This window comes from Polyodon spathula, chromosome 30 (genome assembly GCF_017654505.1).
Source record: "Polyodon spathula isolate WHYD16114869_AA chromosome 30, ASM1765450v1, whole genome shotgun sequence".
Classification (NCBI taxonomy): domain Eukaryota; kingdom Metazoa; phylum Chordata; class Actinopteri; order Acipenseriformes; family Polyodontidae; genus Polyodon; species Polyodon spathula.
The window spans coordinates 7334254-7403406 of record NC_054563.1 but is presented as its reverse complement, the minus strand read 5'-3'; the positions used below and the strand labels follow the sequence as shown (position 1 = coordinate 7403406).

Below are 69153 nucleotides of genomic sequence, written 5' to 3'. Positions count from 1 at the left end.
TTAAAGAAATGTAACAACCATTCAGCTTTTCTGACATTATAGGAATAGTGAGAAGAAGGTTGGGCCAGCAGAGTTCAAAGGTCACCGCATTGTGTAAATCAGGAAGTACTTAAAGGAGCTGGCAATATTCCTTAAGCACAGATGATGCCAGGTGGAAGTGAATGATGAAAAAATAAATTAACTTGAAAGCTTTACCTTGGGAAAGAGTTAATAGCGCAAAAGGAGCTTGAGGTTATATTGTATGACAGAATGTATTACTGGTCTGAATTCTCAAAATAAAAATAATCTTTTATTTGTATTTTTATAGTGCATAACAAATTCATCCCAGAGTGGAATTAAATCTGTGGCAGGAGCAGACTACAGAGGCTTGCTTGTTATCATGACAAATTAATCTAATAAACTGTATCAACTCTTTAAATCTATTATCGCAGATACATTCAAAGCTTATACATATCACATTTATTTTCTATAAAGTGCCATTACATTGAGGAGGCTGAAGGTTATGTAATGACATTATTTAAGGATTAGGTCATCAGATTTGACCTAATTTGACCCTCTGTAATGACTGTCGTGGCCTATTGGAATGATATGCCCTCTGGGGCAATAACTACTGGATAGATCATTCTGATATAGCATTTCATGCACTGTGACAGAACAGCTTGGTGGTGATGTTCCCAGACAAGGAAGCTGACTGACACACACACACAGGTACTACTGGTAGAAAGCACTGGTGCATGTATTTATTCAAAAATTAACAAAAAGTTTATACAAAAACATTGTTCACAGGGCAAAAATAAAAGGATGAACAAAACAAGTCTCGAACACAAAATTCCTCCACCCAAACAAGCCTCGTGCTGGTGCTTCCAGCACACGTAGCAATTCGATTTTTCCTTTTATTTTAGTTTTCTCTTTCTTTTCCTTTTCCTTACTTCAGTCTTTCTCCTTCACTCTCGTTCTGAACACCTACTCTGTTCACCCAAAGCTGCTGGGTTTTACACTTGTGACCGTCTCCAGATTAGCAGTAAATGAGTCAATCTGGACATGGTCACATTCTACATGAGTTCAATGGGATAGGGCATTAACCCCATCCACACTGCCTAACAACAACAAACAAAATCACTCATTTCAAATAATAACACAAACCAATACATTTAAATCATATCCTTTAAAATCATAATACAACAAATTATGGCAATACATTCACCAGCAACCTATTCTTTAAATAACCCACAATAACACATTTATTTTCAAAACCATACATTTACCACAGAGAATCCAGAATGGATGAGATTTATTGTTTGCAATTGTAGATGGTTTAATGAAATGTGATGGGCGCTCAGGGAGGCGGTCTCGTCCTTGGGTGTGAAAAGGCTGCCTGCATATGGCGGGCTGGAAAAACATGAGCGATTACATGCATCCCAGTCCGTCCCCCCCCCCCCCCCCCCCAGAAAAGACTTGGCCACCAAACCTAACCCCCAAATATTAAAAAATTAATGCAAATGAAAGCTGACACATGGCCCATCCCCCAGAGCATGACTGCACCTTGGGCAAGAGCCCAACCTCTCCAGCCCGACCACGCACCCCGCAGAACTAAATACGAACCGCTCAGCACTCAGGTAAGGAAAACCCCCCTACTCACATATTTTTTTTTTATTTTTGTGGCTGAGGGTAGCCCTTCCTCCAGGCTCAGTGGTCAACTCCCGTTTCGGCCGCCCAGTGCTTGACTGAGGGTCCAAAACAAAAGAAGAGACATGAGAGAATAACACACAGAGCCTTTATGTGCTTGCTGATGACGTGTTGGTTAGAGACGGATTCTCCTGCCAAAAAGCAACCAAGTTTACAGTTTTTAAACAACCAAAACAATACTTTTTTTTTTTTTTTTTTTTACAGAGCTTTGCCCTGCCCCATATTTATACGCAGGGCTCTTCTGCCTTGCTACAGGCACCCAGCCAGCTTCTATCAGATAAATTGTTTCCATATACACTTCTTAAGGAACATAGTCAAACAGTTGATAAAGTGATTTGGTAAGTCGACACTGCAACCAGTAGAAACCACATTGTTAATTCTATTGACTTGCTTGTTATTCCACAAAATAAGTTAATGCACCTAGAGTAATACAAGTCCACTAGTATTCATTGAAAGTCATTGTTCTCTATTATAGCAGAGACCATGCTTAAAGAGGAAATGTTTAAAAACTGCTGCATGTGCTCAATGTTTTCTATTTTTGTTGAAAGGGTGTTAACAGTGGAAAGCAGTGCTTGAAGAATTAATGGAACACTGTTGCTGTCAATCATTAAACAACAACCAGACAACTTGCCCATTTTATCCCCCATAGCTTTCTATGGATGTCAACCGTTCTGTAATTAAGCAGCTGAGAAGACGACTAATTAAATACACCTGTTCTACAACTACCGCTTCACTAGGATGCTCAAGCCCTGCTCTCATGGATTATTCCAGACAAACAATGGTAAATAAATAAATAACTTTTTTTAAAAAAAATGTAGAATAATCGTCGTAATGACATTGGTGTAACACCTGCGCGCCGAGACAGAGCAGGGCAAGCGCCACAGAATGGACAAAACAGTATGGCTTGACTACGCTGCCGAGGGAATTTCGCCGTCAGAATTAAAGCAAACGGTAGTTTAAAACACGTCTCTTAAATAGGTTATTTTATAGGGCCTGGAACTGGAATACAAATCAGAAGGAGCACACAAACTACAACAATTAAAAATAATTCCAGGTTTTATTTGAAGAGGACACGGACTGATCATAAATGTGCACAATAACAAACAATTACAACTATCAGACAGCATATAACCGTGCAGGCATGATGGAAGAGTTAAAAACACTTAGCAACAAATCAACTGTGCAAAAACGCTAATAAATACTAATCATAATAGTAAAATAAATACACCAAACACATCTTTGAAGCATGCATATACAAACCAATAGAAACAAACGTGCAAAGTGCAACACATTACTGTTATAATTAACTGTTCCATTTATACACACAAAGCAAGTGGGTTATCACTGACAGTGCAAATCATTTATCAAGTAATGATATTGCGAGCTGGAGTCTAGTCCTATTACAGGAATTTAACAAGCAGTCATAACAATGATTTACCTTACATGAGAGTAGAGTACAACAATACAGTACATAAAAACAGAATCAAACAGCCAGAGGGTTATTTAAAAGAACGGAAGCTTAAAACACAAACTAAATCGGGGGAACGGCAGGTGGTCAAGGCATTATCAAGCGTGTGGCAGTGCAAGAGTAGCCGGCCACGAAATGTAAACAGACTTGCTGTTTTGAAACAGTAAGTTCTAAACTAGTCAGTCCATTGAAGGATTTCACGGCAACCAACGGAATAGAAAGCAGAACGTAACGGAACGGGAGACTGTCGTAACGGCGGCGGTATGGCTGGCCGGCAGTCTGTGCAATGGCGGTGTTTTTAAAAGGACTTTGTTAGTGGTCTAAAAGTGGCGGCATTAACATTGAAGTATGACTAAGCCAGTTTGATTAGGATCTTCTAGTCAACTACAGCCTTTGTTGGTTGCTGTGAAATCCTTGAGTAATTGAACTTCCTCATTCAAATAATGTCCTTGACCTCTGAGGATGGATTGACTCCTGAGCTCCATTATTACCTTGTATCATGCTACAGCAATGCCATTAGCCCTAAAGCATAAAATGTTGTGTATGCATGTAGTACTGAAGTTAAAAAAAAGCACCCATTCATCTTTTTTTTTTAATTTGAATAAGCAAAATAGAAAAATTCCCCTTGGAGAAAACAGGTTTCAGGTTTTTGAGTAAGTATTGCCAACAGACCTGTGAAATGTATCAGTTGGGCCATTTGATTTTGGTGTGTTGTAGACTTTGTTCAAACAAAAAGAGTTTGCATTAAAAAACACTTTATTTAGTAAATGCCCTCTGGATAAGCCTCATTAAAATGTGTAAGATCTGGTTGCTTAGTCACTGAGAAAAAAAGGTTTAATGTTTCTTAAGGAAAGAAAAAAAAAACGCTAACGACAAGCTTTTTTTTTTTTTTTGCTTGAGCCAAGGCCATTTTCTTTGCAATTCCCTGTTAATTGAAGCTGCCAATGGTCTATTTAAATATTTTCCTGCACTCTACCCTAGCAGCAAAGAGTGATTCTAACCCTGGAGGTTTACAATTCCTCAGCTGGGTATTCATTAATAGTTTGTCGCAAGACATTCATGGAAGTTTAAGGAAAGAAACAGTGTGAAAAGAAAGACCCACCAAAACGCCTTCGAATAACAGGTTTGTAAAGAGGGCATTGATACACTCAATGGCACAACACACTGGTTTGCAGTTGTATTGATTCACAGCACATTTAGAGATGTGGAGAACCATTGGTATGACATTGCTATTGGTCTCTGTCACCAGTGGCAAAGAACTGTCATTAAAAAACGATTTGAATAAAATTGTCAACAATGAATACATAAAATTAGAACAAGCTGTTCCTATCCTTGACAACGCTGAACAGAATCAAAAGCAGTGGTATTGCCCAAAGGAAAAGTGTTATTGTTTTTTAACTTTGCCATGAATAACCTACATTTAAATTTATTTGCAGATTTCTTTCTGGGGAAAAAATAAATCAAAACAAAAAAGCAAAATCATTATTATTTTGTTTTAAAAAATGGTTCTGAAAGACACAGACCTTCGTGCAAAAATATTCACATTTCAAATTTGTTATAGTCATTTAAAAAAACAAAACCTAATGTTACCTGAGGTAAAGTATTCCCTAATTAGTGCTAACTGTGAAACCAGCAGTATTCAGAGTAAGGCTGAGTGAAGTAACTATTATCATTTTCTGAAATATATTCAGTGTTGAAGGGGTTAATGTGCTGTTTTCATAGATGGGCAAAGAATCCCAGGTGAGATACACTGCTAGACATCCGAAACATTTCTGTTGAAGGACTTCTTGAAGAAGCCACCTATACATATGATACATTGGATCAAAACACGGTCCGATTCCAGCTGGGACAGTTTGGACTGTAATGCTTCACCTCTGACTCAGAAATCCCTGCTGAAAAAGAACCCGCACAGGCCTTGCTTTGCGCCCAGCTTCCTGCTGAAGAGCACTTCCTTCATTTCATAGGGAGAGCTGAGCATTCCTGCTCTGTTGCTAAGAGGCAGCTGGGGCTCAATGCACAAAGAAATATAAAGAGGTTATTTAAAACTGCGCTGAAAGAAGGAATATTCTCCCCAGGCTTCAGCGCCCCTTCTTTAGTAAGGTTAACAGAGAAATAAATTGAAAGTACTTTTGTGGTACTTTTCAGGAAAACTGTGAAGATTATAAAGATTAAACATTTTGTATAAAACAAAAGAAATGCTAATCGAGGACAGCAATAGGCCACCAAGTCTGGGGACCACTCTGAAACATACTTGCGTTCTTCACAAACCAGGTTTGGGCCTATTAAATGTCTTAGATAAAAAATATCTATATACATTACAATAGGGCTCTGTCTGGAGCCTGACACAGCAGAACGCTATAGTATAAATAAAATGGTGTAGAGACAACTGCATTAGTAGTGAATGTATTACTTGTTAGTAAAACAGTGTCTCTTATAATAGATTGTTATGGCCTTTTTTCAAGACAAATGATCTTAATTGTTGAACGTATATATACTGTATGAATTCTTATGATGATACCTGTATTAAGGCTTTAAAATCTATTTTATTATCACCGGTCTTCCTTTTCTTCTGTTGAAGACCTTTTGATTATTTGTTTGTATTTTAAACTTTATTTATATGCAGTGATCTCAAAGAGCTATGGATGAGAATGTCTTCTTGTAACCTGGTACCTACATTACTTTTGCATTGTACTTAAAACTCACTCCAATAGCTGAACAAAACCACGTGAATAAAGCTTTAAGAAATTGTAATTAAAACATGTTTTATTTAAAGGATGCTTTAAGTCTGTTTTGATGGAATAAATATCATAAACCCACATAAATTCCATAAATCAACAACACTAGAAATGTTTTAGAATCGTCAAAACTTTATTTCATTGATCAAAACAAAAATGGAAAACATTGTTTAAATAACTCATGAGTTAAGGCTTTGTGAGTTATATTATGTACAGTGACACGTTAATGTTGAAATGAGTTGAAGAGGTTACTGAAAAGGTGAAAAAAGACTTCAAGAATTGAGATACTGCAACTGATCTGTTCATAAAAGTGGAAAAAGATGTCCCCATACAAGTTGTTGCGAATCTGTAAAAACAACACTTTAATAAAGATACACAGAAAGGGTGTCAGTACATATCATACATTACTGAATTGTTTATTTGTATTTTGGCATAATGGTAATAGAAATGTATTGCCATTGAAAGTTATATCATTAGAAGTTTTAGGACAGTAATGTTGTTTAAATTGCACTGGAAGTAGAATCATTAAGATTAATATAAGAGTAAATCTACCTTTTAAACAGGCTGATTCACACATAAGTTTCCAGTATTGTTTGCATTTTGGGTGGAATTTGGGCCAGACCGCCAGACATTTTAATCAGGCGCGTCTGTTATAGGCTGCCATTCATTTTAGCTTTGTTTGCAGACATCTCAGCAGCTATTGGCAGCACTTTCAAGGACAACCACATCTGTTACAAACAGTCTGTGCAAGAGAAAGAGTCTTCTCAAAGTAAAAAGGGTTGCTATTGACATGAGCAATTAATATAGATGCATGAGGTACAAGTAAAGACAAGCAAGGCTCTTTCAAGAGACTGGAACTTGAAGGTGTAATACAAAGACTTAAAGATTATTACCCCACTAGCATAACCACATTCTCATGAGTTTCTGATCGTTTTAGTGATTTATCCTGGGTTCACTTCATGTGTTACAGATAATAGGATCCCACTTGTTCTTTTTGTGCTGCATAGAATGTGAGTGTAAGGTTCCAGAGGGGTCCTATTACTTGTAACACAGGAAGTGAAGGTATTATATGGTTACAAAAAACAAAAAGTCAGACAAAATAAGGTCTAGAAAAAAGAATAGATCAACAACAACACAAAAAGTGATGGAGTATAATGTCATGATGTGGGAGGTTGTTTTTTTTTTTTTTTTTTTTTAAACTGTGTTTATTAAACTTAAATAACAATATTAAATATTTCTAACTGTGTGGGGCTACAAAAAGTTTATGCATTGTCTCAACAACTTTTTATTGATCTTTGGTTAATAATCTATGTATTCACATTCTAGAAAAAAAAGTGAAATATATTGTTTCATTGATGGTATTTACTTGTTAGAAATGGCTGCTTCAGTAGCACAGTGCTATTGGCTTTGCTTTAAGTTATTCTTGGGTTGCTATGGTTTCTGATTAATTATATCCAATTTGTATGCAGTGTTTCTTCTGGCCCTCACTGTGCTGGTGCACACCCTGGTCTTATTAAAAAGCTCTCTCAGAATCAACCTGTTCCATTACAATAGAAGTGAAATGGCTTCATCTGTTACAAGAACTCAGCGCCAGAATGTTGCTATACACATTCCAATGTGAGACCACCCTAAAGACAAGTGTTGCTGATAGAATATACTTTAGCTATCATAGAAACATGGAGATGTTTCACTAGATGCTTCCCATTGTGAAGACAATATTTGCTATGCACTTCATTATGTTCCCTTATAGAAGTTTATCATGAAGAATTGGTATAGTATTGTTGTTTGTTTTGTGTTTCCCACAGATATACTGTACCTTTCCCAAGCACTTTTTTAGTTAATAGAATATTTCTGCATTGTGCAGTCTGAAAAGTGAAATAAGTCAGTCCTATGTCCTTGTCCTTTGTATGTGAAACAAGAGAAGGCCCACTAATGCACCCCGCCCGTGGACAGGTTATAAAATTGTATATTGGAAATAAAAACGAAGGCTATCTAAACCGTATTTTGCTCAGTAAAAACATGTCATGCTAACCATATCCTTTATTTGTACTAGTGTTGTATTTTAACTAGCTAAAACCTCTCTCTGACTGGTTTTACTCAAATGGCCTAATTTCAAAGTGATTATAAATTAGTCTGCCTTATAAATTTCCCACAGGAAAGGCAGCTCTTTGAGATCAATACGTAAAGCCTAGACGATTTTGAATGCAATTTTGTTTGTTAGACCTCATTAAAAGCTGCTCAGACTAGAAACAGCCACTTACTGCTCTTTACTGATACATAAATAACAGCTTCCGTCCACAGCAGCTCCCTCCTTCAGAGCTATTCCCAAAGTAAGATAACGTCAGCTTGAACAGCTTACTCATATGAATGTAGTTTTCATACCAGCACTCTGTTTAGTCTTTTCTATCCCCAACATGTCTTATCTTCAAAGCCTCTTGTTGTCTAACGAAACTGTAGAAATTATAGCATCCTGTTTATTTATTTTTTTAATAAAAGCTAAGAACACCCATGGTTTTGATATGACATGAGATTAACATCAAGATAATTGTCTCTGTCTGTTCAAAGATATGTATGACATGTTTGTTTAGTGATGGTAACAAACAAAATGATTCCATAAATCCTACATGTTTGCACCACCATGAGCTACTTAGGTCTCAAATGTCGTGAAAGAAACATGTTATAGTAGCACACATGCATTTTCATTTAAAAACATACATTAGGTACTACAGATAGACTATAGAAAGCTCTTTCTTGAACTGCATTACATTACTGTTACTGCTTTACTCCCCAGCTCTGTTCAGTACATGGAGTCAAAGTATCTTATGGCATGTCAGTAAATGCACGACTCAGGAAGGGCAAGACAATGGATGTGCATTGTGGGAAATATTTTGTTAGCTACAATCACTTTAAGTAAACAGTCAAAGTTTTTACTAAATATTAAATATATTTATAGGCACAACAAAAAGCTTAAGAACATTCACTTCATCAGATATTCAGCTGTTACTCGAAAGACATTCAGACTAGTAAGCATAAGCATTTCCAAAGTCTTCAGAGCTTCTGATATCAGTGTCCTGTACATTGTCTATAAAAAAGATACACACATTCCTGACGGAGTACCATCATTAGTTTTAGGGCTCTCTATGTCAATATTCTGTCTAGCAATTCCATTTTTCAATAAAATCATGTAAGACTTACTGTCAAGGTCATATACTTTTATTCACGTACATGTTAGCTTTTAAATAATGCAAGAGGCTTGTGGTTAAAATATATAGAATAATAAAAACACAGAATGACTTGTATTCCTAATTTCTTATACTGATCAATAGCATCTGTAGAAGCTACTAGTCTTTTATTGACACAAAAATATTTATGTGTATCTTCCCTTTGATTAGAACCTGTGGATTCACATGTAATATGGGGCATTTTAGGTTGAGTTTAGTACTGTGGTTTAAAAATGATTCATATATTAAGTATGGGGTCAGTGGTGTAAAGGGATTTCAGGAACCAATCAGAATGTGTTACAAACCCTTTGTGGCAACAAATAAGTTTATTTGCCAGAATGTACAGTATATGATTTTACTGTTAAAACAATGTTTTTTGTTTAAAATAAGTTACATTTAAGAGGAGGAAGTCCCAATATCCCTTATATGGACCTAAGAACACATTATCTAATCCTTACTAATATGATATTTATTTTAGTAAGCAGGGCCTTAAATGATAATTACGTTGACACGTTAAAGTTAATTGAGGGGTGTCCTGAAAAAAAAAAAAACTAATAACCCACAATTTAATGTCATTTAGATAACCTATACACGCTTATTAAAAAAAAAAAACTTTCTAAAAATCAAAACATTGGTAATGGTAATATTAAGCAACATGAGGTGAATCTGAATGTGTGGGGTCCAGGACAGCCTTCAATTATTCCCTTTCAAATAATGTTTTTTTTTTTTTCAAAAATGACACAGCAATCTTGAATCTGTTTTGCTGTTATGGAACACATAAATAAAAAAAGTCCCTCCATGCCAATAGAAGCATTGTCATTTCACAGTCAAGCTACACCGAGCCAAACTCAGTCATCCATAATTCATACTTCTCCAGATCAGCCGCGGAGACTGACTTGGAGATTTTCTTTAGTGCTAATTCAAAGTCTTCCATAGTCACAGGCATCTGCAGATCATCCTTTGACAGCGCTCGAATTTCCTCTGGAGTCAGGCCTTGAATCCGACGCCGCATCGCCATCATGGATGCATCCCTGCGACACAACAGGTATTGAAAATCATATATATATATATATAGGTATTTAGTTCTTACATTTCCTTACCCAAAAGAAGGAGAGGTAATCACAAGCAGGTACTCATTAAATATTAGCGTCAGGTGTACCTCATCCTGGCTCCCTCCAGTGGCATTCTGGGGGATGTAGTCCTTTAGTCCCACCCAGTCCATTAGCTCCTCCTCCTAGTCTGCCACTAATATATATAGTGGCAGACTAGGGGGGGATGCTACTACTACTAGTTCATAGAAGAATATATAAGCAAGCAATAAGACCTGAGAAAGAGTGCATTACCAGGCATTATGGACCTTAACGTTGTGCCGCACCTCATTACCCAAATGGTCAATAATGCCTGGTAATGCCCAAGGAGGGTCTTACTGCTTTTTACAACACAATTATTACAATTTTTATTTATTTTAACTGTAATTATTTATTCTGCTTTTTTCTGTGTATCTTTCACATAAAAGTATACAAGCCTGCAAGTATACTATATCTGTATCGCTCACATTGGCTGGGTTTAGTCCAGTTCGTGTATAAAGATAGAAAGCTGGTGGACTCATCAGACATTTCATTATATATTTCTCCAGTGACTTGATGGGGCAGTTTGGATCGTCAGGGCTCTTAATGATCATACTTTGATATGCTGTAAATAAAACATTACCCTACCAAATTACCACTACGTGTTTGTTTGATTTGTTTTTGTGATGCAGTTACAAACATTCTAAGGGCATATACTAGGGATTATATCCCTCTAGCTCAGCCATTCACAATGCAGGGAACTATATATAAATATCCTACTGCAAGAAAATCAATGAACTACTGTGGCATTGTGTTAGCAAGATCTACAGTAATGTAAGCAGATTGAATTATGCTATAATGGCCATCTACCCGATGCTGAATAAATGATGTAGTTTCAAGCTACAATGTATTGTACACACATAAGATTCTGAACTCGTTACTACATCCCAAAGGCTAACATTTAAACTAAATGAAATGGTTGTTGCTTTTCCTACTCCTGCCAACTACTAACTTAGTGAGGCAGTTGCAGATGGCCTCGTAGTTTTGTACCCTCTTGACATATAAGCCGCTAACGTGTGTACACATGCATCCCCTGCAGTGGAATAATAAGCCTGTAAAATAATTAGAATGGTAATACAAACCTGCACACATTAGTTATATCAGCCCCTGAATAACCCTCAATCTGTTCAGCTATAACAGCAAGGTCCACATCTGTTTCCACATCAACTTCTCTTAAATTTATCTTTAGCAACTCGGCTCTGCCTTGTGCTGACAGATACAAAAAAGAAAAGACATACATTAATCTGTGTACCTTAGGAACAAATCTTTTATATACAGTAGGATAACGTATTGTCACTGATGCTTCGTTTAGGGTTTAGCAAGTACATGATGTAATAAATGACAGTAATGTTCAAGCACACAACGCATTGTAACGAGAGAATCCAAGGTGGCTGCAGCCCAATGTGACCTTTGGTTTGTGCTTCTATTAAAATGTGTTTTTGAAAGGATGACTGGTGTTCTTATCCAGTACATTACTGATGCAGTAACAGTTATATTCTAATAAAAGGTACAATAGAAGTGAGACCCTAACCGGTAGGCAAAGGAATGTATATCCGCTTTTCCAACCTCCTTCGCAATGCCTCGTCGATGTCCCAGGGGAAGTTTGTTGCTGCTAATACCATGACCATTTTTGAAGGGTCATCGTTATCTGATGTGCCTCCAACACCTAAAAAACAAACTGCCTTCAGCTGACAGGATAGCTACACTTTACAGGTATGTTTACACCTTGTCCCAGTACGTGACATTCTATCTGCTATGGAACAGAAATCGGTGGCAAATCACTCCACTCACATGGTCTAACTGCACACCTACTGAGCCTCACAGGAAGTGATTACATAGCTTAAGGAAACTGTGTGTAATTTTGAGGATCTACAAAATTGTACTAAGAAAGAATGAAACGACCTTCAACGCAAGATAGGGGAAGGGGCAGATAATGCTGCTAATGGTTATAAGAGGTAATAAGTTTTAGATTGTAGTGAACCTTGGTAAGTCCTGATATTTGTAAGCATAACAAACAAAACAGATATGATTTTCAAGAGGTAAAGCTGCAGTATGAGTATACAGGAATATACGTGAGTCCACACTGGACATAGAATCTCAGACTGATTACCATCCATCTGCACAAGGAGTTCTGATTTGACTCTGCGACTGGCTTCATGTTCATCCGACGTGCCTCTGCGACCACAAATGGAGTCGATTTCATCAATGAAAATTGTGGTCGGTGCATAAAACCTAGCCTAGGAGTTAAGATTCAATTATCAAATATACTTGATTTATAGTCACCTTTATACTTTTGAATTCAAATATTACATTGATTTTCAGAGACAGCGGTTTCCAATGCATCAAGAGACTATACATGATTAAACTTTTTGACAAAATGTCAAAATAAATTCAAGAGCCTCATAAAAGTGCATTTTTAATTACAATATTTTTGTTTACCATTTAACCCTTTACACCCTTACTGATTTCTGAGGAACTTTGTCTGTAAGCTAAGTTGCACACAAACAATGAATGGCATTTTACATTTTATTTTTGGAATGGTTGAGAAGAATCACTTAATCCTTGACGAAGCAATAATGGAATCAGATTATGAGAATGTATAAATGGAATAGATATGAGCTCTTTGGGGAATTAACCCGATACTGAAGCAAGCAAAATCTTTTAACCCTTTACTGCCATACACAAACATAGTGAAGTGAATTGTAAAAGCATGGACAAAACACAGGGAACCATGATAACAACTATTCACTGTGAATTTAAATGACTAAAATGGGGAAAAAAAAAAAATTTGTAGGCAATGCCAATGCAAGGTTTACACGTACCATCTCAAACAGCAGCCGGACTAGTTTCTCAGACTCTCCTCTGTATTTGGAGGTAAGCGTTGAAGATGAAACGTTGAAAAAGGTTGTTCCACATTCTGTGGCAACAGCTTTAGCTAACATTGTCTTGCCTGTTCCTGGAGGTCCAACCATCAACACACCCTGTTAGATTTGTAAAAGAAATTAATAAAATAAAATATTACTACTACTATATATATATATATATATATATATATATATATATATTATATATATATATAAAAATAATAATACTTGGTGAACTGAAATCTGGTCATATTCCTGGTCCATATGTTTTAATAACTTGACTGAAATCTTAGCTCAAACCAAGATATTATTATTGAAGCATACAAGCATTAGCTTGTTTATTAAAAAAAATTAGCTTGTTTATCTTTAATAATCATGCTGGAGTCCGAGTTATTCAGTGATGTCAAATGAAGAAAAACATACAAAATGATTGTTACGCAAAGGAAACGGGCTGGGCCGTGGACTCCAACACTAACATTAAATTGCAGTATTAAAGTACATGACAGAACCAGACCAGCAATAACTGGCAAGGCACAGCATCTACCGGCAGGCTTTTTAATGCCATTGACTGGAAGGGTTAAGCTTACAACCCGGTGCTTAATTACACAACTGCACGCCAAGGTTGCGATTGCAATCCCGTTTTCAGCACACTTAACACAGCGTCATTTACTCCCTATTCACACAACCTTATACTGCATGATCCTCACGGTTTATAAACTAGCATTAATGGTAATCGCATGGTGTCAAAGTGACAGGAAAATGTGCTTAACACGGCTCAGCTTTACACACTACATGATATCATGACTTTCAAATGCAATAGAGCCATCTGGTGGACAAAAATGGCTAGTGTACAAAATATTGTATTACAGTACTGGAGCCCACCTAGTTTTTGAAAATGTATTTTCTTCTAAGTATTTACTACATGGGCAATTTTAAACCAAGATACCAAAACTGATGATAAATGATGCATCACGCCAATTGCAATTAAGTGGCAGTTTTTCTTATTCAGTAATTAATGACCAGCCTGACAGTTGTTTTGCAATTTTCTGTGCCACAGTGATTAAATTGATGTATATTTGTCTACTTTCATTTCAACTGCATCTCGTCCATAAGGCTATCATCACAAAACAAATCTTATAAGAAGCAAATTACTCAATTACCCCTACATAGTAAACTCTGTTTCACACATGCAGCTTGAAAGGTTCTCAAATACCTTTTTTCACTGCAGTTGAATACACAGATCAACAGGTCATGTCTTTATACTCCATAAAAGCAGTATAGGCTAATCCTGCATTAATTAATCCCCCCCCCCCCCCCCCCCCCCCCCCCCCCCACAGGTACTGTAGTTCCTTGATCTAAACAACTGGTTGGAAACAGCAAACTGCATAGACAGTGCTGTTTGTTTTATAGTCGATTTAAATGAGAACAAAAATGCTTTAAATTAAAATCATTTTAAGTATCAAAAAAACCTTTGTGGCAGGGCCAAGGCCTTGCACACTGTATTGTAAATACTGTTAAAAAAATAAAATGCTACTTGAATGGGGAGGACTTAATGGGATCAAAAACCCATACAGACAATCTGGTCAGGTGACTTTGTTTAACTAGTTGCCAGTTTAACCTGACCAGATGTATGAAAGTAAGAGTACAACGTTATGTGTTTTCTGCAGGTTTGGGCAGCTTCGTTTCTGTACATTTTGTAAAGGCTGTTTGAGGCGATGTTACTATGTTTTGTTGTTTACTTTGTGCCAGACTATCAGTAAAAGTGTGCGGAAGCTCTGAACTCTTTGCTAATCTGATACTTGCCTGTGTGGCCAGTCCAGCTACCCTGTCAGTCTTCTACACGGACATCGCTTTGTAAGAAGAACTAGTCAAGCCCGGCTATGAAAATTACTGTACCTTCCATGGCCTTCTGATGCCTTTGAAGAAGTCAGGCATCCACATGGGAAGCACCACTGCCTCTCTCAGCAACTTCTTAGCATCATCCAGGTCGGCTATATCGTCCCTGAAATTAGAACTAGAATCACAATCTGGTTCCGATGTTTTCTTATGCAGAGTAATTCACACAGATTATTTACTGTTTGTCTGAATACATTTTTGCTACCGGTAGATACAGAGACAGGGATTTTACTATGGCGCTAGGGTTAACGTACCTTTGAAGGCATAACATGGGATCTCGTAATGAAACAATCTCAGTTTAAGGGCACCTACTGCAACTTGCTGGGCCATTTGTTGAGCTTTGATCTACAGTTAAGAGTGACCCTTACTGAATCACTGGGAACATCACTTGCTGCATCAGATTTTACCTGAAGGCCCCTCATTTCAGTGCTGACTAACCCAGTCTTGCTTTGCAGGATTAGATGTTAAAGTGCTATTAAACACCATCAATTATAATTTGATGTTTTAACTTTTGGGGGATTAATTGGTTTATTTCTGACAGTTTTCTTAATATTTAGTTTGATTATAAACTTCTGTTTTGTTTTACCTTCCCTTGTTTTACAAACAGGAAATAATATTTTAACCTTTGTTCCTCATTATGATAGTTTCCATGGTGACCAAGACTCCAACTAGGAAATAGCCCTCTACCTGTTATGGTTCTGTCAGAGTGAGAAAAAGCATGCACCCAGTAACCAAAGCAAAACATGTTTTTCCCACTTTTGAATGGACCACAAAAACTGGTTCAGGTGAGGGTGTGTTACCATGGAAATGACTCTGCTTCAGAAAGAGAAAATAAGGGAGGAGGCACACGAAGGCTCTTGTAGGGTTATTATCTGCCAGCAATGTCAACCACATTGGTAAAACTAAAAGAACACAGATAAGGTGGTTATAGCTAATAACAGTCTTTCCTGTTTTCTCTCCATAGGTCTCACAGAGCAATTTTGAAAGCAGCACCTTTAGCATACATGTATTTCCATTTTAGAAAATGATTACCTGCACTAGGTTAAAGAAGGGTATGCCTCTCAGGTAGTCATGCCCTTCCTACATCATTCCACCCACTGATTAATATGTCTCCTATTATTAACCAATCAGCTGCTTCCCCTTATGACTGACCTACGCTGCAGCGCTTTGACCCCGAAGACAATGCTCAGGGGAAATAACCAATGAAATGAAAAACAGACGACCTGAAAATAAGGTAACAAAAGTGAGAGCTTTCTTTAACCTATTATTTATTAAAAATAAAATACATGTTTGCTATAATATGTGCTATTTCAAAACTGCACGCGGGAGACCCGAATATGGTTCTTATTTAATGAGCTTTAATTATTTTAAAACCGAAACACTAAATATTTAGAAAGCTGCTCAAGGTTTTTTTTTTATTTCCTGTGATTGTGCAAGACTTTTGTTTTTTTGTAAAAGAACAGCACAGTATGACAGTGAGTTAGCAAGTATGCTAGTTATTAAGAGGTTCAACTACAGTAGTACAGTATCTGCTCATACCAATGGACATTCGGGTTCCGGGATACAATGTCTCTTTCGAGTGCATCTACGAGGTCCTTGTCATATCCAGTGCCATCAAATCTCCGCAGCTCCCCCTCGCCTCCTGCATCCTGGGGATTCTTTTTACCCTGGAATTAAACAGAATTTGTTTATTTGTTTTATTTCAGAAAAGTGTGTGTTTAAATGGTTTGTTCTTTGGTGAATAACATCCATTTGTCTCAACATGAATATTAGTTTCAGAGGAAGGTATTCAGTAGTGCATTTCCATTACTGGGAAGATAAGGATTGAAATTTCTCAATTAGCCACCTTGAGGAATTAAGTAACTGTATGAAGGCTTTATGAAGGAGTACTTCAATGATGAAAATTTGCTTTTAATAAAAATGTACTGGTCATATTAACCACTTAGTCCCGCGATCTCTGTTGTAATGCAAAATTAAATCTCATATTAATCTCTCTTAGTCCCACGATCTTTGTTGTAATGCAAAATTAACTATATCCCTTATATAAGATGGAAAATCCCTAAAAATACTCTAAAATAACATTTCTCATCCTTAAAAATACTAAGAAACCCTTCATGCCATTTAATCCTGTGGCATGCTTTACCAATAACATTTATCTTGCTTATGTTTACAGACTAATCAATTCGAGCTACCTTGAGGAATCAATTCCCATATCAATCACTTGAGGGTTTAATCACATTCAGGTGCGTAGAAGCTTTGATTCCTCCAAACCTGATAAAGTTAGGCACGTGAACTCTGTGCATTTGTTTTCAGATTGATTTCTTATGCATTTAGTAATTGTTGATTTCAAATGTTGACCTGACCAGCATAGTGAGCACACTGCTTGAAACACGATAAAAACACAGTATAATCACCATTTACCTTGTCATCCCTAGCTTTAGTTCTTGAATCCTTACTGTCTTTACTGCCGGGCTTCTCTGCTTTTAATAAAGGCTGAGCACGACCGACAGGCCCACCACGGTGCTGCACGAGTGGAGACTCTTTTCTTGCAGGTTTCACTTCTCTGTTCGGACGCTTTGCCTGGCTTGGAGCTCTTTGTAAAAAGAAGACGTTTTCAAGTCTTTTATACTGTATCCTTCACCTGATCATTTAAATTTGCGCTTGTTTGCCCAAAACAACCCCAAGAACCAAGCTTAGTGTAACCTGTTGGAGAATTTGTCATGGATGGAGCTATACACTATGCTTTTCTAAATCTAGACAAGCATGAGTTTTGAATATTTTTATGACTATCAAACCAAAAGCACTCTAGCATGCTGTAAAATAAAAGCAACAATTATTTTTAAATAACACAAGTTCGATTTATGAAAAATGTGACCATTCTGGTTGAAGCAATTGAAGAGCAAGATCCCACAACGAGAGAAGCTAGGAAAAGTGTGTCTTTCTCTAGAGCTGAGCCTTTCTTCAAACAAAGTTGTTTAATTAAATGACTTTGTTACGCGAATGCCAAATTTCTAATCAGTCGATTAATAATCTGATAACACGTGAGTTCTATTTGGTCTACTGATCAGAGACTGGAAGAGTATCAGGATGAAGGGACAAAGAGAAAAATCAAAACAACACTTAGAAATTGCTTGGTCTTATTTAAATTGTAGTTAGTCAACCTTAAAGGTGAAGCCTCATTGGGTATTTTTAGATTAATTGAAATGCACAAAATAGCTTTTTTTGCAATAACAAATCAAATATCTGAACTGCGTGCTTGCCTTTATTTGTTAAAGCTCTCCGCCTGTTTTGAGTGCTGTGCTCTCTGAGTGCTGAGTGACGACTCTCACGACGCACACAAAATGATTGTGTTTTACTTTCATTCCTAAAACCTGTGTGGACTCTTGAACTGTGACCAAACTAACTAATGAAATGCAGGTCCCTTTTCATTTTTTACTTTGCAACTACGAAGGATGCCCAATGCTTTTCAATGGGCCATTACACCCTTTATATGAACTGAAAACATGGGGTATGCCAAGATGGGAATAAAACTGCATATTTAACTAGGGTATCGCATTCAGGTAATATAATACAGTATGATTTGAATGAGACTTCCCCTTGTAAAACTATAATAGTGTTCTAGTTTCTATGGGTAGTAGACTCAAAATAGTCTAGTGAAAGTTACCTGTGTTCAGCAGGAATAGGAGGAGGCCAAACAGCAGGGTCCTTGGGGGATTCTTCTGGCTGTGCTGGTGGGAAATCTACAGGCTTGTCTGTCTTGAAGCTTTCCAAAGTCCCCAGGATACTTTTAACCTGCTCATACTCTTCTACCAATTCTTGGCGCACCTAAAATGAACAAACAGTCAGAGAAACAAAGTCAGTCAAATATTTGCTTCAGCAGGACATGAAAGTAATCGTCCAATTAGCATGTTTGTGCAGATTTGAATATTAATTGTGCTAAATGTATTTTCATCTGCCATGATCATGATTATGTTTATTTTAGCCTTGTTTTTTTCTATGCAAGCAGGCTCAGGAGGGCTGTTAATCTTTTCACTCACCAAACATAAACATCATGTTACCAAGCTACTTATCCCTTGAGAACAGGAAGCACAACGAGGCAAACTAGCTGCAACTGACATTCCTTCATACTGTAGCTCTGTGGATCCACATGGCTCAGCTTTTACTAAGCGTAATCCACTGGGGAGCCCAACCGATTGCAAACATCACATGTATCTGTATAAATACATAAATAAATACAAATATAAATATGTGACTGAAAAGTGACTTGATCTACATACCTGCTGCCATTTCACCTTGAGTGCTGGATCTCTAAGAGACTGACAGTGTTTATGAATTTGCTGGATCACCCCCTGGTAGTAGACCATAGATGAATCATAGTTCCCAAGAAGAGCATATTCCCTGCCCTTTTTAGCATTGTCACAAATATCACTTAAATTCATCTTGCTGCCTACAAAAAAAAAAGGTATAAATAGTGCAATAAAATAAGATATAAATCCGGTATCACTTCTATCGCAAAATAAAAAGAACTCTATGAGATTTAGCCACGAACAGCATCAAACATGTTTTCAGAGTAAAAGTTAATTACATTCTTCCGATTACAGATTGCTAAATTATTTCATGGCCAGATTTCATGAATAACTGAAGTAAAACTAAAGCAGCATCTTAAAAATACATCTGTCAAAATATTTGTCTGCAAGATAATGGACCATATTTACAAAACATTTACTTCAGGACTGTTTTTTGAAGGCTTATTGAACTGAACTAGTGAATTAGTTTTAAAAAAAAAACAGACCTTTGCCAAACATTTCTTAAAACAGACCTTAAAGTTCTGTGAATAGAGGCTTAGTTTTACTTGTTTTTTTTTTTTTTTTTTTTTCCAGTAAAATAATTAATTAGCTAACAAAATGCCCAACAGCAAAACGATTTCAATATAACTTTGAATATGCAAAATAATTAAATTCTGGGAAATACCTGCACTTCTGTCTTTTTTTAATTTTTAATTAACATTTTGTTGCCCCATAGTTTCAGAACATTGGCACACGGTAAGTTGATTAAGGAATAAGTAATTGCAGTGAATATCCTTTAAATGCTGTTCTATTTTCCACTGTGATGATTTGAAGGTTGTTATAATGCGTTATGATTGAATGTTGAATGAAGTCTAGTTTAGCTAGCCATTTTGAAATCCTAACAAATGGTCCTTACTTACGTAAGTTGTAACTTTTAATGAGACAGCATAGCAGATACTGTCTACATAAGCAATATTAGCACAGTATATAAATATTGCTCAGTATAAAAAACAATCTTCCTACAATACCAGTGTCAAATTATTACTTACAAGTATCTTTTAAATAAGAAACACTTTCTAAAAGTCTTTTGTAAACTGATGTATTCATTGTCACACTCAAGTGTTAATAAAGAATGCTGAGGTAAGAATGACAAGAAAAGAAAGGTCAAAAGAAAAGCTTGTTCTGTTCCATTGATCCCATAACTCTGTCTAGTTGTCACACTTCAGGATCTCGTTGATTTAGCACTAACAACATGGTGTGGAACCCGTTCTATAAACTCACCACTCTCTGTGCAAAAAATGTCTACTATCCTCTGTCCTACAATATAGGCCCGCACACACCAGTCTCGAAGCGACAACCGAAAACATGCAGCGATGCGACAAAATTAATAGAACCTATACTTCTGATTTCACACCTCAGGTGACATGACAGGAGATGCGGGGGAAACACCAGGGCGACACTGGAGCGATGTGAAATGCAGGATTTTTTTTTTTTTTTTTTTTAAGAGGGACAACTAAGAAATTGAGGAATTGAACAGCTTCAATGCACGCTGTCCACCAGGCTGAAGTAGTGTCCACAATGATGGAGGGATGAAAAATATTTTGAAAAATACCCAGCGCTTTATGACAAAGAAAATCACAATTATAAAGATACAGAGATGAAAGATAATATATGGGATTTTAAATGAACTGGATAAGCCTGGTGTGTATGATTTATTGCCATATATGTTGAAATACCGTCGGAGAAGACTCTCATAATTTCCACATAATGTTGACGAATATGCATCAGTCTTGATCAGTTTTGTCAATAGCAATGTCGTGCAGTTTTACAGATCTGGTAGTTTTCCAATGTGTTGCTTCAGGTGTGTGTGGTCATGTCGCTGGGAAAGTGTTTTGTCCCGTGATGAAAAATCGCATCACATCTGGTGTGAAGCGGCTGTTCTGACTGGACGCGATGCGATTTGTCCTGCGATAAAGTGATATTTTCGCTGTGAGGCTACGTTTCACACCAGTGGTCACTGGTTAGTTCCTTAGCTGTAGCGCCAAAAAAATGTGTCATATCGCTTCAGTGTCTCCCAGCCGCATAGCAGGCAGTGTGACTGACTGGTTCGTATTAAAAACAAGGCCTTTATTAGTCTTAACTCAATAAACTCAATTTTCAACTGACTATGTCCTCTGGTCTCTGTGCAGGAAAAAAATGTAATTTATATCTTTATATTTTAAATAAACGTGTGATTTATCCTCCATTGAGATAATATATTAAAAGGTATATTATATTAAAAGGTAACTTGGTATTATAATCACAATAAAAGTGTAGTTTGGTTTATTACACAATATACAGACTATGCAGTACGCAACCGTGACCGCTGTGTAATTAACTAAAAAGGTTCATGGAATTTATCACATTAATTTTAATGTTTTTTTTTTTTTGTTTTGTTTTGTTTTTCCAGTATTCAATATACTATCTGAAAAACTGCCGACGCAAGTTAAATACTTCAAACCTTTTCTCAAATAAATAACCCTTATATAACCCAATATAAATTAATATAATATGAATATAAACACATAAAAACATTTCCCAATTTAAACAAAATTACCAGCGTGTATAATCTGTGTACTTCAATTTAAGGGGAAAAAAAGCATATGGTATTAATATTGTTGAAGAAGCATTATCTATTTTTCTTTTAATTACATATTAACATAAGAAAATATAACGAGCAAAACAATATCGCCGCGTTGTCAGGTTGAAGAATATCCAAAACCTCTCCATCGCCGAACAATTTTACTAGGAAATTGTGTATCATGGAATTTGTAGTTTCATTACACTCATTTCTTTTTAAATGATCAGGCCATATACTTTTAAAGAACGACATTTCCCACAATCCAGTGCTGCGGTTTACACCCTTCAAGGCCATAGAGAAACAAACTATACAGCTTGACAGCAGATTAAATCACAGTTTATGTACACGTTTTAAGATTAAACATTACTCTACAGAATACACAATGATGTCGGTAGAATATTACCACTATGTGCTATACAGATTGTATATAATAACTGTTTTACATCAAAACATACCCGTGTTTCTGTCAGTAGCTGCTGCAGCCCGTCACAGCAGCGATGTTACCATGGCCGCAGAGAGACGCTCAGAATGACATAAGCCGGGGTGGGTGACAGGATGCCTCAGTCTGGTCGAGACGTTCACCAAAAAGCCTACATTTCAGTGATCTAAATTTAATAAATAAATAAAATAAAATAAAATAATCTCTCGAAAAGCAGTACTGTAGTAATTTCTTGAGAAAGAGACGGTGTGGTTGGAACCGACATATAGAAACCATGACATTAATATATAGTACTGTGTGTGATTAAGTTTCTAAATAAAATAATTGTTATAAACATTTTTATGAAATGTAATTTTATTACAATTATGGTTTGTTTGTACATTTGAAAGCATTGCCCTGTCTATATTTGCTTTCTGAGCTATTACACTAACATACAGTAAGTGGTTTCAGCTATTTTGCATAGTTTAGCTTTCTATAGACCATATTTGCAGTCCATGTTATTCCATTTCAAGGGAACAGTTGTAATAACCCCTGCCCCAAAGGTGCCTGACACTAGGTAACTTGCAGCAGAAGGAGGTTATAATTATACAGCTGTAAAATGGAACACAGTTCTTGGGTTTTGCTATTCAGTGAATAATGTACTCCGCAGATCAAGACTGCAGTAACATACAGGGATAGGCACTTTGAAAGAGCAAGGGACACACAATGTCCATCTGATTATTGATAACCTCATTAAACAGATTACTCTTCAAGGGATTTCCTTAATGTGTGCAACAGCTCCCTCCTGTGGTCGCTCTTAGTATGTATTTTGTTGTTCAGTGGAAACATATTGGTTTAAATACTCCAGTAAGGAAGCCCTGAACAGCAGATGAAAACAAAAAAAAAAAAATCTATCACGTACGTGCGTGATAATATTTCTGTAAAGATCTTGACGGATTGCCATGTTGTTATCATTATTGTCATATGTATTCCTTGATTACCACAATCAACACTGTGAATGTAACAATCTACGTTACTCTAAATTAATTTTGATTCACAAATTAGTAAATTATGAATGTTTTTCCACTTCAATAATGTATTAAAGCAGATCATGTAAACCCACAAGGCACACAGGAGGGTAGCAGAGAACAAATCCACCGAGGTTACACGTGCAGCTCCCGAATTTAACACAGATTTCGAGTAATTGCATTAACAACTCAGTTTCTGTTTTTTTATTTATTTTTATTTTTTTATTAATTAAACTACCAACCACCATCAGACTGGCCTCAATGTTTTCTGAGGTTATTTTGCTGAGATGATCCAGGCTACAGCTTTCCCTTAAGGAAGTTATATTTTACATTACATTTTTCTTTCCCATAAACAAATATCTTAAGTGTGGCTCTCAGCCTAATGGCACAGCTGTATTGTTTTATATTGGTTACAGACATTCCTACTCATGAAACAAGAATCAATACAATTTGAAACAGTCTTGCTGTTTTGACTTGTTTGACTTATGTTACTGAATTCCTGATTAGATATAGCTAAGCATCTGATTGTTTGTACCATAGTATACTGATTATTGTGTTTTACTATAGTATTTATCCATACATTGTTTATTGTATAAGGCAACTAGAAATATGTTTGTCTAAAAGCTACATTCAATTAAAATTGATTAGTCCACACTGCCTCAGTTTTCCCATTTATAAAGTATTTCAGTGGAACAGATTATGACTGAGATTTAATTAAAGCCAAATATGTTGAGTCGGGGAGTATGTGAACAGGTTATTTCTGAAACAGGCATTTACATCCAGCATTGCTTGTCACAACACATCAGAGCAGCCAGGGTTTTTTTTTTTTTATTATGGTATTCTACTTATAGATTTGACCCTGCGGGTTGTGGCATACAGTGTCAGGAAAATTGAACATGGCAACTTGTTAAAAGTGATTTCATTCAGCAGGAAAGAGTAAGAGGCCCTGAACAACTCAGAAGACCCAAACCAAATGTTAATCAATTGGGAAAAGATTTGACCAGTCATCTAAGGAACTGAACTGATCAAACTATATCGCTGGGAAAAGTCACAGCTGCATTTTTGTTTGAGCCTGTGATAATCAGATAAGAGGTTGATTCCCCAGTTATGTATACAGTGTTAAAAAAAATAAATAAAAAAAGGGTTGAGTTAGAATTGATATAGGTTGATATAACTGACACAACTTTTTCAATCGGGCATTTCAGTCTTGCGGTGCCTTCATCATCCTAATGGTTGACTTAGGTTGCTACTGGAAGTTCCATTCCGAATAATTATTATCAGCCTCAAATATTTCAAATGTACAAAAATTGCAAAGTTCTGAATACTGTAGTAATGTGATAACTACAAGAGCTAAGTTCACAGGTCAGGTCAACAAAGATGTGATATAAGAAACACGATACAGTCGGAAACAAACTTTTGCAAACTTTTATGTGAGCACTTATGAGCTGACATTAAAATTTGGGAGGGGGAGTGTTAATGTAATACAGACTGTGGATAAATTGTCTAAAATGATTTGACTTGATAGATATTGGAGAACAGTTTTGTAAAGGAGATTTTGGTTAACAAAAGGGTACACCATATAAAATTCCTGATTATGTTCAAAAATAGCCACAGGACAACAACTGGCCTCAAAGGCCATATTTCTGCTTAGTCTGGTTAGTTAATTAAATGCCATTAACATTATAGCTTCTCCCTTGTTAAAACATGTAAGAAATAAAGAAAGCATAACTTTGTGTTAGTGAAATCCAATCAAAAAGAGACCTGAGTTGTTTAAAAAAATCCAAGAAAGCTGGATTCTATTAGAGTACAGTATTCAAAATAAACTAAAAAATACATGTTTCCTTCTGATGCTGGAAAAGAAGAATTAGAAATAGGAATAAAAACAAAACAGGAATAACCACTGAGTACACCTTGGCAGGAAACTAGACTTCAAAGGGATACACAAGAAGTGAACTGTCTACTTGGAGGGACTTAAATGCCTTATAAAATTTTGGTTTATTCATCATTTTTATCTTGCTAATTACACTATGTAACACAATTTTTGTTCCTGGGTAGTAAGTGTTATTTCCTAATTGATTATGCCTCAAAAGTATAGAAAATGGCTATTATTCCCCACAAACTTTGCTTTTGTGACCAGGACAGTGATATTTCAAAATATCACTATTTCCAATGGGAAAACGGGCAAATGTGTGTCTTTTCGTTCACATAAAGCCAGAAAAAAACAACATATGAATCCAAATTAACATGTATTTATACTAAAGTAATACAAAAATGACTACAAAAGATTTAGAAGTGAGTAGTTTTGAGATGTACCGTTATACTGTAAATGTACAGGTGCTGAACATTTGGATTTCAGTTCCTGCTCGTTTGCGCTGTGGCGAACAAGGAGAGGTGACATGGCCCTGGAAGAACCTGGCAACTGCAGAGATGCAGGTCAGTGTTTCGTTTCACTTTGAACGCTGGGTAGAGGCATTCAAAAGGAACGGGGCAAGTGCAATACAGCTGCAGAACGAGGACTGTCGCAGGGGGCTCAAGTAGGGTAGTGCTGCGTGTGCAACTCGTCGTGCTTTAAACGGGGTGTGAGAGGGGGAGAACACATAGTGATTATCCCACGAAGTTTAGTTGGTGATCCACTGCCAATACCCCACGAACTTTAGGTTTAGGGTTTGGTTATTGATGTGAAATAAACTTAGTTTTAGTACCTAAATACATCACCCTTATCATCTTATTCCGTGCTGTAACCTGTAATTATGACGTCTATGACGAGTTGCGCACACAGCACTACCGTGGATGAGCTCCGCTGTGCGCGTCTGCGTTCTGCAGCATTACTCCTCTCCAACCTGGCGAGGACCGAGACAAGGCTGGCAACAATGGGACAGCGATCGGGACTGTACTGAAGGAAGAGAAGTGGAAATAGTGTGTTTAGCCTTTTGGCTATGAATATTGTAAAGATTTATTTTTAGTAAATGCCACGGTGATACAGGATTGAAATTACAGCAGGGATTACTGGTCCTGGTTTAAATAAATATATGGTGCGATTTGGAAATAAGATCTCGGGCAATCGCGTGTTTTTGGGATTTTGGGTTAATAATTGTATTGAGCAACGCCTGGGTAAACCAGCATTGTGGATTTGTATCAGTCTTTTTTATTATATGTATTAACTGGAGTAATATAGTACCACGGGGCTGGGTAGATAAAGTGGAGCACGCCAGTAGGATCGTGAGAATACAGGGGCACAGTAATTCAGTGTAAGATTATTAAGTAGGGGGCGGGGGCACTGTGTGCTTCGAGTTAGGTTTTTAGTATTTTCCTTGCTGGACAGGTTGAATATTGCTTCATGAAAAATCCTCATTGTTGCTTGTGGATTGCTTTCCTGTTTTACTTGCGTTTGTAAAATATATGTTTGTGGAACGTAGTGTGTGGTGTGCGTGTGGTTGTGCATTACGGATTGGGTTTGGGTTAGGGTTAGGGGTCCTTTGAACAGTGGTGCAGTGGGTATGTCGTCAGGGCCCTAGGGCCACTGTTTATAAAACTGGCTGGCCATTACATTTCTAAAGTGTCAGTGAGAACTATTTTTGCATCTTCGGCACGATTACACGCATAGAAGGCAAATAGAGGCACCATTCTGCTCCGCTACAGTGGTACATGCATTAATATTATCAGTACAATGCTCTCCGATCTTGCAAAGCATGTAAAACGATTGAAGTATCCAGTGAATACGGTTATACGATATTGCACATTGTTAATTTAATTGTAATGTAATTTGCAATGAGACTCATTTGTGCTGGAGACAGTATTTGGCATTTTACGTGGCAAATACTGTCAATGTACGTTTTTTTCCCCACTAAATAAAATACATTTGTAATAAAATAATAAATAATAAAGAATAATAAAAAGGGTATCTGTCTACCAAGAATTTTGTTTTTAGAAACGCAGGACGCCAAACGCCGCAGTCATCGCGTAGCAAAAATGCAGCTTTATGGAGTTATATATATTTTTATTAAAAAAAAAAAAACTATGTATACATACACACACTAAGATTATATATTTTAACTGTAAAAACAGATAATTTGTAAAGGAGAACATTAAATAAAACACTCGAACTGTGTATTAAGAAGTCATTATTTAAAGTATTTGCAGTCTATACCAACATGCCAGTTTCTCTAGTGTAGAGGTCCCCGAGCGGAAACAACATATTAAAAAGTATATCAATTTTTCATTAATACATGTTTACAGCAATGCATTATATTAATCCAAATGGAATGGTATAAAATCACCAAACAAAAAGTACCACTACAGGGTGCAGTTTAGCGATGTGTGCAGCAGATGGCGCTCAGGCATGGGGAAACTAACTACCGGTACACAAAATAGTATTTTAGCAAACCAGAGTATTTTATAAAATTGAACTGCACTGTATTACTATTTGAAGATATGTTTATACATTATCGTTACATTCTGACAGTATTGGATGTAAGCACTAGGAACGAAACACACTTAAACCAATTTCTATAAATAAAATTAACAAGAAGGTTTTTTTTGTTACACAAGGGTGTTATTTGTAGACACACAACGCATGACAGTTTGACACTCAGTAACTCGGCCTTTATCACACAGGTAATTAATTGTATGTGTATAAGAGGGCAACAACTCAAAAACAACCATGTTGGACCATAAAGTCCCTGTTTTGTAGTTACAAATGTAACTCCACTAACTGTTAAATATGGAAATTGAATTCTATTGGAAAACAGAAGAACAGTGTTGACAGGTGTCTGCTGGACCTGTAACAAAGTACACATTCCTTCAAAGCTATGCAACTGATAAAACTACACTACGATGTCTGCGTTATACTAAAAAGGCTGGTGCTGGGAGTTACTTGTTTTCTTAATTTTGCACAAAAATGCTGGTTCTGAAGACCCTTTAACAGAGAATATTTTCCCCAATGTTAATGAGTAAAATACACAATTGAAAAAACATGTTAAGAAAATTGGTAATTGCAGAAAAATTAATATGTTAAGGTTCAGGGTTTGTGTTATTTTGATGGCAAATCACACATTTCTCGCTCAGGCCTGTACGCCCCCTGGAACGAGACTTTTCTGTTCAAGACCTAATTGAGGCATGACAACACAAGGGAGAGTTGCCCCCCTGCATTGATTCCTGGGGAAATATTTTAAAACGATAGAGACTAAACCTGTAACCTTAAAAAGATGAATTGTTTTTTGGACTGGCTGATCTGGCCATTTTCCCTTGTGTGTGCTTATATTCTGGCTGCTCTACAGAACAGCATTTTGGCCACATTACAAACAAAGTCAACAGTTACAACATGCAACAGATTCTGCAGTGAAACATGTACAGTAACGTTAGTATAAAGATGTTCTGTGAGCGCTACAAAATACATCTGGAAGACTGTGGCAGTGTAATCCGATTCAGTTCACTCACTGGCTTTCACTCCGATATGCAGAGAAGCTGAGAGAGTTACATGTAGATTATATACAGATGCGTATTTGAGACACCATCTGTTAGCATTTCTATTCTAGTCCTTTGGTATCCAAAAGGGAGGGGCCTCCACGGGGCACCCCCCCCCTGAAGTTTTACATCTAAAGAAGAACAAACTTCTTTCCTCTTCGACCTTTCAAAAAGTTAATGGATCTTTGAATTTGAACACACAAGAAAGCGGCACACAGCGTTTCGTCTTTAGTAAGTGACGAAAATCATTCACTGAGGAACAATTCACTAACACTTAACCGAATCTTATTTAACATCATGTAATCAAACAAACTACAAAATCATACTGCAAGTCTACCGGAAGCTATAATAGCAGTAGAAGTAAAACTACAAAGCGGTACGTAGCTCAGTATGTTAATGTAACCCTATGCACAAGGTGTCACACATCTTTATGAATCAAAATGTGTTAATTCTATAAAGATGATGCAAAACCTGTGGCCATAGCTGTATAGTGGACAATTGCACAGAACTGCAAAATGTTCCAGTATATTGTTATCCAACTATGGGACTGATATTAGGAATACATAACTAGAGTTCTATAAATACAAAATGTAATTGTTTTATGTAGTCACTACTATATTTACCCCCCCCCCCCAATTATTTATAATCCATGTGAAAAATAAAATCAAAATAAATAAAAACAATAGGGATTAAGTCCAATTTTATTCTGAAGGATGATTCATTCACCCACCATTGAGAATGTCTAGTTTCACAAGTCACATGAGCCACACACTTTCTAAACAAACATCTATACAAGAAAATGTATAAAAATAGTGTGGGATCACTGGGCCACTTCATTCTAGCAGACACCATCTTATTGCGATCAATGGCAACTGTTTTACATCAGCTTAGCATGACAAACATGCAACCATGTTCAGAATGAGATTATAAAAGAAGTTAACCTAACACGATGAACAAACACAATTACCATCTTCATCTGTCACATATATAAAACATTTTGTAATATACAAAAAGCAATGGCTATTAACATATGTACCAATATTTGAAATGCTCATTTATTCAAGTTGTGCACTCTAACAAAGCATGTGTAGTGCTGAGTGGCAATAACTTATAACAAAACCCACATTACCTAAAGCATCTACACACATCCCAACACTTCAAAAAAAGTTCTCATCAAAATGATGAAGGTCTTCACTTTCAACTCCGTAAGACTGCAACGTTGAGGTTGACAGGAGTTCCGAGAAAAGATCTTCTTTTGCGGGACTAAAGAAGCTTTCTTCAGCACAGCGAGTCTTAGGGGTATAAGCCTGAGGTTGCACCACAGGGGTGAAGTTATAACAGTTGTGGTCCATGCTAGTACCGTCTGCAAGCCCTCCATTGTTCTGTTCACTTGCCAGTGCCTCCAGCATCACTGCGTTTGCATCGTCAGGAGACGCAGTGCCAGTTGTTGTAGCAGGAGATAAGAGGTCGGCAAAGAACTCATCATAACTTGGGCTGCTGCACAAGGAAGTGCTTGCGCTAGCAGTATACACAGACTCGCTGTCTGTACTGTCAAGTCGTTGCATTTTGCTGCTTTTATTAAAGCGAGCTGTGGAGTCGCTGGCAGTTCTTAAGGGCCCGGCCCTCCCATCTGGAACCGCCTGTGGAGTGGTCAGCAACCGATTGAGCGACGCCAGCTTCTCCTTTTTTGCTTTGAGCTTTTTCAGGAGCTTGTAGCGAAGCTTGTCTGTCTTTTCAAGACCTTCAAGTGCTAGGGTTTTCTTTTCCGCTGGCTTACTGGGTTCCAGTTTGTAAACATTACAAGGTGGAGCAGCAGTGGCTGTAGAAGTAGGAATACCTTTGTTCTTGCTTATGGCCAGGTTTACAGGTTCTGCACATGGGAGTTTTTCTGCAGCAGGCTTTATGGAATCCCCTTTGTTGACATCTTGTGCTCTGGTCAAGTTCGCTGAGTCAGTCCCTGGTTTCGTGAGGCCTTTAGATCTAAAGCCACCAAACTTATCTGCTCCTTTTACTGGTACCTGGACATCAGAGACGACTGCTGAAACCTTTTGCAGCTCGCGTTTATCTTTATTACGGTTTAAATGCACTTGACTGGTAGATGGAAGTAAAGGATGCTTACTCAATAAAGCATTTAAGGGCGCCAATGACGGGTGCTTCTTCAGTAAACTACTGGTCCATAGTGCTCCGCTGCTTTTGTTTCCATTCACAGCTGTGGAAACAGCATATCCATTGCTAAATGAGGAAATAGGTGTAGTGGTTTTACCACCCACCAACAATGGAGTTGAAGCCAGAGGAGTAGGTGAAGGACTCTTTGGAGAACCTGCAGTGTTAGTGATTGAACGAGATGGGCGCCTTACAGCTGTCTTTGGGGTGCTTGGTGCAGTAAGAGTTTTCGGGCTTGCCTTCCGAGTTGTACAGACAGATTCTGCAGTAAGAGTACCACCACTGCAGTTATCCAACAGACTGTCAGTGTCATCGAAGTAAGCATCATCTGCAGCCATTACCTGTGATTGATCTTCTAACACCTGGTTCCCGTTTGGTGATTTGTTCTGTTCACTCAGTTTTACAGGGTCTGTAATCTGGGAGCTGTCCGACAGTTTTCCTACAGGATCAACCTCTACAAGAGTAAGTGTAATGACATCCTCTGGTGATAGACCCTCAAACGCACTCTGCAGATAGCTACTGTTACAGCTGTTTTCAATACTGTTGTTTATGTTGGTGTTAACAGAAGGGGTCTCTGTAATATCAATCTCTGCTTCTTGGGAGGGCAGTGATAATTCATGTGGGTTACATTCTGCGCCAGAATCCTCAGGTTTTTCAGGCACTTTAAGAACGGGTTCCAAAAAGTTGTCCTTGGTTTGGGGTTCCTTGCGAGTGCTTTCACCATTTGTTTCCCAAAAGACGATATGTATTTCACAAGGAGATACCTCCAACTGCTCGTGAACACAGCAGGCTGGGGCTTTTAAATCATCGCATTCAAGCCAGGAACCTGGAAAACACAATGCAATTGGCTTTATTCTTATTTTATCACGTGTCATGTGGTTTTAAATAGTGCCAAAAGTATTGGTTTTGTAGGGCTACTGATTTTCCACGATCGCGGAATCAAGGACGGAAATGGCATTTGCACCTTTATATATATATATATATATATATATATATATATATATATATATATATATATATATATATATATATATATATATATATATATATAAAGGTGCAATTGCCATTTTCCTTATATATAAAAATAAAATAATAAAAAAAACACAACAACACTGCGCAAACAGTCTTTTACCGCTGTTATTCTCCTATAAAAAATAATGGACTGCTCTGAAAACTACACTGCCCAGAAGCCCAGCGATGACGCTGTCTGTCTCTGTTGCGATGCTGCCTGTGTGCTGTGCGAGTAGAGTTGTTTAAAAAAGCAACTAGAGTTCTTATTCTGTGGAATAATTTTGGAGTTGTATATACAGAAAAGTGAAAAGTACCTGAAAAAAAAAAAATAGTCAATCCCCTACTTAAAAAAACTTAACTGAATTTATGTATTCATTTATTATCGCAAATCCGTTCTCCGTCAACTGCTCAACACAAGGAAACGACACGGTGGTTGAAGTGAAACCTTTAGTTTTATAACTTATTTCTAATTTATCATTAACTGCTTATAAAATACTACTTACTCGAGTGATTTCTATTTTTTTTTTTAAACTCGTGTTACTATAACATGGCTCTCTACTCTAGCTAGTAAAAACAGAAAATGGTGAAAGTTGTAGATTTAAGAATGAACAGCCCAAAAAGTACCAACTGTACTGAACAAAGTCAATGTGTTTATTGTGCAATCAATGTGTGTTAGTAGTTAAGGAATACAATATGAAAAGACATTTTGAAACCAAACAAGGAGCTTTTAAAATGCATACCCAGAGGGCACAGTAGTTGGAAGCGCTGACCTCTTCTTAACAGTTACACTATTAATGTCACATGCATTTTAAAATGTTTGTAATGATACTCCGTTAAATTCTCACATTGTTCTGTTATTAAAATACTACTCGTATGGTAAAATGTGTAAGTCTTGTTCAGTATATGAACATTAAGTTACATGATATTTATTACTGCTTAAAAATGTGCATAAAATACTCTGGCCAGCCTACTCCTAACGTTTTTTCCAATCTGGCCCCCTTAAATTAAAAAAAAATCTAGTTGAAGAGCCCTGCTCTAACTAAGGCAGCTCTGTCTGTCCAGGGTATACGAGAAACACGTGCAAGCAGTTTTACAGCAAATACAGCATAAACTAGTCTGTGTTGTCGCAGGTGGGAGAGACATGTCCTGAACATTGTATTTAATTTTTAATTTTATGAAAATTGTATATTTTTGTCTGTACATTGTAATGCCAGCAATAAGCTGTTTTTTTTCAAAACACCTTCATTTGTCGACTGACCTACAGTACACTGTTACTAGTGTACTGCTTTAACCCTTAGAGGTCCATTTATTCAGCACTTGTCAGGCACGTATCTCCAGCCAAGCCCCACCCCTTATCACCAAACTCCTAAATAATGTGAGCCAAGTCATTATTTTATTACTATAAAACATCTAAAAAAAAAACTCTGCAAATGTCTCCGATATTCTTTGAGCGCTGGATGTTGAAGCAGCTATCGTCTTTGTTTGTGTCCGTGTTATCTCTGTGGAGCAGGGGCTGTGTGTATTGCTCAGATACACCACTTTTTTTTTTTTTTCAGTCTCACTCGACCATTGAAATGTTTTCTTGGCTTTTTCCGGAGAAAAAAAATGACTAGAGACCTGTGCTTGACGTCTTTTTTGATGTTGTCGGACTGGAAAGGGAAAATTGTAATGTCGGACCTTGTCTGACATAGGACCGCAAAGTGTTAAAGATTTTTTCCTGAAAACTACAGTATCTCAGGTACTTAAATAAAAAAAAACTGATTAGGATTTATGTACAATTTTTATTTATGTTCAAACTACGTTGTTAATGCTTAATAAACTGGAATAAACTGAATTGGTCATTTTGAAAAACGGAATTTGCCATTCCCAAGAATGGAAAATCAGGAACCCTACTTTTATGCTATTGTACAAAAGTAATCCCCACTATCCAAACAGATTTTCCATACAAATGGATGCAAATTACTGTTTGCAAATAACAAACTGACACACTCAACTTCAAAGTGCATTGTTTACAACAACACATTGCTTTACCTTTGCTGTATCGTTCATATTGCATTATTGTTTCAACATATCCTGGTGGTTTTGATATTTCTTAAGGTCACACATTACAGGTAAATAAAACTTTTCAACTTGTACTTGAACATTCACCAGAATTTTTTTTCTTCTTGTAAACACTGCAGTATACCCAGTTTGTTGTCTCTCCTGCAAGAATGCTGCTGCTTTGATTGAAATGCGTGACAACACTGTTGTAGGAGGGAGCGTGATCTGGATACACTGCAATCCTCAACACTTTTTCCTGGGGAACGCCCTTGGTAAAATGTTGAGAAATGTATTGGCCAGTTGATTTATTTAAAGAGAGCCGTCAGTGTGTTTGAAAATAATGCTGCAAGATGGACAACATAGGAGACAGAAAAGGCAATGTAACATGAAAACTGCAGGGTGTTCTGTAACACTAACATTTTCATTACTGGCAATTACAGCTTTGACCCAGGATGACATCTCCACAACAAATTTTATAAACAAACACCTTAAGCTTACAAAAAATTGAAAAAAGAAAGAATACAAACCATCAGTGTTAGATATCCAGGAAACAAAGTGCTTCGGGTCTTCACTGTACTGAATTACAGTGGACACTTTATACAACTTCCCTTGGAAATCAAATGAATAGGCATTTACATCATTATGAGGCAGTCCTTCGACAAAGTGCAGCATGAAGACAGAGGATATCCTGCAAGAAACAAGGACATAAAGAGGACAACAAAAACTTGAAGCTCAAGGTGCAATTACCATACCATATAAAAAGCATACTGCCAAGCTAGAACAATAACTACATCTGTAAATATATACTTTGGTCAATGTGATGAGAGATCATCAAAACAATACTGATGCACATACCGTTCCAATACCATCCTCCTCCTCTGTAACTTCCGATTACATTTATTACAGGGTGAGCGATGAACTGCGTTTTGAGGATGCCACTCTGGAACAATATCTGTAAATGTTGTGAGCGTCTTCTCACACCTGTTAGAGACATTTATTTATTATTTTACTGAATGGTTTATTATATATAATTTAAACTTGCTAAACATTCTCACTCAGCTCTTGCAAGAGGCCATTTACTTGGCCCACGTCCAAGAAACTGAAGAAATTCTCGGGTCAGTTTACAGGTTTTAACTGGCGGAGAGAAACATTAATCAAGAATTTAATTAATTCATTAGTTAATTAAGAACACGCTGAATTACAGTCAACCGAGATGGAACATCTGTCTTTGGACAACACATTAGGGTAACCTTGAAGAAATTAGAAATAAAAGCCTGACAACTCACAATGTGACTAAAAGAATAAGAAATACAAAAATCATATATATAATGTTCAGATATCAGGCCTACGCAGAAAGGCAGAAACAGAAATGATGTTAGTGCTGGGACAAATACCCAAACAAGCATTTCTTCACATGTATTCAAAGGCATTAAAAAAACAACCCACAGACGTGTGCGTCATATTACACCATTCATAGAAACAATTTACCACTTTGGCAGAATTTGTGCCAGTTTCAGAGGGATAGCCACTTTGTCCCCCATTTATTTTGGCTGTCAAAAAACGCTGGCACTTTAAACAGAGCCCAGATTAGGCCACACACTAGCTGTCAAACAGTGATCTCTACATGCATGTGAAATTGCCAGTTTTAAACAGATTTTCCGTGTGCACTATGATACTGGTCCGGTACTTCACTCCATCTTGCAAAAGAAATGACTCCTTTAGTGAGCAATGTTTTATTTTTCTGTCATGATGCAATCCTAGTTTTTGTTATGAGGAATGTTATAAAACAAATGAAACGGTGAGTAAATAGTGTTGGTTTTGTTCCCCCATTGTACAACATTTATTTATTCAACTTAGTTACTTAATGAAAACATGTCTATGGTCACTATTTATTGTGAAGACATGACAATGGAAAGCGCACACGTTTATATATATATATATATACATATATTGTGTGTGTGCGTGCCATTGTCATATCTTCATGATACATATATATATATATATATATATATATATATACACACACACACACACACACAGTGCCTATAGGAAGTATTCACCCCCCTTGGACGTTTTCACAGTTTGTTGTGTTACAACCTCAAATCTCAGATGCATTTAAATGGAGATGCTTTTCATCGACAGAGACTGGGAAGCTTGTCAGGGTAGAGGGCAAAATGGATGGCACTAAATACAGGCAAATCCTTCAGGAAAACCTGCTTCAGTCTGCAAAACACCTAAGACTGGGATGGAGAGTCATCTTTCAGCAGGACAATGACCCAAAGCACACAGCCAAAGCGACACTGAAGTGGCTTAAAAACAAGAAAGTGAATGTCCTACAGTGTCCCAGTCAAAGCCCGGACTTGAATCCGATTGAGAATCTGTGGCAAGACTTGATTGCTGTCCACCAACGATCCCCATCCAACTTGACAGAGCTTGAACAATTTTGCCAAGATGAAAAGGTGAATATTGCATGAGCCAGATGTGCAAGCCTGGTAGAGACTTACCCCAAAAGACTCACATCTGTAATTGCTGCCAAAGGTGGTTCTACCAAGTATTGACTCAGGGGGGTGAATACTTATCTAACCAAGACAATTCAGTTCATTTTTTTTTTTTTTATTAACTGTTGTTTCACAATAAAAATTCTCTTGCCTCTTCAAAGTGTTGAATAGGTTGTGTAAACCAAAGGAAAAAAAAGCCCATTTAAATGCATCAAGATTTCATGTAACACCTTCTGTAGAACCTTCTTTCACCAAGAAGAATTGTGAGGAAGGTTAATAACAATCCAAGATTGACTGCCAAAGATATTCAAAGTGAACTGGCTGCAAGCGGGACTGGGGTTTCCATTTCAACCACAGGTCGAGTATTGCATGGTGAAGGTCTCAATAGTTGCAAGCCAAGGAAAAAGCCACTCTTAGGAAAATGTCACAAGGACAATCATTTAAAGTTTGCAAAAGAGTATTTGAATGATGTATATGAGTTCTGATCAAAAGTTTTGTGGCGTGATGAAACACAAATCAAGCTATATGATCAAGCTGATAGTCGTTACATTTGGAGAAAGTCTGGTGAGGCGTACAAAGAAAAGAACACCATACCTACTGTCAAGCATGGAGGTGGTAATATCCTTCTATGGGGCTGTTTTTCCTATAATGGCACAGGAAATTTAGTTCCAATACATGGTAAAATGGATTCCATCACATACCAAAAGATATTGGCCAACCATCTAAAAGTTAAACCCTCTGCTACAAAACTTGGTTTAAAGTGCAACTGGATGTTCCAACACAACAACGATCAAACTCTACAATGTTTAAAGAATAAAATCAAGGTTCTGGAATCGCCTACTCAAAGTCCTAAATCCGATTGAGTATATTTGGTATGAGTTGAAGGCGGCTGTGCACAAGAGATGTCCTCGGAATTCGAATGAATTGGAACAATTTTGTGTTGAAGGTCAAAAAAAATCACTAAAGAATCACGCCAAAAGCTCATTGACAAATAACCTAATCGTTTAAAAGCAGTTATTTTTGCTAAAGGTGCATCAACTAATTATTCATTTAATTTCCCTTGTCAGGGTATGAATACTTTTGAATTTGCATGCATTTGAGTTTTGCAAATTATTAGTTTGAGAAATTTCTAGAAATTAGAAAATTTCCATTGGGGTATGTAAACTTTTGACTAGAACTGTGTGTGTGTGCATGTGTGTATAAACAACGTAAAACTTTAAATAAACACCCCAGTGTTTATTATGCAAGTACTTCAGATGCAATCATGAAAAATCTGCCTGCACACAACCTTATAGAAATGACATAAGTAAATGACAACATTCCAGCAACGTCACTAAAGGATGTGTCAGTGGGTAATACCAGTTTGTATTGTACACCCCCAGGTATAAACAAAAGTATATATCATTTGTATATAAAAGGATTTGCAAAATGTAAGAAAATGAACGAGCAGAAGAACGACTCTATTGCAAAGCTCAATTGCATATACCACTGTTATTGTCATTATTATTATTATTATAATAATAATCCACTAAAGACAGCCCTGTAAATATCAGAACACAAGCATGTATTAAGGTAGGCTTGCAGCACAATAAAAAAAAAAAACATGGTTTTAAAATTAATAAAAGCAATAATTATTATCTTTATTAACACATATTCATTGTTCACCCTCAAAACATGTAAATTGGTAAGCATGGACAATCTAAAAATTAACCAGCAACAAAACTGCTAAACAACCGCATGAACTACTGTGTTAATATGAATTATGTGCAACCCTTACATACAGAAAAAGAAAATTCATATTGTTGGTCCACACACTCAAAAATGCTTCAAACTGTTTAAGATTAACAATAAAATCAATACAAGTATCAGTTTTATCACAAAATCAAAGCACAAGTGACTAATGTTTTTATAACAAGTACATTTGGTAAATAAGAACGCTGGAAAAGGAGCAAAGTATGAATATTCATTGCAAGACTCAAATGCAAAAAAAAAAAAACCCAAAACACACGTAGAATACAGTAAAAAGCAACCCTGTAAATATCAGAAAACACATTTGTATTTGGCTTACTTTCAGCATGCTCAAAAAAAGCTTCACAACTGCTTTTAAAATTAATAACGTCACTAAAATTAACTGTATGCATTACGTGTACCTTAAATAAATTAAATTCAGTTTTCTTATCTTTCATCCTGAGCCTCTGTCTCTCTTCATCGGTGTTGAAAATCAAATTGGTAAGCTCGCTGTACAGCCATGTTCGCTGGAACATTCTGTACGACACACATTATATTATTATTCATAACCCGGCGCTTAAGAGACTTGGCTTCTATTTACCACATTACCCATCAGCCCTGGCGTCTATTAGAGTCTGGCGAGATTATTTCAAGTTTTATGGTAATATATATATATATGAGACACACACACACTGTATGGCATCTATTCTTCTGGGATGTTTTTCAGCTTTAATACAGCATTAATAAAACAGATTTGTTAACACTTTGCAAATGACCAAATATTGGAATAGCTGTCCGAATCTTGAACGGATATCCGGACATAAACACCCTGTTGGTCCCAGCACTAAATGCTATATCCTGAAAATATCAGACTCCAGTTTACCTGTCCTGGGAGGTGTATCCACACACAGAACACTCAAACTTCCAGGAGTATGTGTGCTTAAACAGCTCTTCCGTCTGAGGATCTAGCTTCAGAAACAGTGGCAGAGCAAATACTGGGCTTTCTTGTTCTCCTAAAAGAAACAACATACAAATATGTTTCACAGCAACGCCTTGTAAAGCTCATGACAGAATCTACGAAAGACGTACAAGGTACACACATTAGTTTTTGTTTTGTTTTTTCATAGCAATTACACTACTTATATTACTGAAAATAAAATAAAAATGTCATACATGGAGATATTTGAGAGGTCACTGAAGACAGTATGTATAATCTTTATTTATATACATTTAAAAACATGGTTTTAGAGATCTCTCTCGACACATATAATACTTATTTTGTGATCAGGATTATAATTCTTACAAAGGACATAACTACAAGTGCAATATTAACCCCCTTGCTTACTACTTTACGATGTTTGCAATCATTCTCTATACGTTTGAGTCGAAATGTTTGTACTTTTATTATAAGCGAATTATGTTCATTTGATACTAATATTTAAGCGAAAATTCAGCCTAATGCAAAGAGATCTAAAGATGAACTTTTACCTAATGTACAGCGTAGCTTAGGTTGCAGAAGATTGAAGAGAGAAAGTCTGATGTCATCCAGATAACTGTATGCCAGAGCAACTGTTCCTGAAAGGGCCTGAATGACTCCATCTGTATTAAAAAGAAAAAAAAAGTTACACACAGCAATTGGAAATATAGGACAGGTCCACAGTACTTCTGGCCTTAAAGTTGAAAAATCAAGCTCCAACGATATAAAATGTTTTAGACTATAGCAAATCAGTAGCAATTCTATACCACAGGGATGGAAATAAGACTCCCATTGCATTGCACCAATTCCAGATTTCAATATAAGCTTGATTAGCCACAGTGTACAGATAACAAGCTAAGGTGTATGTTCTTAAATTCAGAAAAAACAGGAATGGATCAAAGTGCTATACAGCAGGAGTCTTGCTTCCATTCCAATACCATACTCATTTTAAATTAGATCATATAAAATGTATGAAGATGCTAGGAGACTCATTTAGCCATTGGTGAGAAGACAGGTTCACACAAAGACACAATTTCAAAAATCTTACCTTCGTTTTCCTTTCCTTGCTCCGTTAAAAGTGTACACGCTTTCTCGTACACTGTGCATAACCTCTTGATTGCAGACTCGGTGTTCAGATTTATGACACATTCTTTCACAGCTCTTGATTGGACCAAAGCCACCATTAAACAGTCTAGCCAGCAGAGTGCATGCTTGTTCTTCCAGTACAAACAGCGAGGCACAGGAACCCATTCTTCTTGATTTATCTCAGCAAGCTCCCCTAGATCATCTTCAACAGAGGGGGGTTCTTCCTTGCCAAGGATGCATGCAGTCATATTAAGATTGTGTTTCTGAGCGACGTCCTCATTTGTTTTCAGTGAATCGACCACCCCATTAACTTCATGATGATTCTCTTTTAACAAGCAAGGTCCAGAAAGCTGCCTGTTGCCTAAACTAACTGCACTTGGTTCACAAGCTAAACCATTTACTGGCGTTTCAAAAACAGACTTTGGTTTCTCCTCTGTATTGATTTCCTCTGCGCTCCTGCGATGCTTTGATGGAAGGTCAATTTGTGTATTCCCAGGGCTGGTGCAGATGTGTTTTCTCTTTGCCTTAGACTGTGCCAACTTCCCTTTTGCGCTGCCGGATATCAAAACATCAGCCAGGGGTTTACATCCAAGGGGAAAGATGCACTGTCAGAAAACAAAGTATCAATAAGAACACCCTGTACGTGTGTGTGTGTGTGTCATTCATTCCTTCAGACAATGGTCGTAATTAGAAGTATAACTTGATCAGGATGGCAATGAAATCCTACAACTTTACACTGAAAGCTGTTAAGCTCGCAGATCAGATCAGTGTTTGACTAGGTGAGGACACATACCAGTGTAGCGTGGAGAGGGAAATAAGGAGAGTGAAATGTCAATTCAACACCGAGGAAGTAGGTTTATTTTCCCGTTCTTTTCTTACAGCAGTTTCTAAGAGTCGCAGGGCTCAACTCTTTAATATATGGTGTATTTCTTTCTCTTCAACCAGCAAGATGACTAAACACTCACAGACAAGCAAGTGAGAGAAGGAGAGCGGGTCGGGAGAGGGGAAGAGGGAATGGGCTCGCCCCAGGTTAGGCTGCCGGAGCGAGGCTGCAGCGTCTCGTCTAACGGAAAAAAACTGCAGCTCCTCTCGCACCTAATATTTACTTAGCTGGTACTGTATTTACTGTAGAAATATTGCATGAATCACTAGTATAGGGAATTGGGGGACATGTGGTAGGAGTGTTATAGTCGAGGTGCGTTATAATCGAGAGTCTTATTGCGAGGGAGCACTGTGTGTGTATATACACACACACACACATTATAGATCAGTGATGTTGTATCAGTACATCAAGCTGTGTGTACCTACGCTATTCATTGTTTGGGTTCAAGAAGACGACGACGACGACTCTGTAGTGGAAAACGTGGGCGAGTACGGTGACCTATTATAGATTTACTACCAGTATTATGCAAATGTACTGTATTAAACATTGTGCTGGATTTTAGCTCAGTTTGGAATTGCTGAAGGTATGGTTCTGTAATAGGTTTATAATAAATACTTATGCAGTCAAAAAATGTTTAGTAAATAATTCATGGATTGTAAACAGCGCACTCATAGAATGTGAGTATTTGGAGGGTTTTTTGTTGGTTTTTTTCTTTTTTAAAAGGGTGCAGCTCCAGTTCTTCAACAAAACCTAAAAACTTGTGGAAACCGAGTTTAGAAAGCTGCACAATATTAGTAGTCACCTTTTAAATATACCTTCTGGTATATTTTATTAAGTAGAGCATTTGCTTTATGAATGATCATTTCTCTGCCTAAAGGAAAACTACACAGAAACTCAAATTACCCAACAGGTACTACCAAAATTGTGCAGAAAAAGGTGAGACTTATTCTACCACCCCTCAAGGAACCCGCTAATGTTGTCTTCCTTACTGGTCTCTTCTGTTGTTAAGTGTGAAATGCAATTACCTGTGGATTTCCACAAAGAGCAATGGACTCCTGAAGATTGATGCGGTATACTTGTAAAGCTTGCGTCCGTCCCTTTACAGCACATAAAGGACAGTTATCTTCAGCTTCCAATTGAAATCGCTCTAGATTCTGGAAAAAAAAAAAGGTACATTTCATTCACTAAGAAATAAAAGGCATCGCCAAGCAGGGGCACAACCAATGTGATCCTTTTTCTTTTGAGTTTCATGAAGGCAAGTTTTATAATGCAGAGGGAAACCAACATAAAAACTAAGGCAAATGCATTACGCCAGGAGTCATAAAACCCTAAACAGACATACCTTTCACTTTAGAGCTGCAGGGAACAGTGCTACAATTTCATAACTTTTTATACCCATTTTTAGAAGAAGGAGCCGTCAAGATACATGTTAAACTGTCTTCATCGTGGTTTGAGATGAACAACTTTTGGGTTACTTACTGTAAATGACCAGGAAACATAATTTGAGCAAATCAGGCTCTGCTAAATCAGCTCTGTTCACATTTAACAGTAATAAGTCTCATTGGAGTCTGGTAATTAACTGGTTACATCTTGGGAGCTGTCCAAGCAGCTATAGGATGATTTATAAACCAGTTCAATGCAAATTCAAAAGGTTGGCAGGTAAAAGCTAATTTTTCAATCTAATTAATTTGGGCGCCCAATCGAAATAGCCAGTTCTTACCATTTTAAATCCTTGCACTATATTTTAACTTGCCTTCGTTTTCATTACCACACATGCAAGCTTTTGTGTAAGCAATTTGTGGTTTGCAGAAACATCTTTCGCCTTTTACATATTTAGATTTCCGTGTGTCTTATGAAAAGAAATTGAAAAGTAAAACTTTAATGTACTTTTTTTTTTTTTTTTTTTTTTTTTTTTAAAGTAGCTTTGCACAAGTGACAGAGATATTGAGTTCAACTGACTTTTCCCAAATACCCCGCCTTTTGGAGGGAAGGTACCCCTATATCAATGCCTTCGCCACTCATTGGCAAATCACTGCAGGTCGTCGGGTGAGCTTCCATTCCTAGCCATTTGCTAAACATTACCATATCACTGGAGTCAGACACACCTCAGCAAACACTACAAAACAAATGGGAAAATATGTTAGAATAATATAAAAAACATTTCTTGAAAAATATTATAAGATACACAGGTTATATGCATCTTGGCAAAAAGTCTCTTATTTATCATAACTGATGTAAGATTTTAGACACATTAAAAAAATAACTTATTTACTTTGATTAAAAACTTTACTAGATAATACTGCAATCTTTTGCTTAATCTTGATGACGGAGTACTACCTTGATGCAAACAATTGCCATCTAACCATTCGTATTCTCCACAGCAGGCATACAAGGCATAGTCCACACTACGTGCGTTACAGTTTTGAGCACACCCTCCTGCACTGTAACGTAGGCTGAACACTTGGTGTAACACACAAGTTATATAGCCAAAGGCTTCCTAAAGGTTCATTTCCTCTATTAAAAAGTACAATGACACCATCCGCTCAACTTCCAACACGGCAACCACGCAAAGCATATTGTTGTCAACTGTGGAATTCTTGAAGAAAACAAAACACAGGTTCTAGAAATGGCCTTCGCAAATCACCACTCCTCAATCCAATAGAAATGCTTTGGACTGATCTGAAAAAAGCTGTAGCCAAGCATTGTGTATCCAATCTGTCTGAATTGAAGGAAATAAGCAAAACAGAATGTACTCAGGCTTCACCAGCAAGATGTAACTTACTGGCTGAATTATCATAAAATGTCTGAAAGCCATAATAAAAAGAAAAGGAGGGCTCACAAAATACTAAAGCAGGGGTGGCAATACTTTTGTCACAAACAAATACTTTAAAGGAAATAATTGTAAAGATGGTATAACCATCATTTAACTCTAGTTGGGTCAATCAACATGTTGGAAAGGCAACCAGTCTGCAAGCTTTGTTGATTTTGTTATACATAACAGTAGATGTCACCAAAGTTACTGAGAAAGATTATTTCATGTTTTTATTACCACTGGTAAAGGTGAATTTATGTTTTGCTTTGTAAAAACCTGAAGTTGTCATTCTAACCTTCTATAATATATGACTTTATTTCTGCCAAACGCGAACCATTCTGTTTTAATAAATATTGTCTGCTTGTAATATGCCCCGTTTCTTTCATTTCGTTCTTACTCAGTGTGCTGTACAGTGCAATGTCAGAATAAAACCGCTCACATCACAAGTACTAAAAACGAAGCCACTGTTGTTCAAGAAATTACAATCCCATCAACTATTAAATGCACACTATAGTTTGTAATACAGACTCCTAATAAAAACTATAGAACCCCAAAGAGGTGTACAAATACTACAGTTATTTACAAATAGTTTATTAACCTATAAATATACTTACGGATTCGTCTGTATAAAAATAAAATGTTTATTTTTTTTGTTTTGTTTATTTTTGTTTTGCCCAAGTCGGTGATTACTTACTCCTCTACCTAAAAAAGTATTTACATGTGTAAAAAATGACTTTACATAATGCATGTACTTACTGTATGTAGCCTGGCAGCAGCCATTCGGTATTTATAATATACAGGAACACCTGTCACAGTGTTTTTCAATATTTAAAAATGTACTTAGGAACCAACTTAATTTTATTAATACAAACAAATAATAATGAATCAGAACTGCCACGTTCCATCATATATATATATATATATATATATATATATATATATATATATATATATATATATATACACACACACACACACACACACACACACACACAGAGACTGATGTTTTTTGTCAACTACCCGATTCTTGGAATGTTTAGCGGCAACATAAGCAAAGTCAAGTAAACATTTAATAATAGTTGATTAGTTGATCAATACTGATTTAGAGAATGGTATGGTATGGTATGGTATGACCACATTACAATCACATACCGGTAGATCCATCAATAACCCAAGTTGTCTCCAAAACTATATTTGCTGCTCACCTGCGTGTTTTGTGGCACAAAGCGTCAGATAATATGTTAGATCGTATCCACTTAACAATTTTCTTTCTATCAAAATTCAGGTTTATGAACCCACCCGTTGCTCGTTCTGTGTCCATATATCATTTAGCCAAACCACCATGTGCCACTATTCCCCTTTACGTCTTGCAAACGTTCTGTTTCCGGTGGTGTTCCCTAGAAGAATGTCCCCCCAATCCACACAACAATGCTTGCTAGTCTGGTCCGGACATTAAAGTACGTGTAAAAGAAAAAAAAAGTGTGCTAGTAGATAGAGCTGATGGAGTTTTTTTTTTTCACTACAACTGTAATTTTTCTGTACACAATAAGCGATATACGCTATTTGTATTTATTTATACAAAAAAACACCTACATTGTATGTTTATGTAATTGTGAACCACTTTTGTAGTAACAATCCCTGTGCCATCTTGTAAACTGTTTTGGATGTCCAGGCGTCCAGGTTTAGCTGTTTCATCAGAGGTCCCGGTGTCCCGACATTTTGCTCAAATTCTTCCGTTTTCAGCCACTTCATGTAGCACGATAGTCTAATATCCTTTGTCAAAATAACGTTAACAACCGCTTTTAGTTTATGGTGCCTGTAGTGAAAACAAACCAAACAAAAAAAAAAAAGAAACTGGGTAATCAAACTGCGTGAATAGTAATGTTGTACCTGTTCAGTTCTGGCGGGATTTAGCCCAGAGCAGCGAGAGGTTGCAAGCATCCGAATCCACCAGGTTAAACCACATCAACAAATAAATAAAGCCTGACGCACTGAGTAAGAAAAACAGAAAGAATAATGCCGAAACATAAATGATTCAAAAGTGTTTAATCACTAAGCTTTAAATCACTAACAAGTGGCGTTTTACGTATTTTTACAGACAGATGGTGTGAACTCCGTTCTCCAGAATAGCCCAGAGCCACCACTTTGAGAATTTGATTACTCTGGAAAGCTGAATGATTCGCTGTGTTTCAAGTCCACTTTGCCAGAATTTTGCACGAATGGTTTGGGGAGCATTGTAGAGACTTCAGGCATCTTCCATGGTCACCACAATCAACGGATGTCAGTCCAAATGATTGCACTTGCACAAATTGAGTGTGACGTGGCATCTGCACTATGTACTGTGAAGTGCTGGCATCAGAGGAAATGGTGTCCTAACCCAAAATTAGATGTAGGTCCACAAAGTGGATTGGTAGTATATATGAAGGATTATCCAATTTGCATGTATCTCATTAGAGACATCCTATTTACTCCAGTTGTGCTTCATATCACAAGGGTTCTAATGTTTTCCCTAATTCCTAAAAAAAAAAAAATACAACAAATGTTTTGCTGTATACCCAAGTAGAGAGGGTGTAAGATATTTATTTGAAGACATTATTTGGGAGTAATAACATTGTGCTTTAAAATCATTTTGTTTTGCTTCCTTTAATCATGTCCAATTTGTTATTAAAAACGTATGTGTTTGCTTGCTTTTTATACTATAGGTTTAAGTACTGTATGATGCTGTATAAGTGTTTAGGTCCCAAAAACATTCGTGGATCACTCAAGACTGCCTCCTTTAACCTTGGCGATCGGCTGCTGTGAGATCTGTGTCACAGCACAAATGTAACAGGGTAGTGCAGGGGTGAAAATCGTTTTGAAAATTGGTGCTAAACTGTTTTGAAAGGCGCTATATGAGATAGCGCCAAATTTGCGCCCCTGCAGAAGCTGGTCTTGAACTGGTCTGCATTCGTGATTATAACGGCTTTAACCTCATCGCATCAAACCGACAGTGGACATAATCTACAATGGCAATGCATTGCTCAGCACTGCCCATTACACATTTAGAAAGTCTACTCTAAAGTTATTTGGGTCTCAAAGTGGGATATTTCACTGAATGTTGGATATTGTTGAATGTTTTTAATATTATTCTTTTCATGACTTTTTGAAAGCAATCATTTTGTACAATAATTTAAAAGGAGACAGGTGTGTGTATTACCTGCAACCACACAAGAACCCCCCTCCCCCCCTTTAAAAAGGAAACAATAAGTAACATCTCAATAGGAGCAAAGTATAAATACTCAGAAGAAAAATAGATTCCTCAGTAGGTAATAATGACAAAGTACACTGCTTTGGATTGTGTTTTTTAAAGGTTAACACCACTTAAACACACATACAAGGCATCACTTATGCCAGCAGCCACCTTGAGTTCAATTTGTATACTATAAAAATAACAGTTGTTCCCTCAAGGCAACCTATCTGCTGTTGAGTGTGTTCAAATGTTATAGCAGGTAGCTGGTCCTTCTCTATAGGGAGCACAGCTGAAATATGTCTTGGTAATCACAGAATACATTATAGTCTTGAGATATTGCTGACAAATATTCAGGGGCTTGCACAGAAATGTCATATAAATATGTATAGGCAGGCTCACAGGCATCAAGGGAACTATAATAATATAGTATATACTAATAATAATTCTATATATGTGTGTGTGTGTGTGTGTGTGTGTGTGTGTGTGCCTGCTTTCATGACAGGAAAGCAAGCATTGAAGGAGTGGTGACAGTCTCATTGTCCGAGTGAAACAACCAAGGAATTGTAAGACAAGGATTGCAAGCAAAGATTCCAATGGATAGTACAAGATAGCAGTTTTACAATGCTTTGACTATGCTTGATTGCCATTTACTCTGCTTTTACTGAGGTAAACATTTAAAGGCTATAACATGTGTTTCTTTCACGATTGCAAATTTGAGACCCATAGAGAGAATGGAAGTGAACAACAGATAAGATGCATATAATTAGTTAGAGCTTAAAGACTTTAATAAATAGTTTCAAATTAAATTTTCATAATTTGGTTTCCTCTCCTTTTACCTATTGGGTTTTTTTAGTGTAGGTATTAAAACACTGTATTTGTTATATTTTGTCTGTGTTAATTTACTTTTACCTCAGTTCAAGAGCTGTTCTTCAGTTATAACCCCCTGCCACGAAGATACATGGCAGGCTAGATCAACAATAGTGTCTTCATAGCAGTAAGATTCAGCGCTGTCAAGGGATCTGCTGCTTTGGATCAGGTTTTGTTTGTATTGCTGACAATACATAGCTGTTTAATAGACAGAACTAATATAGAGATGTGTTGGCTGATCTAGCCAACATTACCTTTGTCTATGGCAGGAAACTAGCAGCCCCTGAATTAAACATACAAACAGACTTAACCTAGACTTTTTTCAAAAAAGCTCAAAAAACTTAAAATGTCATTTTAATCTACTTAATCTTTAAGAATAATTGCAACCGCAGCATCATGTGGACTCTGGGATACATGTTCCAAGTAAAATGTACATTTAAAAAAAAAAAAAACGTTACCCTGTGTTCTAATTGAAATAGTTAAAACTGAACAAATTCCTCAAACTATTTGTACGGGGAGGAGAATGAGGCCATAAATATTTTTTACATCCTTACTCTGCTATCTTGGTCTATTTGAGTATACAACCAGTCTGTCAATGCATTTCCCCTCATTCCTATTGCTTTACCACTTTTAAGTAAATCATAGGTTCCCACCAACAGATCTATTATATTTGACTGACCAACTCCCCTTTCAGGGGCATCGTAGATTCTAATATCTGCATCTGAGATTGTTTGGAAATGTCTTTATTATAGGAATACAGGGCCAACTTAAAAGAAAAGGTATTAAGAATTTTCAGTTTATGTAAACCACAAAAGTATGAATGTATGTATGTATGTATATATATATATATATATATATATATATATATATATATATATATATATATATATATATATAGACATACACTATTGGTCAAAAGTTTTAGAACACCCCCATTTTTCCAGTTTTTATTGAAATTTAAGCAGTTCACGTCCAGTGAATAACCTGAAATGGTAGATAGGTAAGCGATAAACTGCCAGAGGTTAAAAAAAAAAAAGTTTAGGTTACCAAAAACTGAAAAATAATGTACATTTCAGTTATACAAATGGCCTTTTTCAGGGAACAAGTAATGGGTTAACAACTTACAGCTGTTTTGCAGCAATGGAAGCAAATTAAGCCTTGAAAGTTGATTACTTACAAACCCTCTGTCTGTATAAAAGCAGTGTTGGAACAGATTGTGTTACTACACCCTCTTAAGCATTATTTGGATAGTATTGTACTGCAGGAAGTGGTATATTGCTATCATAATGGTGAGAAAAAGGCAATTAACAAAGGAAGACAGACAGACCATTATAACCCTTAAAAGAGTAGGTCTTTCCTGTAGAGCACAGCTTGACACTGGTTGAAGTAAGCAAGTCTAAGTTTCAACTGTGAAGAGAAGACTTCAAGCTGCAGGTATTACAGGTTGAGTGGCGGTAAGAAAGCCATTGCTAAGATGACAAAATAAGAAAAAGAGGCTTGCCTGGTCCATGAAGCACCGCCAGTGGACTACTGAAGACTGGAAGAAGGTCTTATGGACCGATGAGTCAAAATTTGAAATCTTCAGTTCATCATGCAGGGTTTTTGTACACCATCGAGTAGGCGAAAGGATGGTTCCTCGGTGTGTGACACCAACTGTCAAACATGGAGGAGGAAGCGTGATGGTCTGGGGCTCTTTTGCTGGATCCAGAGTCGGCTACTTGCACAGAGTGAGTGGCACCCTGAACCAAAACGGCTACCACAGCATTTTGCAGCGCCATGCAATACCCTCTGGTATACGCCTAGTTGGTCAGGGGTTCATCCTACAGCAAGATAATGACCCAAAACATACCTCCAGGCTATGTCAGAACTGCCTTAGAAGAAAAGAACAAGACAGTAGGCTTCAAATCATGGAATGGCCAGCACAGTCTCCAGACTTAAACCCCATCGAGCTGGTTTGGGATGAACTGGACAGAAGGGTGAAAGCAAAGCAACCTACAAGTGCAACACATTTGTGGGAATTTCTGCAACAGTGTTGGGAAGAACTTTCCGAACAATATTTGATTTCCATTGTAGAAGAATGCAAAAGGAATGGAAAGGTGGCTACTTTGATGAGTCAAACATTTAGATTAAATTTTGTTAAACAGAACGATTCCATGATTTCTTTTTTATCTCCAATTGTTTATTTGTTCTATGCTTTAATTTCAGAGTACATTGAGAGATTAAACTGCGTAAATTTCAATAAAAACTGGAAAAATGGAGGTGTTCTAAAACTTTTGACCGGTAGTGTTACATATATATATATATATATATATATATATATATATATATATATATATATATATATATATATATATATATATATATAAGTATTGTTGAATACTTGAATATCATGTTACCTTGAGTTATTGTCATTTGAAATACGGGAAAGACAAAACAGTTACAAAAGGAAGAAAATCCATATTCCATATAGTAGATGTCCCTTTCCCATTTTCTCCATCAGGGCATATATAGGAAAATGCTTTCTATTCATTTGAATGCACGACTGGTAACACGCATGTCACTAACATTCATCCTGTCAAAATTTGAATGCAATATATTGTCTGTCAAGTTTTCTGTATGTAAAGTCCAATGCTATATCTGCTGAGTATTTATTGATTATAAACAGACCTGAGATCAATTACAATTGCAATTGTGCAATTTGTAATTAATTGTAATTACAATGTAATTGTAGTTGTGGTTGTAGCTGAACCTTGGCACACCCTTGTAACTGTAATTGTAATTATACCAAATAATTGATCAATTACAGTTAAATTAGCTTGTATTTGTGATACTGTCATCATTCTTGTACAGTATTTCCAACCACTTTTAGTGACCCCATTTGTTTGGAAAAAAAAAAAAGTTATACAATATATTTCTGTATGTATACCTGTGATTATTTCTTGGTTATTTCGAGTAAAACATGTTAATGTGGGTAGTTGTTTTATTTTTTAGTAGAATTTGTTAGCAGCTTAATGGTTACTGTAATTGTAATTGACACCAGGTCTAATTACAATTATATAACTAGAACTACTTTCAATTCAACTGAATATCCAGTTATACAATATATACACTTTGTTATCCAGAATAACACTGAAAAACAAGCCAGCTGCTATAAAATAATTCTGCAGTTAAATGGAGTGCATTGTGCTCAATACTTGGTTTAACTGAATCTAGTTTAAAACAGTGAGGGACGGGTCATTGTGTCCAAGGCTGTTTACTTTTACATTAATGCAGTGCCTGTAGTGTCAGCACATATTCCAGAATTACATTTAAAAAGGCCCTCTATTGGATTGAATACCAAAAGCAAAATCAGACTTGAAGTGCCACTGCTGAATTGGCATACTTATTACCATACTGCTAAATCGCATTTCATTGGTGTTGAACCTGATAACCTAGTGCCTATGCCTGCCAATGCTGGTAATTCAAAATTAGAGCCACTGGTAAGATGAAAACGTTGATCACCATCAGAGACAGAGTCAAACAAGGTGCCTCCAAATCCCCTCAGATTGCACTCAATAACTTCAGCTGAAGAATGTTCTCAAGTTAAATTAACATTTGACAAGTAGTTCTCCAGATAAGTAAATAAAATGTAAAGACAGACAGTCAGACAGCTTCCATACACCCCAGGTAATGATGCACTCACTAACTAACAGAGGTTCTTTGCAAGTTTCATCACATTTGGACAAGGGGGTTTCTATGTAAGTGGCATACAGACAGTCAGACAGACAGATAAACAGTCTCCAAATGTAGGTATACTGGGACAAGTGATACTATAAATACCGTAATGTAAGTCTAAAATGCACTATTACAAGTGGACAAGCGTTATATATGCAAACTCGAAAATGACATATAAAACTACAGCCCCAGACACTTTGAGATTGTGATATAATAGCTAGTGCTAAAGGGGGACCTTAGCAAGGTCTGTGTTTATCGGACAAGCCGTTCTGTAGCTATGCAAAAGCGAAGTGTCTGTCTTCACACCGCGGCGGGGATATGCATCACCAGCGTTAAATAAGTTATAAACAATGGATGCGTTTCCCTTACAACACAGTGGTTGTTGGCCGCATATGTTATAGTTGGGGGCACATAATATTACCACAATAAACATCCGTGTTTTTAGTAAAAACGAGGAGAATACAACAGTCAATAACATTTTGATCCAGCGGTAATCCAAGGTAATTTTTTGGATTGCATTGAAAAAGTGTCTGCTAATAGGCTAACCAGAGTTTTTAGCCTACAAATTGTTAGATTTACCAAATGTGGAATAAATCGGTAGTCATGAAACAGACCCAGGTTCTATGGACCAAGTGTCTGCGTTAATCTTTATAAGCATTGTATTTGCCTTTAGTGGATGGTGGACAGTTATATAATTTAAATAAATAAACATTAGGTTAAGATTATGAATTCAAATCATAATTTGGGAAGGGTTACATTGATTAAGATCAGAACTGAAGAAAGAGAGAGAGAAAAAATAGACTTTTAAATGTTCGGAAAAATCTGGATCCGGTCAACACACCAAACTGATAAACCAAATACAGTATACCGTGAATTTGGGAGAGGTTTAAAATGGATTGCGTTTGGATCCATGGATCCATGCACAGCATTTAAAAGTTAAATAATAAAAACGATCCCACCCATAGTGAGTTCTGTACTTCCACCACAGTATTAAATCACTAACGTTTGCATCATTGAACATCTCATAACATGGTCAGACAAGTGCCGTTATGTTAATGTTTAAAGTCAACTAGCAAAGCAAGCACCTGGCATAATTATTATTATTTTTAAATCGAGGACTATCGTGAAGTTTAGCTTTAATTGACAAAGTTAATATTATCCTCAATAAATATTTACATGGATTACTAATATCCAGAAAACTGTCAGAGGAAATAGAAAGTTGGGTGGCAAATTTAAGTTACCTACCAAACAGCTTACCGTTCATTGAAATGTTCTACTGTTTACACTTCCTTTAATATCTATGTATAACAGATATTACTCTACTATAGTAAACATTAGTTACACTATCTCAGCAGTCTGCCTGAAGCCTGAAGTCAGAAACTTGTTTTCATATAAACGCGCCGTTTAAAACTTTGTTTACGTTTTTCTACACACCACCAATCATAATGTGCTTCTGATTAGGACAATGGAAAGCCATACTCGAATCAGAAGACCCGGAGAGTTGGCGGTAGCCAATAGGGTGCGAGTCCTACTGAGAGTAATGTTACAGAGCTGGAGACTGAGGAGACTGCGTATCGCTATCTTTTCCAGTTCCCACATACACAGCCATTGCAGTACATTGAAATACAGTGACAGCGCTGGGTAAGTACTGTATATCGAGAAATTTGAAAGTGTAGGTAAGTAGAACAGAAGAAGAGCAGAAAATAAAAATATACCAAATGAGGGAAATACAAATATGGGCTGTTAAAGTAGTATTTTGTGTTTTAAACGATCATGTATTATTACGAAAACATTAAAAACAAGATCCCTATATTAGCTTTTGACGTTCACTGTAAAATACCTCGGTTATCAAAAAAAATGTGTGTGTGTTATATTTTCTATATATATATATTATATAATATATATATATATATATAATATATGTGATGCATTTATTGTTGGCTAGAAGAGAACGGGTTAAAAGTGGTGAAATTGCGTTCACAATACCATCCATAAGCTGAAGCATTATCACACCAGCATTGCAGTACACAGTAGAACGAGAAGGCTGTCAAGTAGACCAAGACCCAGATAACTACAAAAATTAATGCAATAAAAAAGATAAAATGGGGAAAAAATAAGGTTAAGAAATGGCACATTAAATGTGTATTTTGAGGCAGTGTTGATTTTAATATTCTAAGTTGGAGAGCGAAAAAACAAACAAACATAAAATTACCTCAGGATCTGCGCTTTACTGTAATAATATGTCTGACTGTAATAGAAAACAAGGCAGAGCCAGTTAGGGGAGCTCGATGCGAAAGTGCAGTTGGGTTCAACTTTTTGAAACCGTGTTTTTGACTAAATATTCTCGTAAACTTTGGGATTTGAGAACATGAAATAAAAATTCAACCTTTCTTCTGCATAACCGACGAATTGTATTAATTTTTGGTGTTTGGTAAAAGGTTTAAATCGCGGTTTAAAAAGAGGTGGGTATAGCCAGTCTGCCCTCTATCGTCTGTAATGGCTGTGTATTGACACAAAGAGAAGGAGCCATTCTCTATGTTAGTGGATGAAGACAAGCGGCCATTCCGAGCTCATAGGAATCTAACCCAATACAAACCACACATAGTACAGACCCAGTGTATTACTATACACCGAGAGTAGTGCATAGGATTCCTCGGAGAAAAAATATACAAGATTATACGCGTTTCTAACAAATTTGCCGAATATTAAATCTCACATGAAGGCGGCTGGAGACATTTGAAGGGGACTTTCTTTCACGAAGAAGCCTTTCTCACAAAATGGAAGAAGAAATATTGCTGTCGTTGCTGACCTCCTTTCTCTCAACGAGAGAGCTGTTTGCGCCATTGCTTTAGTACTACGAGTCTATCCAGAAACAGCATCATTTAATAGGGAATATTAAAATCTGAAAACATTTATTTAAAATTGGCATTTTTTTTTAATATTATAAAATTAACTTAGTACTGGTTAGTTATATATATGTGTGTATTTGGAGGATATTTGCACGGTTTAATACAATATTACTGACATTTACTAAACTTTTATTTTACATGGTTTTACCACATTTTAAATTATTTTAAAGTAAGACTTTAATTGCTGAAGTAAAAAATATGCTTCAACTTACGTACTTACTGCAGATGTTAGATTTAAAGTTGTTTTTTAAAATATTTTGTTAAGTGTAAACTTTGGGATACACAGTTTACAGGCTTCATGCTTTTGACAGCTTCGTTTTCTGTCGATGATTAAATTATAAATCAAAGGTTTTTAAAACAAAAGTTGCCGAGATAGTTATATATAAATATATATGGATTTTAATTTGCCGGTGACATTTGAAGAAAACACTTTATTGAATGATGTAAAATAGATTGGAAGCTCTTTCAAAATATATGTAGGGGTATTAAAGTAACATGTTCAATTTTGACACTGTTTTGATCTTATTGGCCCGTTTATAATTGTTTAGTTGAAACATAAAACCGGACGTGTTAGTCAGAGAACTTAATTCTTGTTTTGACCTAACTCCAGCAAATAGGAAACAGAACGCCGCAGAAGAGGCTAGGCGGCGGACTTGTACAAGTAGTTAGGAATTGATTTGTCACAGCCTACCCGAAAACATTTTCTGTGTTTTTATCACTGTATTTATAGTAATAATACATGTTACATTATTGTTAGCTATGAGTCAGCCACTCCAGTAGCCTTCATAAATGTAAGGCATTTATCATTTAATTTGTTTTAATGAGCTCTATATTGTATTTTCAGTGCAGAATAATATGTACTTAATATTTTTTTTTCTATTTTTTTAAAGGAATATTATAAAAACACCTGTCTTGCATTCAAAATGGGCAAAGATCCTAAGAAGCCAAGAGGCAAAATGTCCTCATATGCTTACTTTGTGCAGACCTGTAGAGCTGAGCACAAAAAGAAGCACCCTGAGGCATCGGTGAACTTTTCTGAGTTCTCCAAGAAATGCTCAGAGCGGTGGAAGGTAACATCCAAAACTCATTGAAATCAAGTTTACCAACCTGTGCTGATTTTTCATTAAATAATTTATCTTGAGAAACAAAACTTGTTGAAACAGTAAATGTGAATGTTAGATGTAATTCTCTGTAATGTTAGTATTTCTCCGCAAGATACCTTATCGTTAAGTTAATTTTGCAAGTGGGTAAGATGAGCTTATATTAACGTGTTTAGGCTTTTCGGTCTTCAGAAGGGAAAAAAAATTAAATATGAAGTGTTGTTTATTTATTTTTCTTTAAAAAAAAAAAAAAAAAATGTAGTCCATGTCCAGTAAGGAGAAGGGAAAGTTTGAAGATCTAGCTAAGTTAGACAAGGTCCGTTATGAAAGGGAGATGAAGACCTACATACCACCAAAAGGCGAAAAGATGAAGCGGACAAAGGACCCCAATGCTCCAAAAAGGCCCCCGTAAGTATTCTATTTTTGGTTTCAAAGTTGTCTAATTATGTAAAATTAAGGAAAACCGCATGCTGGAAGTGCAATTAACTTAAGATTTTACACATCTATTTGAAATTAATTTAAAAAAATGAAACTTTCAGTTTAATAACTTTTTCTCACTCATTTTAGATCTGCTTTTTTCGTCTTCTGTGCTGAGCATCGGTCTAAAATCAAAGCTGAAACTCCTGGCTTGTCCATTGGGGACGTTGCCAAAAAATTGGGAGGGATGTGGAACAACACTAGTTCTGAGGATAAACAGCCTTACGAAAAGAAGGCAGCAAAACTGAAGGAGAAATATGAAAAGGTTTTTTTATTTTATTTACTTTATAAAGTATTGGTACCATAAAAACTGCAAACATTAAATGGAACATTTGAACGAGGGTTGAAGTGTTGCAAAAAGTGGTGGGTTCAAGCAACTGCTAGTCAACAGAGCCCGCTTACAGTTCACAATGGATGACCTTAGTCAGCCGATTGAGTCTCGGTTCCACCTGACAAGAACAGGTGTAATTTCTGCATACTAGAAAACAGATAAAATACTGTAGTTTGGTGTACTTGAAAACTGGTCCTGTCATTTTTCTTGCATATGTAGTGATTGTGATAGTGGGGCTGACTGTTTGATACTTTTGTAGGATGTTGCAGCATACCGTGCTACAGGCAAGTCTGAAGGTGCTAAAAAAGTACCAGTAAAGGCGGAGAAAAGCAAGAAGGAGGAGGAAGAGGATGATGATGAAGACGATGATGAAGACGACGAGGATGAGGAAGATGATGACGATGATGAATAGATTGGCTTCTCTGAGCATAATTTCTTGTTTTTAAAGCATTTAACCCCCCCCCCCCCTGTACACATGTTACTCCTTTAAAAAGTTAAAGAAAAAGAAAAAAATAATAATTGTAAGGCTTTGTTTTATGAGGTTTCATTTTAAACTGTACAGTGTTTATGTATAGTTTAGTGGTAGTTCATAGGCCACTAACATTGCCTGGTACAGTTAAGGGGGTTGTAAAATGGCATTGAAAGTTGCAGGTTTTTATCGTAGTGCACAGCACAGTTCTAAATTTGTCAAGTTGTATTTCTTTTCCAGTCTGTTTTTATTTCTGTTTTATTTTTCTCTTGCCGCATCATAAGATACAATTGTTCTTTTACTTTGAATACCACTCTGTAGTAGCATACAAGTTGAAGCTGTTTTTTGTTGAACTTTTAAGAGCTTCTGGAGTAAATAAATCTTTTTTTTAATTAACTTTTTATCTCTGCATTGTTTATAAAGTAATTGTGCAACAATATATACTTAACAGTACCTGCGTAACACCTTGATAGAGGTTTAACTGGTATTGCGGAATCAAATGCACAGATAAGAATACACCTAGGTGGAGCAATGTGGACATAAAGCACTCCAGTGTAAATGCTACTGTAGTTTGCATTTATTTATAATAGTGCAAGCTGGATCCCACTGGAAACAAAATGTATGTGTTTGTTTAAACATTGGTGCATGCAAATAGTGCATTAGTCTATATACTCCTATAATCCTTACAATATGTGTGCTGTGGAATGCTGTGGTTAAAGCTCAGAATTGATTTGGGCATTCTATGAACTGAATACAGAGAATATATACCAAACATACACTTTATGATGAGGAATTGACATCATTGGTGTAGTGAAAGCTAAAAATCTGGAACTTGAGTTGTGTAAGAAAAGCGGCGTCTGATGTCTTGCACTGGGAACAGGTAAACTTCATAATACTCGTCATTTGTTGCAAATCCAATTACATTTAAATCAGGAGGTAGTGATGAGTTGAATGCTAAGAGGTCCTAATTTTGCCTTTTTGCTCTGACAGATTTAATCTTTGATTTTGATCACTCCATCTCAAGTACCGATGGTCAACTAGATAATTGCAGTTTTCCACATTTTAATAAAATGTATTAAGAAAACTACATATTTTATAAATAATGTATGTTTTTTTTTTTTTTTTTTTTGTTTTGTTTTTAAATTAGTATGCCTGTTATTTTCCCCTCGATAGTCTCTCCAATTTGGAATGTCCAATCGTTTTTCTCCTCACCGCACCCACACAGTTCAGGAGAGCTGCAGATTCAGTGGGTGCTCTGATCCCACGACCAAGCCAGCTTTCTCTTTTACAACTAGGAACTGGAGAGTGTCAGTGAGCTACGGGCCTCTGGAGGACAAAGGACAGATAGCCCAGTATGTGTGTGCAGGTAACATAATGAACACATAAAGGGGCAAATGTAAGGATATGTGCAAAGTGATTTGCTACTGCAAAACACCCATATTGCTGCCAAAAACAGCGTTCAGCTGGTGTGAAGTGGGGCTTTAGCGGTCACAAAAAAGGCGGCGTATTTAAAGAATGTTTTCACCTGATGTTCTGCACCAGTTATCAAATTAGCACTTTGCCATCAATGAAATGATAATGAAATATATTCAAGAGGAAAGGAGCATTGAATTGGGTGGGGATCTGGAATACTAAGCAGATGCAAACATAATGAGATGTAATGATTTTGCCTTGTACTTGGGCAATTACTGAACCCCCAAAAACTTTGCACCTCTGGTGGTGCAAACCATTGTAGAAGCGAGTAATTACGAGCTGTATAAAACCACACACCTTCAGAGACCTGTCATTGGCCTCAGAATGGTTGGTGTGGTACACTTCCTGATGCAGCGACGCTTGGCTCTTGTTGAAGACAGGCAAGAAAACTGGAGAAGGGCAAGATGGAGAAGACCCAGCATATTCAAACCCAGGGTCACTTTGTTTGGGATGGATTGTCCTCTCCGCTTGCCTCTCCAACAGTGTCAGCTGTGACGTAGATGGTAGGTGGCCCTCCTCCTCCTGTTCCTGCTGCATGCCTGTGCTGCGTTGCAAGTTTCGTTTTTGTTAATGCAGGTCCTGCCACCTTTTCATCACCTGGGGGACTGTCCTCCTGGTAACACCGGCAGCATTTAATTTCTCCACTATAGAGGACCATATGGCCTCTTTGGTAACATAACTGATGTTGGCTGAGGGTTTTCCAAATAGCTCAATTTCACGCTGAGCCACCTCAGCTGTAAAGACTCTCAGCTCCTCAGAAAAATGTGCTTTTCTTTTCCGCGTGCCAAGAGGACTTTGCTGCCCTTTCTCTGACATGTTTTTTTTTTGTTTGGTTTGATTTTCGTGCTCCACAAATCTCATACAGCGCCTACTGCTCTCTGTACTCCCAACTCACCTCACCTCTGAGCTGTAAGTGCAGCCGCTAAATACCCCGATGCACAGGCACTCATTATTTGTGCGCGTTGAGTAATTTGCATTGCTCTTAAAGAGCACATAAGGACATTTTTATTTTATTGTGTTACATGTTCCCATGTGTTGCTACACCTGTTTACGTAAGGTGTGTATATTGTTTAAATTTGTTTATATTTTGACCACTTTTTAAAACTTTTAAATAGCATTCCCTGCCTCAGGATGGCTTCCCATGTACCCGCAGGGACCTCTTCGAACTTCTACTGAGAGGTTCATGCGGGTACATGGGAAGCCATCTGCAGGGAATGCAAGTTAAAAGTTTAAAAAAAAAAAAAAAAAAAAAAAAAAATGGTCAAAATGTAAAAAAAAAAAAAAAATAATTTAAACAATACACACACCTTACATAAACAGTTGTAACATAATAAAATAAAAAGGTCTTCATGTACCCTTTAAGCTTACATAGGCTGCAGTGAAAAAATTATTACCTGCCCACCAGGCAATTTGGATTTTGCTGCCCCAGTTGTTTGCATTGCACCTATCCTTACATTAGCCCCAAAGTGTACAATGAACAGACTTCCAAGTGGATAACAAATAGTTAATGGAGTTGGGAGATGGTACAGGATGCAACCTCTGATTCCATTTGTTATGTGACAAGTGCTCTCCTTTTAGAGGTACCAGATGCTATGTGCTGCTTCTTCTCTGTCTTCTGAGTCCGACCTCAACGCAATCAGTCATTCGATGGCAGGCCTTTCATTGCTGAGAAGGAGATCCTTTGTGACGTTTGTTTTTCCAAACAATACCATCATTTGAAATCTTCTATTTGTCCATGTAGATTCAACATAATTACAGTATAAAGATTAATGCTCATTAAAACAACCTGAATATTTTATCATCCACAACACAAATTATCAAGATTTTTTTTTTTTTTTTTTACTTTAGATCACTCTATAAAAGGTGTTGTTTTTAGTTTCATATAAATTCACAAGCATCTGAACATTTTTAGTGTTCTCGTCCTAATGTGTTGAAGATATCCTAAGACAGTCAACTGCAATCATTCTTTTGCTGAACTCAAGCTCCTTTTGCAGTTCAGTCCAAAATAATCATATGCTAAATGTCTGTGCTCACATAATCTGAGTCACTGTCTGGTCATGTCTGCAAATTACAAAATAAAAAGACTTTAGTGCCACCTAGTGTCCAGTATTAAAACAATTGTTTCTGCAATTGAGGTGAATAAACAAACTGGATGCATATGAATAAATGAATGATCCTTAAACAGATTCATAGTTATAAATATTTTAAGCAAAGTATTATTAGGCTTATCCATCATGTAATTCTTATTTATTTAAGATGTATAGGGCTTCAGTTTTAGTACCAACTCATGTTAGACTATTTGGTGGTTTTGGCAATGGTGGTGGGTTGGGAGGTTCCTTCCCTGGTGCAGTTATAGCACTTGAAAGGATGATGGAAGTGTGAATGTTTTTCATATAGATGACACCCCTTGGTCAAGGCTTAAGCATGAATTCAACAGAGCATGTGTGGGAGCACCTTGATAGGATCCATAGAAATATAAAAAAGATGGATCCACTGGAAGAATTGAAACGATTCTAAAAGGCAATCCATATTAATACTGTCTGCAGATCAAGAATCAGATCCACCCAATCCCCTCTCCACTGGTTTTGCATTCTAACCTATGCACTAGTTTGCAACTGTTTATTTTAACGTGAGCATATAGCTGCTGCATATTATAAATGATAAGCAGTCTCATTCTCGTTCTTGTTTGCTAGAATCACTTTTAACAGGTTGTGACACATCATGTTGTATTGCCCCTGGCTCCTTAATGTGCTGTACACCACAGCCAATAGGGGCAGAATCTAACAGTGCAGCATTAGCAGCACAGCAGAGCCAATGTCTTTTGACAAGGAATAGTGCATTATACTGTATAATATGCTACCAATCCAAGTATTCTCCGAGCACATTAAAGCCCAGATGTAGTGTAACCTAGTGTCAGGTTTACAGACTCTCAGGTACAGGTAACTTCAACTCCACAGCTGAAACTTGGACAAGTCTGGACCTTACACAATTAACTTGAAGTTTTCTGTGCAATCTAAACAACAAACATGTGAACACACAAACTGCACAATGCATGAAGATTGTACTGATCTCCTGTGTAATAAAGTTTAAAAATAATCTAGACTTTTAAATAGTTTAATGTCAACTACAGTATGTGTCTGATGCATGTTTGCTCTGTAACCAAGTGTGAGAATGGGAGTTCAGTCAATGTTCTTTTATTGCCAATGCCAATAACGTGCCATTTTATTTACTAGGGTAAATAAATGTGAATAATCTCAATCAAATCCCTAAATTGTAGACCTTGATATACCTGGTCCAAAGTGTATTAATGCAATGTCCTGTCTGTTTTTAAAATTAAAATCATCAATCTCTCAAGGTTTATGGGTTATGAATAGTTGTCATTTTTGTCTTGATTATTGTGCTAAAAATATATCTACAATTGTATTATCAGCGGTAATTCCTGTATACAACCTATTTTTCCTGGATTTCTCCATTAAGAGATTCTGGTGGGGGCCAAAAAAGTACTACATAATTTAATTGGGCCAAGGAAAATTACTGTAATTAAGGTTTGTGACTGTGTGGGTTTAGCTGACAACAATTGTTCAACCCTAAATCAGGAGCATTTTCTAAACTAATAACCCAGCCAATTCTCTAGTAGACTGGGAACCAGCCTGTGTGTTCAGGAGACCGCTACCTGCCTACTAACCAGAAGATGTTGCCATTGAAGCAGCAGGCTTACATTACAGCAGACAATCCAAGAGTAGACAGTGACGGGTAGCAACAGAAGTGGGCAAACCCTGCCTCTGCATCCTGCATTGCTGACAGTGTGACTGACTGATTAATAGGTATCAGTATGATGGCAACCCTGGTGACACCTAAAACAAAAAAGAGGCAATGCTTTATTGTATAAATAAGTATTTAATTGACACGCAATGACCCATTTATTGAAGTTCACTCCTGTGTTACAGTTAAGTTAAGCAGTTAAGTGATATGCAATAGATACCTCTAACTTAATGAATGTGACAAAATATCAGTGTTATTATTCAAACTTAACCAGTGTTTTACACCCATGTATTTTTGTGTCTTAAAGATGGAACAAAAAACTACTGAATATGACAAAACTTGTAATAGCAGTCTATGATTGCTTGTTAACATGTAACTGCAGATGAATACATAGGTAATTACATAGCAATAAAATACTTATTAATGCTACAAAAAACTAAAACGTTGCCATGGTCACTTTGTGATATTAAAAAATATTTATCTTAGGGAAAAATAAACTATGCTGCAGTTACCAATTCAACACATTTTTCTTTAATTAAATCTCAGATGTAATCTGTTCCACTGAAATTCATTCACACAGTACATATGGGGTGTGGGACCGGGTAATGCAGACTAAGGCTGTATTTTAATTAAATTAAATCTGTAAGACAACAATTAGTTCTGAATATGTTTCATAATAATAAAAAAGTAAATAAAAATACAATAGCAAAACCCAAAAGTCATTGTTACTGCTAAACTTAAAAACAATTGAAGACTTAACTCCAGGCATTAAGGAATCCAGTAACAAGCCTTCCTGCTTGATTTGAAGCCTAAACCACAATGTGTCTGTGTTTACAAAATTGTATTCATTCCTTTTTATAACAAGTAGGAATGCCTAGAACCACCAATAATCAATGCAGCTGCACCAGGAAGCTGAGGGCCAGGGGTTCCATTGTAGATGTAAAAGAGAGATCTGTGTGTGTTTAAGAGAAACAGTGCCATGACCTTTGTGTATTTCTCTTGCAGGATAATAGCAGATGAACCTGATCTAATAGATGGCATCAGTTAGAAGAAAAAAGACTTCCCCGAGCAAAACTTGAGAAAAGCACTTTCTTGTTATGTGCATCCTTGTTAAGCTGTTAGAAGTCTGACACACCTATCATAACATTGTCAATAGGGGGCATCCCCTGCAGTCAAGACAACACTTACTTGATGAGTCTGCAAAGGTGCTTAAGATGTGACCATTCCTTAATGAATACAACCTCAAAGTGTATTTTACCTCCTCTTAGTTGATAAAGGACCTTTTATTATGCATCCCACAATACATGGATACCTGACGTTGAACGAGGGGTAATTGGCCGAGTTAAAGGACAAAAACCTTTTACCAGTTATATGTTCCCTTTCACAAAAATGGAGCAGAGTTTTCTTTAGTAGATCTAAATCCTGGAACATTGTGTTTTTTATTAGGCCCCTCCGTTACTATGTTCTATTGTAAGCTCTGTCCCACTTGGCAACAACAATAAGTATTAAAAGTGTCCACTAGAGGGACCGAGAGCACCACTCAATAATTACTGTGAGCCACTACTGTAAAATCAAATGAATAGTGTAATATAGTTTTAAAATAATCCCATGCTAACCCTGACAAAGTTTGTACTTTATTATCATATATTCATTATACTAATTCTCAATGTAGTTTGATAAGGGTCCTATAGCAATATGTAATGGGTACTGCAAGTGAAACAGATATCCAAGATGATCAGCATTCCCAATCCAAATTCACCACAGGACCCACACCAGCATACCCCAGCTTTCAACAATAACATGCTCTTCCCTGGCAATGTCAATTTTGGTTGGAGTTTGTTTTTCAAAAGTGTATATTATTAGGTCTTGGGTAGTAGAGATATTATTGCATAGTACACCAAGTACTGTAATTAGGTAGGAGAAACTAAAGGCACAGCTATAGTTTATAAACAAACACATACAAAAATATCACAAAAACCATGACATTTACCACTTCAGAATCAATGACACATTCACTATCCCTCCTCATCAAAGAGGTCATTACCAAGTTCCTTTTCATTTTTCTGTACATGAAAAAAGTAGTGTATATGTATGTGATATACAGCACGTTAGCACTGCCTAGACACGAAACGCGCTTTCAAGGTGTTTAATTGTCCTGGAGGGTTATGTGACGGTTCCTTGTGAAACATCAGGAATTCATTAATACAGAAGCACCTGCCAAGTGAGGCTCTACTATCCACCCAGATCAGCTGTCTTTTGTGAGTGAAACTGACTTTCATATATCACATAATATATGTAAGACATTGCATTTGCATAAAACTGAGGCTAAATGGGAGTAAATAGCAGAAAAAAAGAGAAAATATACAACAAATGTTGCTGTTCAAGATAATCAAACTAAATGAAAACCTCTAGTGGTGTCCCAGCCTTGCAAAGGAAATACACGTATCTCAGTACGAACGATAAATAGACTTCCTCTTTTCATGCATGTGATACCACCACCAGCACACAGAAGGGAAGCAGAAAGTGTTTTCACTGGTTCTAAAATGGACGAGGACATCCTAGAGAATATAGTGCTGCTTACCATAGTAACTCTGCTGAGTGCGCTGCAAAATCGTAAGATGATGATCTTCAATTTGTGACTGTTCTGATAGTTAGAGATTTGCAATTGAGATGGGTCTTTAATTTTGTTTTTGAGATATATATATATATATATATATATATATATATATATATATATATATATATATATATTATATATAGATACCTAGAAGAGAGAGAGAGAGAGAGAGAGAGAGAGAGAGAGAGAGAGATAGATAGATAGATATAATTATTTAAAATGTAGTAACAAACAAATATGAAGCAGTTATATTTTGGTAATAGCTATCATTTTATTTGGTCTAATTTTAGGTTGTAAAGTATTCTGTTAGAAAGTGGGCATATGTACTGCTTAATTGTTTTTGCTGTAACATTAGCATACAACTTCTGTTCATGTAAAAGGTAGAGTTTGAGGTGAACTTGAAGGAATTAAAAGGGAAAACAAACATCCCAGCTTTGTACTGCAATGCTTTGTATTTCTTTTATCAAGACTTTTTTTTTTTTTTTTTTAAATACATTTTAGAGTTATTTAAGAATAGTGTGTTTATTATGAAAAGGACAAATGGTTTATTCATTTTCTTGTACGCATATGAAAAGACAACATGGAAATTGTAGACCAAACAAGGTTTTACATCTTGATTGCTTCATTTTAGTATTCTTTGCTCAGAAAGTGGAACAAGAAGGCAAAACTCACACTTCAAGAAGTTTCCTGAGACCAGGAACCCCTGCGTTTGAGCGTGTCTACTGTGCAAAGTAAGTCATAGAAACAGTGGTCTTCCTTGTCTCTAAAGCCAGCAGTGGTAACACTTGTGTTTTTTGTGCATCCAGGGTATAGACCAAAATAAAACAAATTGTAAAATGTGTTTAGAATGTGTACTGCAATGTGTATGTGTAAACTTAAACTTCTGATTTAGAGTACTGGATTAACTTAGAGAGAGAAAACCACCTTGAAAGCCCTTTCGTGGCCAAAGAGGAGCTTCGAACTATTGAGGTTTGTGATGCCTGAAACAAAAAAATGTAATTCTAAACAAGAAGAATCCATTAGTTAAGATAACGGTGACATTTCAGACCACTAGCAAGTTTCTATTTAGAATACTGTAACTGTATATTTCATAATGTCTTCTTGGTGTTCATGTGCTGCATTGGGCTTATGATAAACAGGGAAGGCACCAGCACAAATAAAAGTGTGAATCTCTGGAAGTATAATCATGTTTTAAATGATGTTCTGTTGTTGGAAATACAGTACATGATGAACAAACCATGTTTAGCAGAAACGCAGCAGTTTTTGTGGCTCTTGTTTCATTCAAACATTCAAAGTACTATTATGCTTGTTGTAATAACGTTTGCAGGCTAGTGAAGAGTAACTAGAAGCAGATACAATCCCCCATTGTTTTATACAAGTACACAGTCTAGTAGAAAATGATTTTGCATATCTGTCTGTATTATTTGTGTTTATTATTTCCATATAAGGTGCATTCTCCTGGTGGACTATTGAGAACACTAAAGCATGCAATGCCCATGCGGTTGAACTTGCTTTGACTCTACCTGTACTCAAGCTCATCATGCATGAAGCAGACATGCTCAATGTTCAGTGAATTTAGCTTCAGTCAACAACACGGGGAAATGCACATTGGAGCAAAAATTATGGTATCAGCTATTTACTCAAAGTTGTTTTAAACTAAAACTGATATAATAAGTAATCTTCATAATGCGGCTCTATGACAGAGTTCACCCCGCCCGTGTGCATTATATTATTTGTTATATTATTATTTAAAACATATTGTTTGTGTTTCTAAAAAAACCATAAATTTTATTGTTAATTTTTTGCAGCATGGATGGAAAAGTTTAACCCCATCCATGCTGCAAAAAATTAACAATAAAACTTATGCAGAATATATCCGTCTCCAGCCTGATTGATTAATTCATTATTAATTTGGAGACAGTCACATATATATAAACTCACCTGCTTAAAAGGGGAAAAGTGGTGCTTTGCCCTTGGCGAGGTCAGCACATATCACCCGACCAAACTACTCCATGGCAGGAGGTGGAACTGCTGGTCCCAAGGAGGAAGAAGGGAAGGAGCAGTCATCCCTGGAAAAAGCCAGTGCAAGCTCCAGTGCCCATGAGGGAGGAGCCCGAGAGTCCAGTGCCCAAGGGAGATCTCTGACTGGCTGATGGACCCTAAGGGGAACTTTCAGAAGGCCCTCGCGATGATGGTTGACCTGCTGTGGGCCAGAACAGCAACACCATCCCGCGTCCCTCTCAGACATTGCAGCCGTTGTAATCAATTCCTTGGCTGCAGATGTGGGAATGCTGCCACAGGTTCGATTACCACCCCCTTCCTGGATGACCGACTGACCCTGGAATGAACTGTCAAACCATCCAGTCCGGGGCACACTGTTCCAGTTAGGAATGCACACTGGCAGAAATGTGTTCAAATCAATTTCTTTGGAAGAGGAAGTGACCTGATCATTTTCAATATGCAAATCAACATCCACCAGAAATACAACAGCTGAAGACACATTTATATACAGCCTGCTAATATAGGCGATTGTGGACTTTGACTTGTCTAAACACGGCACCTTAAAACATAATACATAATCATAATATCATCTTTTTATTCTTTACTAGAGGTCACCATGGTTGATTCAAGATTCCTTTGGCATGTGTCATGATCTTTATAGATTAGTTGAAAGAAAAGAAGGGCCCCAGAGAAATCCTGTTTACAGTTTAAGTTTAGGGATAGATTAAGCTGTAAAAAAGGAAATACCAGCCAAGGGTACGCTTGTGAAATTGTTTAAGTAAAAACAGACAGGAGTGAAGAAATATTGCACAGTGTAGTAACTATCCTCTTGAAGTTTCACCATTCAAACTGACAGTCTGATTACTTACAATCTGTAATTTTTTTTTTTTTGTTTTGTTTTGGTTTTTTTTTTGCGTGTGTATTGGCTGCATTATACAATGACCATAAATGTAGTGAGAATTGTAAGTGTAAAATAACAGAACCGAGACCAATACTCAAAATAAGACAACATCTCTTTTCTCTTTTTAAACCAATAAGATTTGGCATCTTTATGCACCAGAAAAAAAAAAAAAAATATATATATATATATATATATATATATATATATAAAAAAAAAAAAAAAAAAAATTAAAAATGAACTCCATTAAATAAAGTATAATTCATTTATTTTTCAGCCAAAACTGCATGGATGCTTATCCAACCTTCATTGCTGTCCTTTGGAGTGCTGGGATATTCTGCAGTCAAGGTAAAACAAAACATGTGACCTTTGAATACTGTACAAAAGGTTAGCGAAGTGGAAACACATGAAATACATTGAGAGCCATTATTTTAGCTTTTTATGTTTCTGTGTTTTAGTTATCTACCTATAACTATTAACAAGCCTTTATGAGAATTCACTGCAGCAACACGATTTTGCTAAATGCCATTAGGAACTAAAAAAGTTTTTGTTTGTATTCTTACTTTTATGCTATTCTTTCACTTTGCAAAGGTACATTTTCACTGACAAGTTAACCTCTTTAATTAAATACCAAGACTAGAATACAGTTTGTTTACTTTGTCGCTGTATTTTTGAAATGACATTAATTCTCAATCATTTTAGCCCCTGCAGCCTTTTCTGGGTTGATGTACCTGTTTGTGAGGCAAAAATACTTCGTTGGCTACATGGGCGAGACATCTCAAAGGTATTTATCGAACACTGAAAATGTGCTCAGATCTCCTGCTGTATTGTTGTGAGTAAACCAAGAAGAAATGAAGGCAGACACATGTTTCTCCTAACACCGTTGGAAAGCTTGACTTTTAGCTGTCATTGGCTACCTACTTTAATGGGGTCACACATACAGTTGTAAGGTTAGGGTGTGCACCAAGGATCACTGGGCATAAAAATAACCTGTATTACATTTCTTGGCATAGGCTGGTAATAGAGTGTAGGACCACAATTATGATGTCACTGCCCTTATATATTACAGAATACATGGCAGGGAATGCGGTTAGCTTACAGTAAATAGTAAGTCATTTTTAATTGCTTTTTTTCACATTTCCCTTACTTTTTTCAGTGTTTGCAAATCATTTGGAGTGGTTCTGTAAGTAGGGCTGACAGTTGAAGAGTCACATTGTAACCACATTGAAAAATCATTGTTAGCCAGCATTGGAGGAGAACCCAGAACTACTCAGTGATTTAAAACCCCATAAAAATA

General features: G+C 36.7%; 4 protein-coding genes across 10 annotated transcripts in view; 2 read left to right on the top strand and 2 right to left on the bottom strand.

Annotated features, from left to right (window-relative positions):
- Positions 1-9417: 9417 nt before the first annotated feature.
- katnal1 (katanin p60 subunit A-like 1) lies at positions 9418-22480 on the bottom strand. Of its 3 annotated transcripts, none has more exons than XM_041233261.1 (11): positions 22359-22480; positions 19275-19444; positions 18662-18822; positions 17419-17590; positions 16537-16664; positions 14998-15103; positions 13060-13218; positions 12348-12474; positions 11769-11903; positions 11320-11446; positions 9418-10141 (listed from the first exon to the last, which is right to left on the bottom strand). In XM_041233261.1, exons 2-11 carry the CDS (start codon positions 19434-19436, stop codon positions 9943-9945), a joined length of 1476 nt encoding a protein of 491 aa, XP_041089195.1. In that variant the 5' UTR covers positions 19437-19444; positions 22359-22480; the 3' UTR covers positions 9418-9942. The 3 variants fall into 3 exon arrangements, with proteins under 3 accessions (XP_041089195.1, XP_041089197.1, XP_041089196.1); XM_041233263.1 differs by having other exon boundaries at positions 19275-19440; XM_041233262.1 differs by lacking the exon at positions 22359-22480 and adding an exon at positions 21880-22055.
- Positions 22481-29495: 7015 nt separating this feature from the next.
- Positions 29496-45561, bottom strand: uspl1 (ubiquitin specific peptidase like 1). Of its 5 annotated transcripts, none has more exons than XM_041232710.1 (9): positions 45215-45561; positions 43157-43313; positions 42223-42351; positions 40277-40919; positions 39741-39851; positions 39136-39265; positions 34882-35007; positions 34554-34714; positions 29496-31801 (listed from the first exon to the last, which is right to left on the bottom strand). In XM_041232710.1, the coding sequence occupies exons 2-9, from the start codon at positions 43280-43282 to the stop codon at positions 29970-29972; spliced, it is 3258 nt and encodes a 1085-aa protein (XP_041088644.1). In that variant the 5' UTR covers positions 43283-43313; positions 45215-45561; the 3' UTR covers positions 29496-29969. The 5 variants fall into 5 exon arrangements, with proteins under 5 accessions (XP_041088644.1, XP_041088646.1, XP_041088649.1 ...); XM_041232712.1 differs by having other exon boundaries at positions 45309-45561; XM_041232715.1 differs by having other exon boundaries at positions 42223-43313.
- Positions 45562-53358: 7797 nt separating this feature from the next.
- Positions 53359-57501, top strand: hmgb1a (high mobility group box 1a). The gene is made up of 5 exons (XM_041233166.1): positions 53359-53460; positions 55619-55798; positions 56091-56236; positions 56396-56570; positions 56896-57501. The coding sequence occupies exons 2-5, from the start codon at positions 55652-55654 to the stop codon at positions 57046-57048; spliced, it is 621 nt and encodes a 206-aa protein (XP_041089100.1). The 5' UTR covers positions 53359-53460; positions 55619-55651; the 3' UTR covers positions 57049-57501.
- Positions 57502-64819: 7318 nt separating this feature from the next.
- The window catches only part of LOC121302878 (arachidonate 5-lipoxygenase-activating protein), a 5286-nt gene continuing 952 nt past the window's right edge, over positions 64820-69153 (top strand). Inside the window, exons 1-4 of the mRNA XM_041233173.1 lie at positions 64820-64953; positions 65589-65688; positions 68134-68204; positions 68559-68640. Coding sequence (XP_041089107.1) covers positions 64821-64953; positions 65589-65688; positions 68134-68204; positions 68559-68640 — 386 coding nt within the window. The 5' untranslated portion in view covers position 64820. The remainder of the gene's footprint in view (positions 64954-65588; positions 65689-68133; positions 68205-68558; positions 68641-69153) is intronic.

Coding starts and splice junctions, on each gene's coding strand:
- hmgb1a (XM_041233166.1), top strand. CDS start 55,652: ATGGGCAAAGATCCTAAGAAGCCAAGAGGCAAAATGTCCTCATATGCT. Junction 55,799..56,090: donor AATGCTCAGAGCGGTGGAAG/GTAACATCCAAA, acceptor AAAAAAATGTAG/TCCATGTCCAGTAAGGAGAA. Junction 56,237..56,395: donor AATGCTCCAAAAAGGCCCCC/GTAAGTATTCTA, acceptor CACTCATTTTAG/ATCTGCTTTTTTCGTCTTCT.
- katnal1 (XM_041233261.1), bottom strand. CDS start 19,436: ATGAATTTAAGTGATATTTGTGACAATGCTAAAAAGGGCAGGGAATAT. Junction 17,591..18,661: donor CCTATTCCTGCTGAACACAG/GTAACTTTCACT, acceptor CTTTTTACAAAG/AGCTCCAAGCCAGGCAAAGC. Junction 13,219..14,997: donor GCATCAGAAGGCCATGGAAG/GTACAGTAATTT, acceptor CAAATCTAACAG/GGTGTGTTGATGGTTGGACC.
- uspl1 (XM_041232710.1), bottom strand. CDS start 43,282: ATGGTAATGTTTAGCAAATGGCTAGGAATGGAAGCTCACCCGACGACC. Junction 42,352..43,156: donor AGGCGGGGTATTTGGGAAAA/GTCAGTTGAACT, acceptor TTTTTTTTCCAG/AATCTAGAGCGATTTCAATT. Junction 39,852..40,276: donor GCAAGGAAAGGAAAACGAAG/GTAAGATTTTTG, acceptor TTTTTAATACAG/ATGGAGTCATTCAGGCCCTT.